This window comes from Limanda limanda, chromosome 5 (genome assembly GCF_963576545.1).
Source record: "Limanda limanda chromosome 5, fLimLim1.1, whole genome shotgun sequence".
In the NCBI taxonomy this organism is placed as follows: domain Eukaryota; kingdom Metazoa; phylum Chordata; class Actinopteri; order Pleuronectiformes; family Pleuronectidae; genus Limanda; species Limanda limanda.
This window is the reverse complement of record NC_083640.1, coordinates 24928046-25000134: the sequence shown is the minus strand read 5'-3', so window position 1 is coordinate 25000134 and position 72089 is coordinate 24928046. Positions and strand designations below refer to the sequence as shown.

Below are 72089 nucleotides of genomic sequence, written 5' to 3'. Positions count from 1 at the left end.
GCATTTCACCCCTTGGCCCTTCCCCTTCGTTTTCCTGTGTTCACGTAAATGCAAGGTTTTCCCAATACCTGTTGGGACTGAGGCGTAGGAACTGAGATTTTTGTGACCCTCACTTCAAACCTAGGGTTACTAACAATTAATCACCGGCAAACTGGGAGAGGGACCCACAAATGTAGCATTTTCTCCATTAATAAGGCAGAATATAATGTGTTAGTTTGATTTCATTTCAATGTATTATGGTAATTTCACAACAACCTTAAAACAAAAGGTCGCAACGTGCTAGCTTTAGCATGCTAGCGATCTTCTTTTTTTGTACGATAATCCCGTATTTTCATGTAATTTCATATCGCGATTTTGAAGCATCTCGGGGAAAGTCTCCATGTTTCTCGTGCAGGTTGTCAGAGGTTGTGGAGGGACGGACTCAAATGCTGCCGCTCCTGCATTTTCACTTGATTGAGCTTGGCTGCCGTGAGCTCAAAACTGTATCTCTTACTTGTGGCCCTTTCTGTTTTAAGAGCATATGCAAAATGAATGGTTTTCTTCTTTTGTTTTTCAAGAGTGGAGGCGGTGTTACTAACTCTCTCCTCCAAGACGGCCCTTTGTATCTGCTCCTGATGTAGGGTGTCTTCAAGCTGGGCCTGTTTCATCTTGCTCTCTGACTGTTGTGTCCTGAGCTCATCGACTATATATTGGAGCTTGATGGCTTGAGTCTTCAAGAGGACACCGTCTTTCTGTGCCAGGACTTCTTCATTGCGCCGAGAGTGAGCTCTGTCTCTCTGAACTATGAGGTCATATTTGGCCTCCATGGCCTCTAACTTACCCGTGATATACTTGTTCTCCATCCTGCGTGTTTCCTTGTCATACATCAGTGTCTCTGTGTCTGATGGGCCTCTCTTTAGCCTCTGTACTTTCTTATATGCTCGCAAGAACCGGGCTTTCTCCTTCTTCGCTTGCTCCTCCAGTTCAACTTGTAGCCTCTTGATCTCAGAAGCCAGCTGCTGGTTTTCATGGGTCAGATTGTCCAGTTTATCTGCATCCTTCCGCTGATGGTTTAGGGAATCATCAATTTGGGCCTTTTTTCTTCCACTGCTCGACCGTTGTGCTGTGAACTCATCGACCGAATGTCGGAGTTCCATAATGACGGCTTGATTCTTAACGATAATATCATCTTTCTGCGACACAGTTTCTTTGCATTTTGCTTCCATGGCCTCTAATTTACCCTTGATATCATTGCTCTGCTGGCTTAATGTTTCCTTGCCATACATCAGTGCCTCTATGGCCGCTGGGGCTTTCTTTAGCATCTCTAATTTCTTATTTACTCGCAAGAACCTGACTTTCTCCTTCTTCACTTGTTCCTCAAGTCTGCTGCAAGCTTCTATGTCTGCCTGGTGCTGCCGTACTGCATCCTCCAGTTCACCTTGTAGCCTCTTGTTCTCGGAGGCAACGTGTATATTCTCCATCTTCACATTGTCCAGTTCACCTTGTAGCCTCTTGTTCTCAGAGGCAATGTGGACATTTTTACTGGTCAGATTGTCCAGTTTAGCTCTGTATTCCTGCTGCTGGGACATGGCAGCCTCACGAGCAACGTAAATCTCAGTTTGAGCATCCTTCAGTTCACCTTGTAGCCTCTTGTTCTCAGAGACAACTTGTATGTTCTCCTTCTTCACACTGTCCAGTTTAGCTCTGTTGTCCTGGTGCTTGATGATGGCAGCTTCACGAGCAAGGCTTATATCATTTAGAGCCTCCTCAAGTTCACCTTGTACCCTCTTGCTCTTGGAAGCCAGGTGACGATTTTCCTCAGTCAGATCGTCCAGTTTACGTTGCTTGGAGATGTCGGCCACATGAGCACGCTGTCTCTCACGTACAGCATCGTCAAGTTCACTTCGTAGCTCATTGTTCACAGAGGCAACTTGTTGATTTTCACGAGTCAGAGAGTCTAGTTTATCTCTGTCCACCGACTGCTTGGATAAGGCGGCGTCACGAGCGAGCTGCTTCTCACTTCGAGCATCCTCCAGTTCAACTTGTAGCCTCTTGATCTCAGAATCCAGCTGCTGGTTTTCATGGGTCAGATTGTCCAGTTTATCTGCATCCTTCCGCTGCTGGTTTAGGGCATCTTCAATTTGGGCCTTTTTTCTTTTACTGCTCGACCGATGTGCTGTCAACTCATCGACCGAATGTCGGAGTTCCACAATGACGGCTTGATTCTTAAAGATAATATCATCTTTCTGTGACACGATTTCTTTACATTTGGCTTCCATGGCCTCTAATTTACCCGTGATGTCATTGTTCTGCAGGCTTAGTGTTTCCATGTCATACATCAGTGCCTCTATGGCCGCTGGGGCTTTCTTTAGCCTCTCCAATTTCTTATTCACTCGCAAGTACCTGGCTTTCTCCTTCTTCACTTGTTCCTCAAGTCTGCTGCAAGCTTCTCTATCTGTTTCCCCTGAGCTGCTATCAGCCCTTGCTGCCTTCATATGCTCGATTGTTGCTTGCTGCCCGGATGTTTGAGCTTGCCCTTGATTCAGAGAGAGAGTTTTTGTGAGAGCTTCTGTTTCTTTTTGCTCCTTCTCCAGGTCTTCTTCCATTGGAGCGCTTTCTCTTTTTACACTGTTCACGTTCACTTCAAGAGCAGTTCTGGCTCCTCCTTCTTTCAGGAGGTCTTTTTGGAGATCAATTTCACATGGCAGCTCTGATTCAATGAACTGTGAAACATAAAACTATTATTAGTTTGTTGTTCATTCATGTTCATTCTTGAAGAATATTTGTTAAATTAGCATATTTATCAAATCATTAACATGTGGATTTTACTTGTCTGCTTGTGTAGCTGAACAAACTCGACAAAATTACGGGTTGTTCTGGGTTTGTACCCTCATGGTTGAATGCACTTATTGTAAGACGCTTTGGATAAGAGCGTCAGCTAAAGGAAATGTAATGTTATGTAATATAAACATTCAAAAAAAGGGGGGGGGGGGGCTGTTATCTTCAGAGTGGCCAGCTGCTCTACACTGTCAAGAACTCTATATCTTTCAACTTTGCTAACTATCTATATGTCATTTTTGTTATAGTTATTAATGTAATTGTTAATCAGAGTTCCAAATTGGTAGTTACTACTTTCATGAGACTTCATTAATAAATTGGTTATCTTTTCCCTTCTTTTGTAGGGTGCTGCCCCGACGTAACTTTAATCAATTAAAGTTATTAATATGAATATTTTTTATATTAGTATTCAATATTTTGTCTGAGATTCAAATTTATAGAATGACGAAAGGCACACCATTTATGGTGTCACGTTTGATGTATCAATTACACAACACACCACAGAATGATTGTGGTGTTTGTATATTTTTGTATCTGAAGACACACACTTACCTCATCAAAGTCAATTTCCTCTTCAATTTCCTTGGTAATGTCCAGAAGAGAAAGGTCTGTCAAGTTCAGCGAAGCCTGAAACATAAAACAATTATTAGTTTGTTGTTCATTCTTGAAGAATTTTTGTAAAGTTGTATATTTATCAAATCATTAACATGTTTATTTTACTCTGCTTGTGTAGCTGAACAAACTTGACAAAATTACGGGTAAATGATACAGATGACACAGAATTATTGAATATGAATGAATAATACATTGAATGCAATGAGATGAGTTACACATCTAAGGAAAACTGAATGTTATTAACAAAAGATAATAATTTTCTCATTAATTACTTGTTTTATAAACTAATTCATAATTTATACATTTTCTGATTGTTGTCATTTCAATTCTAAAGTCTGCATCTGTGTTTTGTCAAAAAAAAAGTATTCTTGTGTACGAATTGTTTATATCTTTTTGTATCTGAAGACACACACTTACTCCGTCATAGTCAAGTTCATTCATAATCTCCTGAAGAGTAGAGTCTGACGAGCTCAGCGAAGACTGAAACGTAAAATAATTATAAGTTTGTTGTTCATTCATGTTCATTCTTGAACGATGTTTGTAAATTAGCATCTTTATCAGGCCATTAACAGGTTTATTTTACTCGTCTGCTTGTGTAGCTGAACAAACTCGGCAGATTTACAGGTAAATGATACAGACAACTCGGAATTAAGTTAATGACTGAAATTGAGTCAATAATACATTTAACTTACTTAAAAGAGCTACACATCTAAAGAATTGAATGCTACTAACAAGGATAATTATTTACTAATTAATTATTTGTTAAATAATTAAATAAATAATATTTGACATTTGACATTTTCTGATCTTTAAGGATCTGAAGACAAACTCTTACCGCGTCAAAGTCGATATCCTCTCTAACTGCGTTGGTAATGTACAGAAGAGAAAGGTCTGACAAGCTCAGCGAAGCCTGAAACATAAAATAATTAAATTAGTATATTTATCAAACCATTTACATGGTATTTTACTACTATTATTGAATTTGAGTAAATAATACATTGAATTTAAGGAGATCAGTTACACGTCTAAAGAAAACTGAATGTTATTAACAAAAGATAATAATTTACTAATTAATTATTTGTTAAATTAATTAATAAATAATTCACATTTACATTTTCTTCATTGTTGTGTACGAGTTGTTGTATCTTTTTGTATCTGAAGACACACACTTACCTCGTCGATGTCAGAGAGATAGTCAAATTCCTCAAAAGTTTCCTTTCTAATGTCTTCTTCAATCTCCTCAATATCCGTTTTATGCTCCTCTTTGATCTCCTCAAGTTCATCTTCAGTCTCCTCCTCAAATTCCTCTTCGATTTCCTCAAGGTCATCGTCAGTCTCCTCCTGAAGTTCCTCTCCGATCTCCTCCTCAAGTTCCTCATCAGTGTCCTTCTCAAGTTCATCATCAGTCTCCTCAAGTTCCTCTTCAGTCTCCTCCTCAAGTTCATCGCCAGTCTCCACAAGTTCCTCATCAAGCTCCTCCTCGAGTTCCTCTTCAGTCTTCTCCTCAGGTTCCTTTTCAACCTTCTCTCCAATCTCCTCCTCAGGTTTGTCTTTAATCTCCTTTTCAATTGAAAGCTCCGATTCACTGAACTGTGAAACATGAAATACTTATAAGTTTGTTGTTCATTCATGTTCATTCTTGAAGAGTTGTTGTAAATTAGTATATTTATCAAATCATTAACAGGTTTATTTTACTCTTCTGCTTGTGTAACTGTACAAACTAGACAAAATTACCAGTAAATAATAATGACAACATGAAATTAAGTTAATAATACATTGAATTTAATGAGATGAATTACTCGTCTAAAGAAAACTGAATGTTATTAACAAAAGATAATCATTTAACTGATTAATTATATGCTTTATAGATGTAATCGTAATTTATACAAAATATCTCATTGTTGTCATTTCAATTCTAAAGTCTGTAGGTGTGTCTTAGTTAAACGAAGTAATAATTCTTGTGTAGGAATTGTTTATATCTTTTAGGATCTGTAGACACACACCTCGTCAAAGTCCAGTTCCTTCTTAATGTACCGAAGAGTAGAGTTTGAGGAGCCCAGCGAAGCCTGGAACATAAAATCAATGAAGCATCGTGTTAGTTCATGCAGGACACCGAGTCATGTGCTCGTCTGTCATCACCTGTCAGCTACTAATAGGTTAATGGGTGCTCGTCTGTCACCCACCAATCACAGCACATTCTCTCACCTACACTGTCCCTTTAAATACAACCTCCTCCTCACTGATCCCTGCTCAGCTAAACTGCCACTTTCACACCCCAGCCTCCACCTTCTAGCACTGAGTCCAAACATTTGTGGTCAATGATAATTATCTTGAACACATGCATCTTGCCTGCTACGACCACCCGGGGATTCTGTACATGTTCCCTGTTTTATTTTAGCATGCTGCTTGGCTAATCCAGGGAACAGCCAAAGAACGGAGCCATCCAGGCTAAACGACTCTATTCCCATTTGTGCGATAAAAGGTTAAATCATGACAAAGGCTTCCTGACTGAATTATCAGTTTGTTGTTCATTCCTGTTCATTCTTAAACAATATTAGTAAATAAGCATATTTATCAAACCATTAACATTAACTTTACTTTACTCGTCTGCTTGTGTAGCTGAACAACCTGACGAAATTATGGTTAAATGACACAGACAAAACAGAGTTATTGAATTTGAGTTATTAATACATTGAATGCAATGAGATGAGTTACATGCCTAAAGAAAACTGAATGTAATTAACAAAAGATAATAATTTAATAATTAATTATTTGTTTTACAAATGAATTCATAATTTATACGTTTTCTGATTGTTGTCATTTCAATTCTAAATTCTGAAGGTGTGTCTTGTACGAGATGTTTATATCTTTTAGTATCTGAAGAAACACATTTACCTCTGCATAGTCCGAGTGATGGTCAGATTCCTGAAAAGGTCTCTTTTTAATTTCCTTCTTAGTGTCCTGAAGACTATAGCTTTGGAAATGATGCGTAGCCATCACTGCAGATTTGTTTGTGTCTTCTGATGCTTCGTCCTGTTTTAGTCTGGGCAAGACTTTGTTTTTATTCGCCAACTAGAGCATTTGATGAAGGTCATCGGATCTTCTTCTTTTTCCTGTTTGTTGGGTTCAATAGGGTTCAGGGGGTGGCTGGCACCAGGTCAAGGTGCTTTAAGCACCTACAGTGTGTTCTCATCCTTTGATGCTGTTGGCTCTTTGATGTCTATTACATAACAGAATATATAGTCATTTTATGAATGTGTTAGTGCCTGTGTATGTGTCAGTGTGTGTGTGACAGTGTGTTTGTGTGTGTCCGTGTGTGTATGACTTGTGAGCGGCTTGTTTAAAGATATTTCTGAACATCTGAGTCTTTTTTTGTACCCTGACATTTATCAACACTTGCCACACACCAGCTCCTGTGATGAGTCATGCAAACACGTTAACAATCATTGTTCAAACCCCACTTAACCCAATGTATAATTTAGCTGAGAAATTAACCCTTTTACAATATTTGTACATGACATCTTGGGTTTAGTTAATTTGTAACTCTCAACAGAGTTCCTTCCTCATCAAATATTTGGAAATGACACGTAAACCTGCAGGAATGATAACTGATCACTGCAAATTCTGCAAAAAAATGGTGTAGTACAGATTACAAAATGCTGCTTATTTTATTTTGACTGTTGCTGCAAAATGATTTTAAATATTTAGACCTGTGGGGACTCTGCATCAAGTTCTGCAGCTACACATGAACTGAATATTGAGGACACTTTAAAAGAACAAGTCTAAAGGGACCTCTTCGATTTGCTTTCTCATTGTGCAGCAGGAAGTGCATCAGTGCGTTCTGGTTGAAGTGTGAGTTATGAGAAGGTGAATGACTGAACGTGCTGGAACCATGAAGCTAAAGCTGGTTTGTTGCCAGCTTTCAAGTTCCTACCGGTTGCTTGGAAAAGTGAATGATCATGGAAAGGACACAATTGCAAAACAGCCCCTGAGTACCGGCCCAGCATGGAGGTGTTGGGACATGTTTTTTGTGTAAAAGGCAGGACTCTCTTTCAGGCCTGTATTCGAAGTCTTAACCTGAAAGCACATGTCCTTTGTCCTGGGAAAGCCACATGTGCTGCAGTGAACTCATCTCCCAGAGTGCAACGTGTTCTCTTTGTCCTGAGAAGGTCAAATAACTCAAACTCCCAGGAGGCAACATGTCCCCTTTGTTTCAGCATCTTCGCACATAGGTGCGAAGTTCTGCCAGGGTCAGCTGCCAATTGGTCAAATCTGGCCACATGACCTGGAGGCAACCGGGTCTATAAAAGATCAAGGCTCCCCCAGAGTCATCCTCTTTCTCCAATCCCTCCGAGGGCGGAGGGCTGCTCCTCTCTTTCCATCGAACCCCACTGAGGACAACAGGCAGCCAGCCGTCTCTCCTGCAACTCCGAGGAAGGGGGGTCCACTCTCTTCCACAACTCTTCCAAGGGGGAAGCTGCCAGCCTTTCCTCCTGCATCGGCGAGTGGAGAAACCTGATTTCTCCAGCTCAAATCTTCTCTTTCCAACAACTGGAGGTCAAAGGTCGAGCTTCCAGCTCATCTTCTCGAGAAAACCTCCACGCATCCCAAGCTTCTTCTAAACTCCTTGCAGCGACTCGGTGTCCTGCAGGTAAGAACTAAAGATTCAATAAGCAACTGAACTGCACAGCTCAACAGAACCGCGAAAGCAGTGACCATACGAGCCAGAAGACTTCATACAGCCAGCAGGACAAACTGCTAACCGAACTGCACAGCAACTTTCTTCCTTTCTGAGGACGGGTAACATCTGGGCTTAATAATTTTACTAGGCTAAGCAAGACTGTTTATTTGATTCTGTGTGGTGTTTCAAGTTTGATATATGTGGTGATATTGTGTTACAAGTTAAATCAAGGGCTCTACAAAGACCCTGCCATTTTTCTGATTAGCATTTTCACAGACCCCGCATATCTCTTCACCTACTTAGCTACGTCCCCCGACCAGAAGGGGGGGGGGGGCTTGCTAGCTTAGAGATCTTAAAAGATCACAGGAAGGTGTGACTCTCTTTGTTAGCCACCAGAGAGACCCTCACACACACACACACACACCCACACACACATCTTTATTAGTTAGTATTTTGTTTAGTAATTGTTTTTTTTACTTATTATGTTTATAATAAATGTTTTCTTTTAACCTTGTCCTGTCATTAATGTTGCATAAGTGAAGTTTGCCAACCGTTACACTGTCAAGAACTCTATAAACCTTAACTGTTCATTATGTAATCTTTAATAGTAAATATTAAGATTTCTAATTGAACTAGATCTAAATGAGACTGATCTTAATCAATAAATTGGCTATCTTTTCCCTTCTATGAAGGGTGGTGCCACGCGAGAACTTAGTCAAACTAAAGTTATGATTTAATATTAATATTTTAAATATTAACATTTATTTTTATATTTTTGATAACCAAATTTATTGAACGCCTTAAGGCACACCAGCTTATGGTATCATTCCTAACCATTATTGCACAACAGAGGCTTTGAAGTAACGGCCTGCAGGATGTGAATCATGTTTCAAACTGCGCCCTCTGAATTAACGGAAACAAAGTAAAATTGTTATTAAACGATGTCAAACGCCATTGTCCTTATAAATAACTCATTATTGATTTTAAAGGTGGTGTCCCTCCCTTCAGGCCAGATGAACAGGTACCGAGATGCAAGCTGCACCTTTTGCACCTGGATCACTTGTTCTCTGCTGCTCCCATGTGGCTTTACTCTAGTGCTGCCTAATGTTTAATTCAAGATTACTGTATTTTCAGCAGGTCCAATAAAAGAGAGATTTCCTACTGACGATTTGAAATAAATCTCAGGTCATTTTTATGTTTAGAATTTCCACTTTGTGATGTTTGCTTGATTTAAAAAATGTAAATAGAGCAATTTTATTGGAGGAGAATTGCTTATATTGCTAAACCCAATGACCTTAGCAACCCAGCATTTGTTATGCTGAATGAACTGTATACATTTTTTTCCAGTCACTCAAAGCGCTTTACAGTACAAATCAGACACAATTCCATGCACTGCTAGGTACGCAGAGCTGTTTTATCCATCACACCAGCAATCAGGGGAAATTAGGGGTTCAGCACCTTGCCCAAGGACACTTTGGAATGGTTGGTGTGCAACCCGCTCTACCCCCTGAGCCACAGTTAGAAAGGAAACAGAGGGAGAGAGAGAGAGAGAGAGAAAGTCTTCCTTTGGAGGAAGACTTTGTCCTCAGCTTTCACGTCAGTAAACCAACTTGAAATGAAGGAATGTTGAGATGCAGGCAGAGAGAGGCGAGAGTGATACTAAAGTGTGTGTGTGTGTGTGTGTGTGTGTATCTCTCAGCAGTTCAGCTCTGTGGCATCGAGCTGATCATTTGCTCCATCCGTGCATGGGATTAGGATGACGCTGTGTCATGCGCGTAGAAATTGTACAGTTTGCCTGAACACACAGTGGAGAGCATTCCTCACACATGGCAACACCGGCTAAAAATAGCTCAGGGGCGACTCATTCACACATTATAGGATATTTCGCTGGGATCCCTGGACTCTCTGCTCCAGATTTGATGTGTCCTCTCCCCCCAACCGGTTACCTGACACATCTACATGCATCAACAACCCTCCTCTCATCAACACCTCTGTCTTCTTTGACCTGTTTCCTTTCCTGCTCTGCTTTGTCTAGGTCTTGCAAACCAGTGACTGGTGAATTTTTATTGGACAGGCTAGGGCAGGAAACCAGGCAGGAGGGAAAACCCTTTCACCAGCACAGAGACTCCAAGTCTCTCCTCTTCCTTGTGCTTATACTCGCTCTACACAGACACTGGAGTATTTACATATTCACTCCTTCTCACTGCATCTCAGAAAGGTTTTCACAAATATAAGCATGAGCCTTTTTATTGTATCTGGCTCTCACACGTGATGTTCTGATGATTATTTCTCTTCTTGTGTGTTTCGAAGAGACTGGAGACGATGAAACATAAAACCCAAAGACTTGATAAAGTCTGATCAGAAGTCAAATTGAGGTGATTGAATGAATTTAACACAAATTTAACCAAGGTTCTCAAAATGCCAAATAATCAAAATCAATAAAGGCTGCTTGACCAAACTATCTCTGCAAATTCAAACACCTGATGCATTTGTCTAACGAGAAACTGCACCGAAACGATACTGACGTGGCTCTTAACATAAAACAAGTCATACAAAATGTAAAGGGCCCACAACCCTGAAAGGATAAGCAGGATGGATGCCTGGATGGATGGATGGACAAGAGACATGTTCTTTAACGTCTCAGGCAGGAAACATGATAACTTATCTACAAAGAAAACCTCCTTTCAGGTTTTCCTAGTTTATTCAGGAGTCCGGGACGGTAATTTGCCAACTCAGTCGGAGGGAACCAATGAGCAGGCACGACCGGAACGCTCAGGTGGAGGACAATCAGCTGTTATTGAGAAGACAGGCGGGACAAACAAAGAAATGCAGAGGAGGAAATAGAAACAAGCAAGAACTCAGCCCCCACCTGACATTAAACAGTTCCTAATAAGGAGGCTCTAGAGATCACAGATGCATCCTGGGTTAGGTTGACTAAACCTTTGATGCACAACCTGTGATGTGAACGATCACAACAGATAAGCGTCCGGTTTGGGTCACACGAGATGGAGAGAAGAGTTGGCTGTGTTTTTAAATTACTGTGCAATGACACGACATCTGTTCAGTTTGAACCAGAAACGTTTCCTCCAGGTCGGTGAACTCCTGAACCCTGTGCTGCGACTCACTGTACACAAGAAAACACGAGAAAAAGCGGGTTTTTCCCACGTCCGCCAGTTCCCTAAATCGGCCATATTTAGGCAACTGATTCTACGAGCGTGCGGAATTTGGGACAACTCCATTTACTCAATTTTACTCGGAGTTTGACTGACGATCTAAAGGAGGATGTAAATCAGGCTTATGCAGCAGTTTGGTCAATTATATTCCACACTCAGTCAAGGCTTAAATTTCTTCTAATGTAATTACATCTTTTTTGTGTGTTTATATCGAAAACAGAATATAGAATTGGCAGAATCTGTATTTACCCCTAAATTGTTGGATTTTGCGGCTGCAGCTCTACAGGCCTTCTCATTCATTCCCTACACAACCCAGAAGTCATGAGGGAGGAAGTTCTCCCTGTATTAGAGATGAATTGTGGATGTGTGTGTTTGTGTTTGTGTGTGTGTGCGTGGCTATAGGGGGGCAGGTGTTTTCAGCGCCTCACCACCTCATAGAGATCCAAACCTCGGCCTCCACTGGCTCTGGCCCTCTCTAAATGATGGATGGGCAGCTTAGCCGGGCTCATGTCTCTGCAGCGAGCCATCAGGACACAAGGGCCATGAGAAGTAATCCCGTCTTCCACTGGCACCCGGCTCAGTGTGGTATTACGTGCCCTTGAGCTGTCCTCTCACACACACGCACACACACCCTGCATCATTTACCACTCACACACTCGCACATCACTCACAGGGGAGGTCACAGGGGCCACGTGTGACACAGAGCAGGGGGCGGGGCTTGTGTGCATGTGAATGAAATGTGAGCAAAATGCGCTTGAGGGTAATGAGCGGCGCTTGTTGGCTTGAGGATAAACAGAGATTGCGACAGCAGTGGGTTTAGCATCGCTCCCAGGGAAGCGTGGATCACAGATAGAGCTGCTGACGACACTGTGGTGAAACAGGTAACAAGAAAACATGCAACACTTTCATTCACGTCCACAGAACGATTCCGGTGGTGTCAGGATTACGTGGGAGAGGATGTTGCATCAGTGAATAAAGATTGCTTCATGCGTTAATCCTGCTTGTGGTTACTGACAGATCCTGATGTTTGGAAACAGTAGCCTACGGTTTGCTGCTGTTTCTGTTTAACTCTATATTTCAAAACAGTGCATGATGTCATCACATCAGTCGGTTTGCACGTTGAGGCAAGCTCAGCATTTCTCTGGACCACGACCTCAGGTTTTCGTTTTTCTCAGTTGTGCTGCATAAGCATCACGTTAACTGACGTATTTACTGTCATGACGTGAAAAGTGAGGCCACACCTGTCATGATCACCCCCTGGTGGCTGGCTGCAGAACCTCCACGTGGGAGGGTCCGACATCGATCAATTAATCAATCAAATTTTATTTGTATAGCCCATATTCACAAATCACAATTTGTCTCATAGGGCTTTAACATGGTGTGACATCCTCTGTCCTTAACCCTCAGCAAGAGTAAGGAAAAACTACTAAAAACCCTTTTAGGTAAAAATACATAGAAACCTCAGTGAGCCACATGAGGGATCCCTCTCCCAGGACGGACAGAAGTGCAATAGATGTCAAGTGTAGGAAAACATCACCAAGATAAAGGTTTTAGCAGAAATGATGAGGGTAAACATTTTGAAGGATAACTTCAATACTATATATCAAGCAGTCCTGCTGCAATCATAGACATGTTTGTCCAAGTGTTCATGTTTCTGATCGGGAACTCCATCGCCTCACACCCCGATCAATCAAGCTTCAAATAATGTCAAAAAACTTGACATGGACTCGTGTCCCTGATATTTTTGTCCGATGGAAGGAAGAGGAGATGCGTCGTCCATTTTTATTTACATCCTAACGAACGAGTTTGTTTCTCCAAACTCGTCATGCATGAGTGTGAAGCTGCAACAGCAGGTTGTGTTCCCCATTGCACACAGATTCAGTTTGAATAGATTTCCAATGCAAACGTGTTTATAAAAGCTTTACACTATTGTATCGAACACTAAATATCGATATTGGACGATTCTGCAGATTGTTCTTTACGTCCTTTGCAGACGCTTCAGTGCACAAGGACAGAACGAGTTCACACAGGAAAATCTAAAATGTTTATACCTGAATGAAATGCCCCAACTCGAGGAGGTATAAGGAAGGGGGGGCATTTGTCTGTCCCACTGTCTTTAGTGATGTGTCTGGGGTCAGTTACATTCACTATGGGGGGTTTTCCTCCGTGTGTGACAGCAGACGAGACGCCACCCCGGACATTTGTCCCTCGACCTTCATCTGATTAAGCTTTGACAGACTGCAAACAGCTGGGGAACTTTCAGTACCTCTAAAATAAGACCCGCCCCCCCGTCAGGCCCTTCATATATTGCCCCGCTGACCTGCACCACGTGACCTGAGCGCTGCAGGGTATTTTTAGGGTCTGGGCAAACCTCGAAGGATACACCATTTTTAATTCTAACACTTTCTGCAAGCAGGACTTCTGGTGTTCGTATGCTTGGTTTCTATTTTGTTGATGTTCTGATGAGTGCTTTTCAGTTTTACACTCATTTATTCTCTGCTTTGAATTTCAGAATTAGAGTAAAACTGTTACTTTTACTTCACTTTACGTATTTAACAGCTCACTAGTTTAGTTTAAGATGCAATAGTAAATAGAAAACCTGTGGATTTTGGACTTGTCTCAAAAAACAGGCAACATGAAGAGGTCACCTTGATTTTTTTTTTTCATTTTTTAGGCAAAATGATTCACCAATGGATTCTGAAAATAATCAGCAGGTTGATGAATACATGAATAATGAGCAGACCCTTAAAATCCTTATGAAACCTGCGACCTCCAGCTGGACGGAGTATAAAAGACACCACACTTCTCCTGAGCAAAAAACGTTTTTTTTTATTTCTCGTTGAAAGGAACTTGGTAGAATATTACAGCAGAACACACATGACTGAAACAGCTGCCATTTCACGTAACACAGTACAGGAAGAAGGATGTAGTTCAATCTCATGTGTAATATTATATATAGTATATTTATATCAATAGAAAAGAAAGAAAAAAAAAACTATTGCTCCCAGATATTGAGTATTTTTTTTGTCATATGGCATGTCTCTGCTGTGTTGAAATGGGTAAAGTAAAATTCAACGAGAGGTTTACACACCGAAGGAAGCGGGACGATGAAGGTGACGTTCCCCAAAGCACGGGAAGTCGGTGGCTTATTTTTTTTTATTATTACGCTGAGAAGTTAACTTTAAACCTTTTTTTTTCTCTGTTGCAATATAGAAATAAAACTTGAAACCGCTCTCAGAACAAAAAATCAGGATAAATACCATCATACAGCAATCAGAGTATGCAAAAGAAAAGAACACAAGGCAGCTCCGCGCAAGAGCAGGCATGCAAAAATTATCATATTTTTAAAAGGAGCACTAAAGACAAAAAGTTGATGACTGTGGGTGTTTATTTTTGCGCCGTATGGCAACTGATGGAAAGCCAGTTTATGACAAACATGGTAAAAACGTGTGGACTGAAACGAGGGGACAACTCGATGCTCTGTAAAGTGAACTGGAGTGCTGAGTGTTTGCTGACAAACTACTTCAATGAAGTCGTTTTCTAGAAATTGCTATAACATACTTTGTTATCAATTTGATGTACTCTTTTTTTTGTTTTTGTTATTTCCTCTAAGGAATAAAAGAAAAGGTTAGGAAAAAAGCAGGTATGAAATATCACCCTGGACAGTTGCATCCAAGTTTAGTGTTTTAAATAAGCCACTTTAGGCAGCGTTATCTTATAAATGTCTCATGTTCCTAAGACATATTTCAATATATCTCTTTTGAAAAATAAGTCTATCTATACTTGATCTTTTTAGTAAGTAAATCTCTTCCAGTATATATTTTTCTATAAGTACAGCACCCCACTGTGGGTTGTGTATTTTCCAAAAGCACCAAATTTTTCTTACAATCGGACTGAATGTTACTTCAGTCATTAATGGTCTGAGTTCAGGATTTAAAGGATCCAAATAGCGCATCCTAAATATGTCAACGAGGTCAGTGTGCCTCGGGACTGTAGCTCAAGCTTTAACTCGGAAAACCGTGGCCAGTGCTAAGAGGCCTGAGCTCGCCGCGTCTCCGTCGACCAAAGGGTCACGGGGGTCAAACGAGGCCCTGCATCATCTGAAACAGCATCAGTTGCCACAGATCTGCACCCAGGACCTCGAGAAAATGCTGATACACCCCCCCCCGCCCCAAAAAGACGGACGGGCTTTGCCACGTGTGAGCAGGCCTCTCCACACTTCAGCTGTCGGAGCAGGAGGTCAGCACCTGAGGGAGGGAGCGAGGGAAGAAGGAAGGGACATCATTTGGACTTATCTGGAGTGTCCAGGGAATCCAAACGAGTCGTGTGCTTGTAGCAGGTCACCCCGTGGGACCTCTCGGGGACTAGAGGTCGTCCTGTGGTGCCAGGGATTGCCCCCCCCCCCCTCATACAGCTGAAGACCGTGGCTCTGAGTGTTGTGGGTCTGTCTGGACGACCGTATGTTACAGGTCACTTCAGACAAATGAACACACACAGCCATGGTGGGTGATGCAGGCGTCTCACTCCCACTCTGCACCTGCTGGTCGGAGTGGGACGCACTTCCTCCTCATCACGGGTCAGCGCCAGGTGAGCTCTTGCCATTGGGTATCAACCAGGAAGTGAGGCTGCGTGGTCGTTGTCAAACTTAATTTGCTGGGCTACACGTGTGAGGTTTTCTAATGGACAATCTATATATATAGATATATATTCATATATAATATTCTTTATCAATGGGGTGGGGTCTCATACAGGAGCTGACTACTGTCTGCACTCATTTAGCTATAACATCCACCTACACTTTAGGACATGAATCTCTTATATAGACAGTAATTTCTCAGTCAAATATACTTTTTATGTTACTCCGTTGTTTTTTTTTCGTCATGCACAGAATAGTCGTTCATCTCTCTCTCTTGTTTATCTCCAGACTTTGCATCACGTTTTCAGCTTCATCACAAGTGGCCTCCTCCGCTCCATCAGTCGTCGTCCACGTCGTCGCCCTCCGACTCCTCTCCGGTCCTCCTCTCGTACATCTTCTCCCGGTGCCTCTCCTGGATCTCCTTCATCTCCTCGGCGTAGCGGCTGAACGCTCCCCCGAACTTGCCCCACGCCTTGAAGGGGATCGTGATAGAGTTTCTGTAACTGGGCTTCACCTCGCTCACCCGCAGGAACACTCCGTACTTGTTGGAGCCCACATCGAAGAAGAACCGCTTGGAGTCCACCATGATGGAGGTGCCCTCCGGGAGCACGCTGAAGCCCCCGGGCCCTGCTCCGCCGGCCAGCTCCTCCTCGTCACCGCCGTAGTCGTCGATCAACTTGGCCAAAGCGTCGCGGAACTCGATCAAGCCCTGGGCCGGGAGGGCGATGGTCTGCCCGGTCTGCAGCCCGGACCCGGGGAGGCCACCGGCTCCCACGCCGAACCCGGGCCCTCGGTTGACGGTCTGCCGGATCCGGAGGAAGCGGCCCCGCTGGTTCTCCTTGAGGTCGAGGTAGTATTTACGGTTCTCCCGCACCAGGAACTCGCTCTTCAGGGCCCGCCGAGGCCCGGTGTCCTCCCCGCCGGAGGACTGCGCGATCTGCTCCGGGCTGCTGGGCCCCAGCTGGGCGTAGTGCTCGATGAAGTCCCCCAGGTAGTCGCGGAACTCCGCCGCCACGGACATGGAGAGGGTCAGGCGGCTTTTCGAGCCCCCGGCGCCGACCTCCGCGATCTTGATGAACCGGCCTTTGGCGTTCTGCTTCACATCGAGGTAGAACCGCTTGTTCTGGATGTCCAGCCGCTTGGAGGCCAGCTCCTGGGTCTCCGCGTCCCGCTGGTAGTGCTGGAACCCGCCGCCTCCTCCACTACCTCCACCTCCTCCTCCACTACCACCTCCTCCACTGCCTCCACCTCCTCCACTGCCTCCTCCGCCTCCTCCGCCGCCGCGCTCGCTGCCACTGTCCCCATCCGCCATCTTCGCCACCAGCAGCCCGTTCTCTACCTTCTCTGACCCCCACTTCCGCCTTCAGGAAACCGGACGCAGATCCGCGAGCTCTCATTGGCCCCTCCTGCTGCCAATCACACCAACAACCGTAATCCCCAGGTTTCCATTCGCCGGTTCACCTGTCAGTCAAAAACAACGTCCCCGCCCCCTTGACAGCACATACACACTCCTCTCTCCTCCGCGGGAGTTTAATACACTCAGCTGGACTCGATTGACTGACTTTCACTGAGATTCCACACGTCCTCCCTCTGTCGGTGAGGACGTGTTGAATCTAACCTTAACCCAAGTGTCGAACAACTGATATTTAAGAGTAAATCCAACCCGCTGCCTGTGTGTTGTGTGTGTTTTCAGGGGCGGAAGGACACGCTCGTAGTCCCGCCTACTTGTTGGTGCCGTGCGCAAAGGCGGAAGGTGTGGGGGATGGGTGACCGCCCTGCAAGCCCGCTTCCGATTGGTCGACGCCGGGATTCGAAGCAGCAACGCCCGCTCCCATTGGCCCGCAGGACTCCCACGAGGGCTCGCATGCCAAAGCTTTGCGAGAGGCTTTATTGTTTCTTCGCTTTCGGAGATTTCGCGTTTTCCGTCCGCTCGCTTCTTCAATCAAACCCGGGAAAATGGTAGGTGCTCCCCGGCTGCTGGAGGAGGGGGGGCGGTGGGTCCGTGGGGCTACCGGGAGAACGAGCCGGCTACCGGGGTGAACCGGGGGCGGTGTGCTTAACAAGAAATACAAAATAAAAAAGAGCTCGCTAAGGAGCTAAGTGTCAGCTAGCTTAGCATTAGCATTAGCATAAGAAGTGCGGTGTTTGTAGTGTGGTTTTTCCCGGTAAATCCCTGGATGATGTTTGTTCATGTGTGTTTTCCTTCGGATGGAAGCCTGAGTGAAGCGGGAACTTTGTGGGTAGAACGCGTTCTGCGGGTCGGTGTAGCCTCTGGGGCTAGCAACCGTTAGCATGCTAAGTTTAGCCACTCAACGGTCGGAGTGTTGATCGCACGTCTTCGGTAATATGTGGGTAAACTTTGTGTGTGTGTGTGTGGGGGGGGTGTTTTAAGGGGAATCGACCGAGTGGCTTTTTTTTTTTATTTACGTGCACGAATCAGTGAGTTGAACTTTTTTTCCCCCTCCGGTTAAAATCCACGAATGTAAAAACTTGACCGGGTGTCCCGCTGTTATCCCGCGGGGTCACCAGCTGTCAGCTCCCGGTGTGTCACCGTGAGAATCCCCCGCTGGAGGCTGTCACCTTCACCGGGCTTTTACCCCCCGTGTGGGGGGGTTCATGTCCCGCCACCACCGCCCATCTGTCGTTTGTTGTGTTTTATTTCGCCTTGGCGGGAAAAGCGGTGACAGTTGAACCGGGAATCCGCACCGTTGATCCTCCGGCGGGTTTTTGTTCGAATCCCACCGTCTCATTAGTCGAGTTTCTGATTTGAAACCGAACCACACCTCAGAGGTGATGATGCTTCCGCGATCAGTGGAAATCTGAGATGCAGCAGCAGTGTTTACTTTCTGTTCCCGCGGCTGCTTGAAAAGTTTTAAATTAAAACGGTCTAAAAACATGTGATTGAAAACGAGTCGAATGTTCAAGTCAATGGAACTTTATCTGCAAACCAACTTATAACAATAATACAATAGTGTGTGATGGAAGTTATTTATTCTCATTTCAGTGTAACCTTCTCACTGTTATTCTGATATCTTCTTACGCCTTACGCGTATTAATGAAATCTTTATGGAATTCAAGCCTCGTCAATTGGAAAGCTTATTGTTTTTGTTATTTCCTTCCTACAACAGGCTGGTGGTAAAGCAGGAAAAGACAGCGGCAAAGCCAAGGCGAAAGCAGTGTCCCGCTCCCAAAGGGCTGGACTGCAGGTGAGTCCCTTCACTCATATTGCTTTATGTCGTGCTATTTGATTTGACTCGTAACCGCTGTCTCGTGTCTTGTCTCCTGCCAGTTCCCAGTGGGTCGTATCCACAGGCACTTGAAAACTCGCACCACCAGCCACGGTCGTGTAGGAGCCACCGCAGCTGTGTACAGCGCTGCTATCCTCGAGTACCTCACCGCTGAAGTAAGCCTTCGCCGCACCGTGCACATTCCTGGTTAACGGTAGAGGATGTGACATCATCTGCGAGGTGTTTCCACCGATTTGCTCACGTCTTGTTTTGTTCCCAGGTACTAGAGTTGGCGGGCAACGCCTCCAAAGACTTGAAGGTGAAGCGTATCACTCCCCGTCACTTGCAGCTCGCCATCCGTGGAGACGAGGAGTTGGACTCCCTCATCAAGGCAACTATTGCTGGAGGAGGTAAGCGGAGGAATACTGTTGGTTTATTACTTGTGTATTTGCTTCTTCTTCATCAGTCTTTGTTTAAGACGTCTCATCTCACCGACTCTTGTTTGTTTTCAGGTGTCATTCCCCACATCCACAAATCCCTCATCGGGAAGAAGGGCCAGCAGAAGACTGCATAGACGCCATGTTGACCAGAAGTTTTTGGGCTTGGATCGGACCAGGAGTTCACATTTGTTCTTTTTTATTAATATTATAGCAAACGAAGAGTGATTGTTAGGCTTTGTGTTGTTATATTTTCCCATAACTAGAAAAAGTACAGTAAACCCCTTAACGACAAAAAAAAACCCCTTTGTATGTTATTGTAGAACGTTTGACTGGGGGAGTTCGTGATTATTTTCAGTGGTGACAGTGAATTTGTTTGATTGGCCTGGGACTCTGTAATGTTTTATACTGAAAAAGAAATTGTTAAAGCATTTTTTATATAAAAAAAAAAAACTTGCTTTGTGGTTATTTTCTTGAAGTTACGATATTTACTATAATACAAGTTTTTAAGGAGCAGAGATTTTTGAACAGCAAATTAGTGAACAGCTAACTGAGATGGTGCTTATTTTCCTTTTGACTCACTGTAATCTTTTGAACTGCACAACCATAGTGTTGTATTAAAATAATTTTTTACATTAAAATGGAAAAACCGTCATTGCGATCATCTGCTGCATTTTTTTGTGCTGATGTTTCTGAAGGTGTTCGACTTTCTTATTACACTTTGAGTTTCAGCCGCTGTGCACGTTTGCATTACTGCTAGTAAAGCATTGTCATTTGTCAACTATCAACTAAGAAAGTTAGCGCCCAGATATTTAAAACATTCCTGTGCTTCGTTCATGCTCCCACATGAAGTCCATGATATTTTAGTTAAGTAAGTAAAGAGCTTAGAGTCTTTTAAAAGCTTCATGTTCAAGGAAATTACTTTGCGTATTTTATCTTTGATTAAATAACATTTGCATGTTGTCCTTGGCTTGAAGACCCTACTTGAAATTATTTTTGCTGTTCTGAATTTTGTAAGTTTTATACGTGAGGTGCTATGACTGTCCAACAATACACAAACAAAACTACAACATGGTTTTCAGTTAGTTTTTTCAGTGCACGTGTTTTAGATTTTTTTTTTCTCAAGAGAAAAAACAGATGTGGATGCTTTGATGACTCATAACGAGAGTTCCGCAAATTTACCCATGAAACTGAATGCACTCTGAGATTAGAACACATCTCATTTCTCAGACCAATTTTTTAATTTGTGTGGAGTTTATGACTAAATAAATATTGACTTATTGCAACGTGACTTTTCCAACAGCAGCCATTGAACCTGTCATGCAAATTTATAATTTAACAGGAGGGGGAGCCACTGTCCTCCCAATAACACCTTTCTGGAAAAGACATAAGAATGAAATAAGAATGTGATGATATAACATTTATATACAAAAACCTTCCTTCAATCAAACTGATCTGCGATATGAAAATAACTCAGATAGCAAAGTGGACTTTGGCAAAACTAGAGGGAACAAGGTTTGAAGAAAAACTTCATAAGCAAAACTTCTAACTTATTTATTAATAAACATATGTAGCAGCAGCCACTTTATAAACACCAGAGTGTGTTCTGTGTTGGAAATTCCTGTGTTGAGTCTTTTTTTCTCTTTAGCTGCCGAAGACATTGGATTACATGAATAAGATGGATGCAAATTATAATTTTACACTGAGTTCAAAAGTTCAAAGATAACAGAACAGAGTTCTTTTTAAAATGTTACCTCCAAACATCCTCGTTGAAATGTGATGAACAGAAACATGCTGGAGTCAGTTCATCTGCGATCGAGAGGAAATGATTTTGATGCAGAGTTGTGGAGAAAATGAATAAATATGTAATACTTAAACAGTCAAAATAATATGAAAACTCCCGGAACAACAGAGATTGGACAAGTCTCTGAATGATCTTCTACCTGAGAAGACACATTTAAATCTATATATAACATTTAAGTGTATTTAAATAAACCGAGTGTTGAGCAGGATCTGTCAGACATCGACTATGATATTCATAATCATCTGAAACTAAGAAGAGCATCTGTGGTTCGATTCCCGGCTCCTACTCTCTTTGTGCCGAAGTGTCCTTGTTCAAGACACTGAACCCTCAAACCTGTTTAAAATGTATATAAAAAGTGCAGTGGATAACGCTGCATGAGTGTGTGTGTGTCAGTGGGTCAATAAAGTGTAAAATAGGTCCACACACACACACACACACACACACACACACACACACACACACACACACACACACACACACACACATTGGCATAATGCATTCCCTAAAGCACTTTAGCAATCAACTAAATGCCTCACTAACCTAAGACTTCAAAGTGACAGAGGCTGCAGACTCTTGGAGGCAGCTGTTGATTCCTTAGTGTACAAAGCATCATCATCATCACAGCTCCACCACGAAACCGCACAGAACATGTCTCACACCATATTTGCTGCAGTTTTCTGAGAAACCTGCACACTCACATGATGCCCTGCAGCTGTTTTACTGCACTAGCAAGGACATGTCAGCTGCTGGTGGTGAGAATCATGTGATCAACTTTATTTATCCCCAGCGTCTGCGATCTCAAGGCTGAAACATGTCAGTCGTGCCCTGTCTGCTATTTATTGCTCCTTGTGCTACATACGTGTCACTGGAGGGAAGCTAGTTCCAGCTAAATACAATTACTTAAAATAATAACGTATTATATTTTATTAAAGTTTGTAGATTGTAATGAATCTGCACTAAATTGAACACTCTTCTAAATATCAGTCCACTAAATATCTGATTGTTTTCTTCAAGATCATTTAATTGAACGTCGGATGTCACATTTATAAAGAAAGACAAATTAAGTTGATTCTGGACCCAAACATTAAGGAATATGTAATTTAATGACAGAAATAGGTGACAGGTTGTGAAATACACGTTTATTTTCATGATTGGAGTTATTTAAGATTAAATCCCTCTCATGTCTGAGTCTTGCTCCAACTGAAGGTTAAAGAACCATTATCACTTATGAGGAGTCTCATTAACTTCTCAACTTTAAAGACTTTAAGTTTACTTTGATTTTCTCTGCCTCATCTCGTTATGTCCTTTCCTGTCTCTGCTGAGCGCGGCGTCAGAACATCTCTTTATTAAATCATCTATAAACAAAGTGCGAGAAATGTTCACAGCCGTTTATTCACAGCTCGGTTTGCTCTGGTCTGACTCAGAGGTGTAATGACTCTGAGATGATAGAAACAGCAGCGGCTCGTGGCAAGAGGATCTTATTACCACACCAACAGAACTGACCTTTAGCAAAAATCTCATCAACGCCTCTGCACCCACAGCAGAACAACAATAAAATCAGATCTGAGTCGCACCTTTTCGTTATGTACATTTTGTCCAATAACCTGAAGGAACAGAACATTCAGAAACCCATGCTAGTGGCTCTGTGTTTGTATATTACATCATAGACTGTATAGATGTTCTCAGACATGGCCTGTGGAGGATGTCTCCAAGGTTCAGACTTTCAGAAGGAGGATCTTTTCTTCTCACATTGACATGAAGGTTATCATGATCTGGGGGAACAGAGTCGAACATCCAGGACAATTACTTGATTCACATGAAATGCATGAACAAAAACAACATTCGATCCCTTTTACCAGCTAACGACATCTTCTGAAATCACTCTCGGGTCAAGACAAAGTTGGTGAAGGAAACTGCTGCAAACTCAGGAGCCCCTGACCCAGGAGAGAGATGTTTCCCTGATCAAACGGGACATCACATGCATTGTCCACATGAGTGCGAGCCTCTGCAGGAGCACATGAAAGCTGCAGCAGCCTCACATCTTCAAAGAGCAGCAATCATTTGTTTATTCTTACATCTCTGTCTTTAGACGTTCCTCCGGAGGCCGGTGGGAGGGTGACAGCCGGGAGTCGCCCGTCAGCTCCAGTTTTCTGCTGCAGCCGAGAGGAGACGCCTGAAATGCAGCTTTGAAAAAAACAAACTGGGGGCAGCGTTTGAGTTATGATCCAGAAACATGTGTTTTACTGGTTTTATGACACATCATGTTTGCTGCAGTGGATTTTCTGGAGGAAAGAGAAGCATCACAGCAACAGTGATGGTTTTTTAAATGTATTGATGCAGCTCTGATCACTGTTGTACACTTTAGATTGCAGGAGGTAAAGTGTAAAAACACCAGACACAGACTGTTTATAAAGATGAAGAACAAACTCTCCAATCTCTCTTTAACTTTGGCTTTAATTAGTAATTTGATGCGATAAGAATGAGGCGAGACATCGTGATTGACAGAATGACTCGTGAATGGTCGAGTATCTGTGAGAGCTCGACACCTCCAAAATGCATCAATCGGCACAAGATGGCAGCGTTTGTCCTCAGGATGCTTTTGGTTTGGGATATTTTTCATTTTCAAAATCAGAAAGAAAGAAAGAAAGTTCTCTGCAGAACAGTGGAATGTTGCTGGAGTCTTTTTAAACACATTGAAGACCAAAATCTCGGCTTTTTATTACAAGATTATATTTTCATCTGTGTTTGTTAATTGTTTGTTTTTCTCTCAGTTAGTTAGGAGACTGATATTTATGAGTGTGTGTGAATTAAATAGATAGATAGATAGATAGATAGATAGATAGATAGATAGATAGATAGATAGATAGATAGATAGATAGATAGATAGATAGATAGATAGATAGATAGATAGATAGATAGATAGATAGATAGATAGATAGATAGATAGATAGATAGATAGATAGATAGATAGATAGATAGATAGATAGATAGATAGATAGATAGATAGATAGATAGATAGATAGATAGATAGATAGATAGATAGATAGAAATAACTGTTTAAATCAGAACATGCACGGCCAAATAATCCATAATGTAAATGTTTATTAGTTGGAGCCACATGTTCAACTGTGTTTCACCCGACACATTTTATATTGTGACTGAGTGAGGCTGAAACAATGTCAGAGTTAAAAAACCAACCCACTTACCCCCTAATCCTCTGGTTTCATCTTTTAACGCTGATGTCACGACCTGTCACTAATCTAGTCTTTCCAGATGAAGTGAATTAAAGTAGGAAATCCTGTAAATGAAAGTGGGGATTCAAACACACACCCTCCAGGTGACCCGCAGGTTTGATTTGTTGCCGCGTGTGAGACAGGTGGTAATTCCTTGACAAGAGCAGCTCCGTGATGAAAGGAGAACGTGGGCTCACTTTGATGCTAAGCAACATGTTGGATATAACCTGACAGAGAACATCTTCATACACCTTGAGAGGGAGAGAGAGGAGCTTCCACTGAGGCTCTACCCCCGAGTTCCTGCGTTTGATGTTTTCAAACCCTTTTACACCTCATCACCGGGTTCAGACAGGAGACGGTTGGAATGAACACATTTATTAGAAGAACATACTCAAAAGAAACACAAGCTAGTCAACGTACTACATGTGTCTACTTGTTAACAGACTTTAGAAATTCTCACCAAATATCTGAAACTCAACCCAGTAAAATGACAGAAGAATGAAGTAAATTGAACTCAAACATTATTCCTAACACAAACAGCTGTTGAGAAAAATGAAAGTTCCGGTTTGATATTGTCGACATTGATTATTTTAAGCATGTAGAGTTCTTAGTGCAACAAATCATTTTATCTTTCCCCCACTTGTCTATTTCTATTTCTATCACTTGTCGATTCTGCACATGCTCTTGTAACAACCCACAGAAAAAGCACAAGCAGGTTTCTCTCAGTCTCAGACTTGTTGTTTGGCACGGCTGTCAGAGTTTTGTCCAGGGAGGCACCTGCATGGTCAAGGTCACAGTCTTGTTGGCGTCATGTTCACCAACAGCAGTTTGGATTCTCCAAATATCTTCACACACATTTGTGCCACAATTGCTGGCCTCATTAGAACCTGAGCAGGTACGAACAACAAGGGACTTCATCAGAACTCAAATCTCTCCACTCATCTACCGACAAAAAACACACAAACAACAGTTCTCTCTCTCCCTCTCAGTCCCTGAATGTGTTGGTGTCTCCACAGCGTCTCTACACCAGCGATCAGCACCAGGAAAACGACCGGCCCACCATTTCAAAGAACAACTTGTTGGGCTTCCTGAAGTATCGGCAGAGCTTCTTGAAGGCCTGGGTGCTCAGGGGCGCGTGCAGCCGGCCTTTCGACTCGTCCAGGCACTTGTCATGTCCTGCAGACAGGAGGCAGTAGAAGCCCTTGGTGGTGTTGTAGTAGAAGTTGTTGGGGCTGATCCTTGGCGGCAGGTCCAGAAACCTCTCGGCCTTTCTAAGCTCGGGAAACGGATCTCGAATGAGCGCGTCACCATCCACCACGTGGATCTGCTCCCTGGGGAAGACCTCCAGCCAGCGAGCCAAATGCAGGTGGTACAAGCTCCTCTGCAGCGCCTTGTAGCCGGTGTCGATGTGGCCCTTGTGCAGCAGGAGCTCCTCTAGAGGCAGGTAGGGCTTGTGGCGGGTCAGGCGGTTGTGAAGGACCTGGGTGTAGTCAGAAACCAGTCGTTCGGCCGGGTCCCGCACGATGAGGATCAGGCGAACGGCGGGATTCATGTCCCAGACACGTGCAGGGGCCTGAGGAGCTGCAAAGTAGCCGGGGGTCTTCTCCACTGTTAGCTGACCAGGGAGGGTGAGGGGCATCTGGGCTCGGTACCAGGCCAGGCCTCGGCGGAAGTGCTCCTCTATGTTGAAGTAGTGCACCTGACAGAAGGACAGAAGGTTGATTGGTTTGAATGAAGATACAGAACGAGTGGGAAACTTCCTGTCAGTTCCTGATGCAGTGGTTTTGAAATGTTGTTTTTATTGGTACTGAAAGGATTTGTAGGTTTTTCACGGGCTGTATAAATATTCAAGAAATTCCTTTCTGCAGAACTCTTCATCTTATTGGCTTCACACATTCGCCATGAGCTCTTTCCGGTGGCTAAATTACTGCAGGTTGCTTCTACAAGAGAGAAGGTTGCAACCAGCATCAACACAAACAAAACAGCCATCTCCCAACAGGCAGGTATAGAACAGACGCCAGCATAAAAGAAATTCTGCCTTTTTCATTTGACCCCATCTTGTCCAATCCAACTTTGAAATCCTCCCCTGGAGCTTCCCTGATTAGAATGTCTCTTCTTTCTACCTGTCATCATTCAAAACCATGAACCTCTACACACACACAGCCCATGCGTCGTCTCTACGCCTTTCTGCACTGATGAAGATGTAAGGTTCCTGCTCTGCTGGGGCGGCTGTCACTTGTAACTGGAATGACTGGTTTAATTGGGGAAATGGGAGGGAAACGACAGCACATCAGCGCTCCCATTAACTGCAGCGGTGAAACCGATTCATCATGGGGACGCACTCTTGCATCAGCTGTTCAGCTTCAGGATCAGGGTCAGTGCTACATCAGCTGATTGCCTCCTGGCTGACGTGTAACATCAGTTATCTACAGATGAAAAAGTGTGGCCTTCATAACTTCACTGTTCTCGTTACCGTGTGGCTGTTAAACAAATTTTACTCTGGATGGTTCTATAGAAATGCTTCCTGTAGAAGCTGTATACAGTTCTCTAATGGAGTTGGAGAAGTACAGTGATTGGCTGAGTCTGTGGTGACGGTGTTTTACCTCGGCCTTTGCCACCTCCACGCTCGGGTGCAGGTTGAGCATCTCCAGCAGGGCCCTGGTGCCGCCTTTCCGAACGCCGATGATAATGGCTCCGGGCAGCCGCTGCCGGGTGGCATTGTGAGAGGAGGAGGAAGAGGAGGATGAAGAGGAGTAGGCAGAGGAGTTGGAACCCCCGGAGCGTAATTCCCTTAAGCACACAGACAGCTGAGTCTGCAGCAACAGAAGCACCAGCAGCGCTAGTAGCACCGTCCACAGCATGGTGCCGCACACACACACTCAGAGGTGGAGTGCTGGTTATGTGCACACACTCATGAAGCTCCCAGACTTGTACGGATTTGTGCTCGTTATTAGTCAGCGGGGGGGCCTTAGGAGGGAGCTCTTCAATTTCACAACCTATGAGCCAAGAGACGAAAGGAAAAGGTTATTGGTTTGCTTTTGCTGTTTCCAGCACTTTCTTCTTTCACACAACACAAGCAGATCAACAACAACAATAACAATACATCTGGGAAGAATGCTGCAGATTAGAAACAAGTAATTTTTATGTCAATAGAATGAACTTCTTAAGATTCAGCAAAACCAACGGCTGAAGAAAGACAAGTGATCTTTTTTTATCAAAGTTATTCTAACATGACACATTTGAGAGACACCACAGCTGATGAGCCAGACACCAAAGTGTTGAATCATATAAATCCACAACAAACAAACCAAATACAGAGTTATACGTGTTGTGAGCTTCTGCCACAGCAGCCGCAGACTCTTCCTGAGACCGGTGAAACATAACGAAAGCAAAATCCCAAACAAACAATTGAATAATAGACTAAACAGAGCAGCCGCTGTTGGTAAAATGCAACAAAATCTGTAGAAATGCAAAAACTAAGAATAATATCAACAAATGGTCCTTATTGTCACAGACAATATGAAAAGATAAGCAGAAACAAGTCGTGGCTATTACAAAAACAGATACATGAATGGTGTTTGAGATTTGAATGATTGGTTTCACCTCTATTATTCATGAGCTTATTTATGTCTAGTGAATAGTTTTTTTATTGATTATTTCCAGTGATTTTCCAGACCTCATGTCTGAAAACAACTTAATGACAACATCAACTAGAAAAACATTCACTGTCAGACATTAACTTGCATTAAGATACAGGTTCTTGATTTTTAATAGATAGTAAGTAGATGGTAAATTATGTTTTAATTATATCTGAGGGTTGCTGAGTGCAGATTTTTGAGCTAAAGCAGGAACTTGAGCCGGTTGAATTTAAATCTGTAACACAACAGAGCAAAAACTGAAGATACCTCACTTTCCAGAAGCCTCTGTACGTGCAACTATTTGTGGATATTTGACCAGAATCAGTTTCAGCAGAGCTGCAGGTGCACTGACATGTTTCCTGTTTGATATTCTGCAGCAGAGCGTAACTTTTCATCTCACAGAGCTGCAGCAGTGGCTCCATTCATTCACGCCTGCTCGATGATTTCATGATCCCATACGTCTGAGATGCTCTTCACTCTAATATGCCATTTTATAAAAAGTCTCTGTCCGAGCACTTGCGGTTTCAGCTGAGACTGCAGGGCTGTGATGTGATTATGGCCTGAAGATTTTGAAATATTAATCTACATCTGAAGCAGCAGAGAGCAGCTGCATAGAAAATGAATGCCTCCATCAGGTTTGTGGTGTTTCCCCCCGGAGGAGCAGCAACACCCTTCTGAGTTCGGCCGAACCATTTTTAAAGTGGAGGAGTCGAGGTGTAGTGAATCCTGAACGCTGCAGTGTGTCTCCTGCTGCTGGCTTCAATCTGTATTCAGTGATGTTCCAGTCGGGATGTTTTTAGTGTGAGACAAACACATTTGCACAGATGCATTAAAGCAGTGAACTGATCTTATCATCTAAGACGGTTTTGCTTCAACTCAGCATCGGATTTCATCTCATCTGCTGCAGGAAAGAAGTGGAAACAGCTTCAGAGGGAAGATTCACACCCTGCACATGCACTGTATATTTATATATATATTTCTTACACTGCAATAATGGCACTTCAGGATGACGCATAATGACATAATGATGACGAGGGATCGATTAATCTAATGTGAGATGAAGGTCATGGCTCTAATCCTGAAACTGTAAAGGTGACCTGCAGTGATTGGACCAGAGCAAGAGAATCAGTCGTGAAGAGATCACATCAAATTTAACTCAACACTTCCTTGGGTAAGTTTGAAACTGCAAAGATGACAAGTTCTCGAGATATGTGTTCCTCATACAGACAGACAGATGGATATATCTATTAGATACTGATTCTGTATGTTGGTAAATATGCTGATTTGCTTCCTTGCCGAGAGTTAGATAGGAGGATTGTTACGACTCTCGTGTACACGTATGTTAAATATGAATCTGAGGCCAGAGTTCAGCTCAGTGCAAAGACTTGAAACAGGATGAAACTGTTGGATTAACTAAAGATGATGGATCCTTCATTGCTGTGGAATGGAAGGATTGGTCGGCAAGGAGGCTTTTTAAGGGGAAACCCTGCTGGGAATACTGGTCTAACGTGGGCTGCGGAGCTGGTGAAGACAATCGTCCACTATCAGAAGCACGGTGGTTCGATTGCCCAAACCCCAAATTGCCCTGATAGCTGTGCGCTGTATGAATGGTGCTGTACTGTATATGAATGTTTGTGTGAATGTGTGAGTGTGATTTGTCCTCTAAAGCTCTTTTAGACTAGAAGATGACTTTATAAAACAGTCCATTTACGTATAAAGCTTCTTTGGACGGGAGCGCCCAGTGTTTTCAGATGTTTGATTTCCAGTTTCACTCCCCCAACGCGAACGTGTCCTGTAAACCGCTCGCAGCTGTAATTCTACTTAATTAACACAACACACAGTTGTTAGTGGAACACTAAACTCTTCCTCTTGTTTTTCCGTTGGTCCCAGTGCTTTTCCTGTTGTTGTAGTTGTAAGTGTTGTTATTGTGCTGAAGCCGCCCCTGATGCGACTTATTAATTATTGTAACCATGTTCTGCTTTGGAGGAGGAACCCTGTCTAGCTTTGTTCCTGAAGCCGAGCGCTAATTGTACCTTCAGGGAGCGTCGCTGCACCCCCGACCTTCTGTGCTATCCCCCGGCTTGGAGACATTGTCGTCATCGATGTTGCAACCTTCTCCACCTCTGTCATCCTGTGGATGTGGTTCTTGTTTGTTGATGTAAAATAAATGTCTTTTCAGAGGCGTATATGAATAAATATTCATACAAATGTATTCATACTGAGAGTGTGTAACTAATGTTACAAATGTATACACATAAAATCACCTATATTACAGTAGAAATCCATAAACACTTTATAACGCTATATTTAAGATAAACTATGATAAGATAGGATAAGACAAAATAAGATAAGATAAGATAAGATAAATTAAGATAATCCTTTATTAGTCCCACAACGGGGACATTTGCAATATAAATATATTCCAATAACATAAACACCTGATTATATATCATCAAAGTCTAGAGGAGCCTCCAGTGTTGTTGCTTTATTTCTGAATAGTAGGAGGATTTTAAAACACGTCCCATGTGCAGGAGATATCTCCTTGATACATATTTGTATTGAAATATATTTCACTTTGCTCTGCGTCATTGTTTCCTGGCTACAGGCTCATAATATTATTTTGATAACGATGAGGCATGAGTAGGACGAGGTCTGTAACAACAGTGTTTTAAATGCTACTGGTGAAATATCTGCTGTCGTATGAACACAGAGAGTTTACCTGTGCAGTTAGTTAGAGTCTAAATGTGTGTGTGTGGGCAACTGAGACAAAGAGACTTTTGGGAGGTTTGTGCGTGTGTGTGTATGTGTGTGTGTGTGTGTGTGTGTGTGTGTGTGTGTGTGTGTGTGTGTGTGTGTCTGTGTGCTGCCCAGCGAGACACATGCCCTGTGTTAAGTGGTTGAGTGAGTCCCCTGGTGACTCCTCTGTAAGCAGGAATATTTCCCCGCTGTCGAGTTCGCTTCACTTCCACCTCGTGACCCTCCTCACCTCCTCCATCTCCTCCACCTCCTCCACCTCCTCCATCACCTCCTCCATCTCCTCCACCTCTTCCTTCCCTCCCGCTCACCTCTCACCTTTGTTCTCCGTCAGTTCTGTAACCCAGTTCGAATCCGTCCCTGTTAATGGGACAGCCAACAAACCCCAGCACTGTGTTAATGGGGATGCCCTGCAGCGGCCTCTTAGCTGCTCATAAATAAAACACAAACACACCTCTCTGTGCTGAAATGTCTTTTGAGTCAATAAACTTTTGATCTTTGTGAATTGAAAATGAGATTTAGGAATGAGAAGTGGCTCCGTGCATGTGTAATGTAACTTAAACCTCCACTTCCTTAATTTTTTCTGAAAAATATTTCGAAAAACATAATTTATTGACTTGATATAGGCTCATCTCAGTAAAATTCGTAGATAAAAATGTGGAATTTAATACTGTTTGTTGAAAATTGCCTGAAATGCAACAAAAATCCTTGAAATATACATAAATAAAGTCATTTCTAATGGAAAAAGACAATTGAATGAATTTCTTTTCTTCCAAAGAACATATTTTAGACTTTCATGCTTATATGTGTGTCTGTGTTTATTACTATTTCTATTTTATATTTATTTCCCTCGGTCTTAGCTCTGTGTGTACAGCTCTGAATTTATTTTTGAAGAGATGTTGCTCTAAAAACAACTTTTTTCTCCCTGCAGATGAAAACTGGCCATATTTAAGGATTCTAACTGAATTTAAGATACTTCATTGTGTGTCTTGTTGCTGTAAATGACACAAAATCAAAACAAACTGGCCGAATTCATTTGCGCCACTTGACGGCTGAGCTCTAAGTTAGCCTCTTAGCTTCTGCTTAATGAGGCTCACATGAGTCATTGCTAGTCCTCGTCTTTCCCACTCATTTGCTTCACGTGATTCGCATTAGCCCGGCATGGACGGGCAGAGCAAACAACAACAATCACAACAATGCCAGGACTGTCAATGATGCGTGAATTCTCCATATTGACGAACACGAGTTTCTCGCCAGGCCGCGGAAGATAGAGATGGCGAGAAAAGAGAGAACGAGAAAAAGAGGGGGGGGGAGGGTGGAGTGTAATTATCTGTGAAAGGCAGATGCTTTCATCTGCATTTTGGAGTCCCCATGCCTTATAAGTTTGTGTGTGTGTGAGTGTGTGTGTGTGTGTGTGTGTGTGTGTATCTTTTCTCATCTGCATGTGTGCAGCGCCTTTGCCTTTTGTGTGAGAGCACAGCGTGCGACTGCCTGTGATCCAGGCCCTTGGAAATATCTTCTTTTACCCAGCGATGGTATTTGGGTTGAGGGTGGGGGGGGTTGAGGATTATCCTGTACGGAGAAGCACAGGGTGGCAGGATGGGGGTGAGGTGCATTTGGTGTATGCGTGTGTCTGTGTGTGTGTGTGTGTCTGTGTGTGTGTGTGAGTGTGTGCTCTGCGGGAGGGTGTGTGTGTGAGGAAGCAGGGAACATTGTCCCTGTTGGGGGGGGCATGGTGGAACGCTCCAGATTGCCAAGGCTGTCACATCACCGAGGCTGTGAGAGACAGATAAAAACTTTCCGTGTCCTTCCCTCCTGTCTTTCGTCTTCCTCTCGTCCCCCCCCCCACCTCTCATTAATCTCTATCCTTCCTTTTTCTTTATTTGCCATATCCAACCTTCATGTCTTCAGCCATCTGTCTTTCTTTCCCTCCAAACTTCCACTCTCTCTCTCTTCCCTGTTGGTCTCCTGTACCTTCTTGAACCCGGCTCCCGCTCAACCAATCCCGCGCTCTGATCACAGCCACGGAGATGATTGCCTCGCAGAATAACAAAGGGAATGTAACGAGGCTGCTCCTATTTCCCATCTCGTTCCCATTACCCACGAGGAGAGGATGTGGCCAACACTCCGAGGGGGGTGTGTAATCAAAATAGATGAAGCCATCTGAGAGAGACGGGAATCAGTTATGCATCCAAATCGAGCCGACCATAGGCATTCGCTCCTGAGTTGTGGCACAGAAAAGACGGCAGAGAATGAAGAGCGGGAGTTTGGATAACTGGTTTGTGATGTTTGACGATGTATGGATAAAATAAAAAGAGAATCTTCCTCCTTCACCTGATCTCAGAATGATACAGAACTCTTTTTCAAGTCCAACAAAGTGCCCGATCTCCTGCCAGGTCCTTCAGAGTTCACAGATATACATGAAAGAAAGATGAGATGTGAATGAGAGAGTCAAAAAGAACTCGCCCGTCTCTCCATTGAAGTCGAGGAGCTTCACCTCCATCTGTGTGAGGAGGTGGAGGCGCCCGGCACCAGGTACTGAGCCCGAGGACAGATCTGCGTACACCGCCTGCACGGGTCGAGGGTTTGATCTTTTCCTGAGAGGTTCAAAGTAAAGACGAAGGCAGAACTGTCGAAGTGGGTCTTGACAAGAGCCGCTTCCTCTCTCTTTATCTCTCTCTCTCTCTCTCCCAGAAGTTTGTCTGCGCTGCCAAAGCTCATAAGAGCATTGTTAACATTATCATCTGCATTAGTAAAACACTCGCTGTGATTATGGCTCAGATCGGTTTATGCACAAAAACGACTCGGTCAGGGATAAGGAAACTTTATCGACGTGGTTATATGACAATCTGATGAGGCACTTTGTGCAGTATTATCTGTCTTTTATGTGTTATTGAATTTCAATTTCACATATAGGGAGGCTGTGTACTGCTGCAATGCCTGCGTATCTATCTTTCTCTCAAATGCCCAAGATAAAGTTCTCATAAGGAAGACGATAAAGGTGAATATCATATCCTGTCCTGTCCTAACCTATACAAACCTATCCTAACCTATCCTATCCTAACCTATACTAACCTAGCGTGTCCTGTCCTGTCTTGTCCTAACCTAACCTAACATTTCCCATCCTATTCTATACTAACCCATACTAATCTACTGTGTCCTATTCTGTACTATCCTGTCCTGTCCTAACCTAACCTAACCTAACCTAACCTAACCTAACCTATCCTACCCTAACCTATCCTACCCTGTCCTAATTTCCATTGATTGCTTGACATGCTTTTAAAAGTAATCATTATTGTACAGAAAACTGAATTGTGCATCAACCTGAACTCTACTGGCTGTGAAACTAGCATAGTTCAGCCTTAGCAGTTTAATCTGTTTATACAGAATGAAGCTCCACATCGCTGGCATGTTGTGAGTGAGCCTCCAGCTAGAAGCAGCAAATTAACTGTGTCCTTTCAGTGTGTTTACAGACGCAGCAGTGACAGACAGAAAGAGGAGGTCTCACTCCTCTTGAAATCCTCCCCTCACCTCCTGTAGGTTTATCCTTACTTGCAGGTTTTTATCTGTTTCTCTCTCTCTCTGTTTGACCTTCTCCGAGATCCGTCCGTCTTTTACCCATCACCCCCCCGCTGGTTTTCGATTAGACTCAGAAGAAAGAAACAAAACACACACACACACTCCGAGCCACCCAGAGGCCCACACCCTCCACAATCTCCCCCCCCCCCCAAATCATCTTACTCACTCACACATGCATAATACACAGATAGCGCCCTTCTCCTTCTGAACCCCCCCCCCTCGTTCTCCTTCCTGCATCGTCAGCCGAGCATGTTCCAAGATCTGGGTCAACCGCATTAAACACCAAAAACGTGCACACTCCCTCTCCGCCTCCTCCTCCGTGGTGTGTGTGTTACTACGTGAGTGTGAGGATGTGTGTGCAGAGTAAGTGGGGGTTGTAGTGTTGTTGTTTGTTAGAAAGTGACCCGGGGGGGTAGGGAGGGTCTCATTAGGAAATGCAGTTTTATTAAAGGAATCTTTGTGATGTGTTTGCATAGAAAAGCAAATTGTTTCTGTAATAGTGTGTTTGTGTTTATTTTGCTTTCTAATCAAAAGGGCTTTTGCATGAATGTATGATTGTCTCCACTGGCATGCACAACACACTTATGTCTGCCTGTCTGGGACGTGTGTGTGTGTGTGTGTATGTGTATGTATGTGTGTGGTTGTGTGTGTGTGTGTTTGCATGGCACAGTGCCCACCACCACCACATAATGGCCTTTACATTTAGAAAGGTGAGGGAGTTTGGCATCTCCTGAGTCACGATGAGACACATTTTCTGTGTCTTGATCTCGAACTGATCCTCCTCCTCCTCTTTCACACACTAAACAAACCATACACGTTCACTTTATGGGTTTAACCCTCCTGCAAAAATAGATCACAGTTTGAATCCAGGAGAACATGAGGATATGCAGTTACGGTTATTTCTGGTTTCAGAAAACCAAGATGGCGCAGGACGAAATGCTCAAGACGAGGTTTCAAAATATCAGAATCACAAACCAGTGAGTGATGTGAAGTGTGATGATATGTGTTACAGTTCTGCACTGAAACAGACACAATGATCTATATTTATAGACTTAAAGGGTTTATTGGGTTAAATCCGTGACCACTGCGCTGTGTCTTCATATGAATCAGTGTGACGCAGCCGATGGCTCTGGATCAGGAGGAAAGACCCCGACTGGGCCCCAAGATGTCAGGGACAAACACCCAGGTCTGACCAGCCTGTGGTGGACCCGCCTTAGAAGAGAGCGTCTTGTGATAAGAGGACGAAACGCCCGATGACACTAAGGTACACAGCTGATGATGCGTCATTCTGTACTTCCGACTGTAAACATCTATCCTTCATATTGCACAATCCTTTTTAGTGTTAGTAATTTTTTACCTATTTATATATATACTTGCACAAACACACCACAGCAAATTCCTTGTGTGTGTAAAACCTACTTGGAGATACACATCAAGTTAGTGTGGAAGACTTTCAAACATATAAAGGTATATTCTCCATTTTCTCTTGTAATATTAACATTGATGTGAGACGTGTATTTCGAAGAGATTATTCTTTCGCAGTATATATTCACGAGCCTTTGTTCATGTAATGAGCCACTGAACCATCACACGTATCATCATTAGAGGCTGAGCACTTCTAACGGCCTGATGCTGGAATCGCACCTGTCCTCAACTCCTCGGAGGCATAACACGTTATTTTATCTCCACAGCTTCACGGACCTCACACATGCTGCTTAATTCACACTCGCCTCCCACTGCTCCCTGGTTTACACACAGACACACACACACCCACCCACACACACACACCCACACACACACACACACACACACACACACACACACACACACACACACACACACACACACACACACACACACACACACACACACACACACACACGCGCACACACGCTTTCAGACACAACATATGTGGTCTCTCTCACAGTGACAGTGGCCCGACAGCTTGGCCTGACAGTGAGAGGAGCCTGACCCGTCAGAGTGGATTTAACCTGACTGTCGCTGAAGCAAAGCGGGACAGTTGAGGGGAACAGAGCAGTTCTGTGTGTGTGACTGTGAGTGTGTGTGTGTCTGTGTGTGTGCGTGTGTCTGTGTGTGTGTGTGTGTGTGTGTGTGTGTGTGTGTGTAAACCAGGGGGCTGAGAAGGATTTGGTTGCGTCCTTCTTAGCGCACGGGCAAGGTCAGCATCTTTCGGGGCAACAGACAACATAAGCCTGTTTTTTGGGATGAACTCAGTGTTATTCTGTTGACCATGTGTGTGTCACGCCTGTGCACATATGGGTGTCTGGATCGAGGGCAAGCTGACAGATGGGGGCAGGGAAGTTGTGTCTGGTCAATGTCATCACGGGCCAGTGAACCCAGATATTATCCGGGTCCTGAACTGTGGTTTTTCTGGGTTACACTGTGCAGGCAGAAGGGAAACAAAGAGCAAGTCGGGGAGTGGCAAGGGGAACACAAAGCCGATTGTGCTGATGGAGGAAGAGGAGGATTTGCAGGGTGGAGAAAGATGGGTAGAAAGCAGATGGAAGAGAAGGTGACGGACAGAGAGGGAAAGTAATGATATACCTGCATCATCAGGTGTGTTTGGGCTCCTGCTGGCAGCTTACCATGGCAACGAGTGTTTAGATCCCTCTCACCTGGGCAGAGGACCCCAGGGACGGGGGATTATTAAAGGGAGGAGGGTGGGAAGGATGGAAAAAGAGAGAAGGTGAGAAGCTGTGGAGAGACAATCAGGGGATGGAGGGAGGGAGGTGATGGCTACAGACGATGCCACAGTTGGTGTGGCGCTGGAGCCAAATGGTGCCCTAGAGCGACTGGGATAAGCCAAACTGGCTGCTGGTGGCTTCGCCGTCCAAAATGGATGATTCGTCTGAGTTGTATCTCAACTGTTCAGCATTAAATTCAACACAGACACACACAGACACACACAGACACACACAGACACACAGACACACACAGACACACACACAGAGACAGAGAGCTGGGTTAGCAGCTTTTTTAAAACTGCATCAGTCAGACACTGCTCCATCTGAGCGACCACTTTTCTATCACACAATAATGTTCGATTGTTGGCAATCCTCCAACAGCCGTAAATAACAAGAGGGATTTCAGGTGATGTATAAAGAGCCATAAAGTCTGCGTCAGGAAACATAACTAATGCTGCTCTGCATCTACTGGATTGGTAGTTAAACTTAGGGGATGTTAACGATATTGGAAATTGTCTGTGAAATTATGTTTTTTTCTCACCTTCAGTCACCAAAAGTGAATTAAAACAACTTTGAATATTTGATCGTCTCCCTGTGTGCATGTGTGTGTGCGTATGTGTGTGTGTGTGTGTGTGTGTGTGTGTGTGTGTGTGTGTGTGTGTGTGTGTGTGTGTGTGTGTGTGTGTGTGTGTGTGTATGTGTGTATACCAAACAACACATGGATGTATTGTGGATGTATACCGAACAAAGGGTATCACCAGATGGGGGGTGGGGTTCGGGTTGGTGTTAAAATGAGCTTTGCTACTGAGACCTGTTTGTACTTTATAAACTAAGTTTCCGCTAAATCCTGCCTGCCTACCCGGGACAGTAAAAACCCAAGGGATGTTTTAATTGACCCCCAATGCAAGTAGGATTTCTCTCAGTGCGGCCGATGTTCAGTCGAACTTGTTGTCCTTCTTTCTCCTCAATGAACTTGTTCTTTCTGCATCTTCACACTGGCTTAAAGTTGTGTATTTACGAATCACACTGGGTTAAGACATTTGAGCTTTCAGACACATTGTAACTGTGTGATAATGTGATTATTTATGTTCTTTAATTTACCAGTTGAAACAAGAAGAACAGGACGAGAACAAAAAACAATGTTCTGCAGTGGCTACAAATTAGACTCTGACTCAGACGCACAAACACATTGTGATGTAGTCGCACAACTTACGTTCTAATCGCTGCATCTGCTACGTGCTGCTATTTTCACAGAGCTCCACTGGTGGTGGATCCTTTCTGTCCCTTTCTTTCTCACATCCAAGTGTCCCATGGACTTTCCAGACGGACTCACTCATCCCTTCAACACACACACACAAACACACACACACATACACACACACTCACACACACAGACACACAAACACACACACGACATGGATGCACAACTTCAAACCCAGAAATAGTGGAAACGTTAACCCATCCCTCCACAGATACAGAAATCCATACACTATATCCATACACTTTCTCTTCAGATGCACACTGCACCTTCTCATTTGCACACATGTGTACACACACCATCACATTAACACACACATGCACACACACATGCACACATGCACACACACAGAGCGGACATGCGGTGCAGAGCAGGGGGCGGTTTTGATTAACAAAGCACTTTATGACTCCTAAATGGCCAAATTGTCTTGCTGCTTAACCCTCACACACGACCACCTTCCTCTGTCACACAACTGCACACACACACACACACACACACACACACACACACACACACACACACACACACACACACACACACACACACACACACACACACACACACACACACACACACACACACACACACACACACACAAACAAACCCAGCTTGTGATTCCAGCTTACTCCTACTGTCGGGAATCCATCAAGGTCACAACCGAACCCCAAAGATCTGCTCCTCCCTCTGGACTCTTTCTGTTTGTCCTCCGCGACCTCGCTTTGATATGTTTTTTTCGTACATTTTTTGGAGGCGGGCCAGTATTGGAGCTGAATGATTTTGTTACTGTGCAGCGCAGGACGATGTCTGAGAGATTGGGTTCATTGATTTCATTTGGCAGGACATCAGGAGGCGGGGGGGCGGAGGAGGTGCAGTCTATCAGTGTGGGACGGGACACGGGTTCAACAGATGTGAGTGTGAGGACGGCCACTGACCACTGTTTACACTTGAGTGGCGAGATATTTTGTGGGGCCTCTGTTGTAATTACGTTTTTTTTTGCATCTGAAAAGATGAGCGATGCTGATGGAGACAACAGTGGAAGATTGTTCAATGTTTTATTAATAACTTTGATAAAGATAAACCTTTTTTCTTGACCTTCGTTCTCCGAGTTATTACACATACTTCAACTTTCTGAGAATTCCTATGAGTTTGAATCTGTTGATATTTGAAGAAATGCAAAGTTTTTATTCAAGACCACACCCACACATCAATTCAATAGTCTTCTGACTCCTTAGTGTCTCTTAGACAGGTTGTGTTTGAAGTGTAGAACATTAATTGTAGTCATTTGTTGTTAATCATTGAAAAGAGCAGAATCCATGATTTCAACTTTCAAACCAAAACTGGAGCTTTAAAGTTGTGTTTCAGAAAGTTTAGTGTTTTGATCCCTGCATCTTCCAGATCAACTTGAATCATCTTAAAAGTCTCAAGAATAAACTCGTGTTGATGATGATAAACAGAAACTCACCTTGGAACAAAGTGAACAAACAGATGAGGCTGGAAAACAGGACAAGTTTCGGTTGATTTAAGGCATTAGAGTGTGACTGTGACTAGGTGAATTTGTATGTGTGTGTGTGTGTGTGTGTGTGTGTGTATGTGTGTGTGTGTGTGTGTGTGTGTGTGTGTGTGTGTGTGCAGCCTTGGGTGACCAACACCTCCAGACTTTCCACATTACGAAAAAACTTTGTTCCTCAAGTCCTGACAGAGAAGATACTGAGCCCATTAACAAAGGTAACACACTCTTTTACACACACAAACACACACTCTTTTACACACACAAACACACACACACACACACACACACACACACACACACACACACACACACACACACACACACACACACACACACACACACACACATATAGACAACTGCACAGAGAAATGCTGCTGTATGGACACATGCACATACCCAGGTTGCCAAATTGTGGGATTTTTTGAGTATATCACAGAGTGGAGGATTGCATGTGTGTGTGTGTCTGTGTGCGGGTGCATACATACACACCCTGGTTCACTGCGCTTCAGAGGAGGTACGTATGCACTCTGCTCATAAATAAAGACCATGCATTATTCATGGTTGCTCCTCCAGCTAATGCCCCTTAATGTGCCCAAACAGCCATAATGTACTCTGCTATCAAGGTGGCAGAGACCCCATCTCACACAGACACACACACACAGACACACACACACAGACACACACACACACACACACACACACACACACACACACACACACACACACACACACACACACACACACACACACAAACACACACACACACACACACACACACAGACACACACTCACACGTCAAACCGCTGCCCTGAGATTTGACACAACGTCTTTGTCGATGTCGCTCTCAGGCTCTAATCGTGCTCTCAAATTGTTCCATGTTCCTAATTTTCTTTTTTCAAAAAACCCCCATTTCATTTTTCACCCAAATTACCGGCGCTGTCTCGACATATTTCCGTCGAACTCTCCTCGATTTTGTCCCTAATTCTCTGCTGTCGCTGCTTCCATCTGTACCACTCCTCCCCCATAATGCTCCGTACTGTCTCTTTTTCTTTGTTTTGAAATGGGAAATATGCATCTGAGAACAGCTTGTGAAGATTCCTACTGTTCTTCCCCTCCTCATGGCCGGGGGGGCGGAGGAGGAGGAGGCGGGTGATAGCTCTCTGCACAATTAGGATTTTGTCTAAAAAAGAATTTGTAGCTGTGAAGCTCCAGCAGCGGAATATGAGAACGTAGCCTCCATCAGTTCGGTGGAAGCACAGAAAACAGTTTAGAGAACAGAAGACTGTGAAAAAGCATAAAATCAGTTGAAGGTGTGAAGCTTTATTGCGGCTGCTCTGCTTGTCTGCGTTTTATCGACAGTGCTTTATGCTCTAATCACTTTGTAATCGGTTTGCCTCGTTTACTGTCTGTGCTTTTAATTGCTGCGGCTGATTGTGATCCTACTTTGTTTTGGTCTGAGTGAAACACTCTAACTCTTCCGAAGTGTAAAATAACTCAAGTTTACACGTTTTTCTTTGCTGTGATAAACTATGAAAGCACGGGGCCTATTATTTTTACTATTATTCGCTCAGAAGACGCTCAGTCTGCTTTCTTCACTTCATTTTGATACTAATTAATTGATTAAAACATTCAGGGATAAAAACACAGCCCTGTAGCTTTATTTATTATTCATTTATGTATTGCACTTGTGTAGCCACACCCAACAGCAACGCAATATTCTACTACTCTTCCACTGATACATCGATTTTTTAGGAATATGAAACATTTCTGCAGGAAGCAAGGGAAAGGATTTTCAGACTTTTCTATTTTATTGATCTAAGCATGAGGTGAAAGTGCATTTAGAGCAATCACACTTTTACTAGTTTAACTGCTTGAAACGGGTTTACTGTGTCAGACCCATGGCTCAGTACAGTTGTACTTGGTTAATTAATCAATCATGGATGGGTTGTGGGTGTGACGATCAATGAACAGTGACATCTTCCCCTTTAAAGCCACATATGCAGAGCATGAAATTGGTCTGTACAGGTGTCGTCCTTTTTCGTATCGGTACGACTCTGTGGACACACCACACCATGTTGAAAAAATACAAGTGGAAGATGTTACGGAAAATGATAAACATAGGCGAACTTGTTTTTTTCCTTGGATGTAAGATAGGGCCCAAAAAGTCCAAACGTCCATAGTGTTCATTTTTGTGAAATTCGACTACAAACATTTCAAGGTCTGCAGTTTCTCGTTATCACGTAAGAAGCTGCTCTAAACAGTCATGCTCACTCTCCAACTCTCTTCAGAAAATCACGTAAAACACATTTTTCTTTGTCTTCCTTTCTCAGCATTTACTCGCATGACTGCTTCCTGTCTGATCTCTGTCAGTGAGTCATTTTACGTTATCGCTTCATTACCAGACGCGACACATCGACCTCTCACATGACCAGGATCGCTCACAGTTTGTGTTGAGACACACCGAACCCGCCCCCCTTATTCACACACACACACACACACACACACACACACACACACACACACACACACACACACACACACACACACACACACACACACACACAGACCAGACAATCACTCCATTCAGTCCTTCTCTCTCTCTGTCTGCTATGCTCAGATCTTTGTAAACACACTGAAGGTCAAAAACACAACATACACACACACACACACACACACACACACACACACACACACACACACACACACGCATACTGGTTTCCATGGTCTGCGGGCCTCGAACTTGTTGTCATCATCTGTGGGGACCACCCTTTCTAGAGGTATTTGAGGTATGAAAAAAATCAGGGGCACTAAAAAAAATTCTGTTAGTACATACACAACTTAAAATATCTAAATTTATGAAGTAGTATTTTGACTGTGCAAAATGGGGACCGAAGAAAAAACGGGTAGGTATGGCTGATGGGGACCTTATTTACATATCATTTGCATGACTCACACAACTTGTCATAAGACTGATGGGGACCTTGCTTCAATAACGCATTATTACATATATATATATATTACTACTGATACTGTAAGTCCTTCCATTATTACATTTGTTAGAGCAGTTTGTTTAGTCTAAACCAAAGAAGAAAAATCAATCTTGGCTCAGTTGTTGATAGATAATGTAGCGATATAACATGAGGCCTTTAAATGGTGATAGGGATGCAAAGCATCACTTTGCACAGAACATCTTGCTGTTAATGAACTCTGCCTTACAATGAAGCAGAATTTGATAGGACTATTAGTGTTATGCGGTTGAAGTGAATATTAACATATCAAACAGTGACATCTATCTACATCCGTACAAAGAATAAATCTTATTCAGTCAAATTTGTAAGATATTTTTAATTACAGCCAACTGCAGAGCAACAGCTTACTGCTATTCAATCACTTTCAAAATATTTGGTCGAATGAAAGACAAAATTCAAGTTATCTGAGTTTTAGGGAAAGACAGGATTTTTTGTAAACAAATAAAATCTCAAGTTTTACTGATCCTTCCTTTTAACATAACTCTTTTAGTAAAAAAATATATATATATATATATATTTTAGAATTTAAAATAACAAAAATGTTGGCTATTATTGGCACTTCAGAACAGAACAATGAAATACATTTTTTTTAAATGCCTTAGTCATAGTAAATATACATTTTCAGTAGACCAAGTTAGTATCTGCCATACCAGATAGGTGGTAATCTTCCTATTATTTACTAAATTTCCTCTTGTTGGCTGTAATGCGGTTATATATGTAGAATTTCACATTCTGCCAGCTCCGGTCATTAAGAGCTTCTGGTTCAGCTCTTATACACTTCTCACAGTCAAACTTTGCTGGAACAATACAAGATGTGATGAATCGATTCATGTGGCTTTCCACTGCCTCCACCTCTGTCTGCTTCCAGGGTGTTTTCTTCTTTTGGGCAGTTGTACCTTTAAGTGGTCAGAAAAACAAATTTGTAATGACAAAGTGTGTAAGAGTTATAATCCAAAGTTACAAGTTCTGTACAGTATAAACTAGCTTCTACAGTATAAGAAAACTAATTTATACAATTACATTGCCAAGAAAACACTGATTTGTGCATTCTGCCTGAAATGGTCAGTGGGAAAGAGGATTTTGATTCCATTTTCTTATAAGCTGTACATGCTGTGTTATATTAAAAAATAAACTGTTAATTCTGGTCACTGACATGGACTCACATTTACTGACATCAATTTCTCAAAATTGTCATGAAGACAATAATGTATTTATAAAATGTTGGATCTGTTGGATAAATAAACACAATGTACCCATTCACTCATTAATCTAACTAAATATGGATTTGTGAGTACCCAGGACAGGTGGTTGGTATAGGGGCTAGTTGTTGTTTGTATGTTTATACTATTAAAACTGTTACTGTTATGAGTCCTACTTTAAGCACCTAATAGACTATAGAATCAGCCTAAAAACCCTTTATCAGACTATTGCAGGCCTGAATATACAGATAAAACTAAATTAAATGGGTGCAGCAACAGTTATGCGGCAAAGTATTGGTGGCAACATCTTAAATGGGCAACACCGAAAACAGACTCTGATCTGGTCTTTTTTTTATGACTGCTATCTAACAAATTTGGCAATTTCTATATATTTCTAATATCCATGAAAGAAGCAAACATAATAAATACTGACATTAAAAAGACAAGAGGTACTACATGTCAAACGTTTACCTTTTGAGGAAGGCCTCATCGTACTGACTGGTTTTGGTTTATTGGGTGGTTGTGGCTGCATTTCATTCCTCTCAGTGGGAGGAAGTGACTCCTCTGCTGGTGGTGCTATAAAAGAAAAAAAAAAGAAGTAAAACTTTAACAACATTTTCCAGGGACAATTTTTAAATGACAAAAATATTAATTAACAGCTTTAACATGGTCGGGGATTTGAAGGTGTGCTGTTTCTTTTTCTGTTCCCATATGGCTGCTATGACACATTTTAAAACATTTGGACATTTCTATAATTAAAACACTAACAATTCATATAAAGAAAGAAGCATACATAATCAATACTGACATACAAAAGATAAAAGAGAAGTGTCATGAGTTCACCTATTGAGGAAGGCCTCATTCTGCAGGATTCTGAAGGTACCTCATCACTTGATGAGTGTGGATTTTGTCTCTTGGGTGGTTGTGGCAGCATTTCATCCCTTTCGGTATGAGGAAATGTCTCCTCTGTATGTGGTTCTATGAAAAAACAAAAAAAGAATTTCACTTTAAAGACATATATGTACTACAGAATAATGATAATACAAAATTGAAAATTCAGTTTAATTAATAAAAGTGTATTCAACCATTCAAGTGTTGAATACACTTGTATTTAAACTACATATTATTAAAAAGATGTATAAATAATGTTTGTTAATTTTTATTTTCGATTGATTTCGAGATAAATGTGCGTGTCAATGGGTGAATGACAAAGCTGTACTGTAAAGCACTTAGTGGTCTTCAATTATATCACACAAACATCAGTGTAACCATGCGAAATGAATAAATGATAAACAAAAACAAACAAAAAAGTGAAATAAAATAACATACCATTTGGATCTATTCCAATTTCATCCAACCCTTTAGGCGGTCGTGGCACGAGTTTTCCCTTTCCGTACTCCATAACTGCTGCATTGTGAGCAAAGTTTCCTCTGTTGCCAATATAATCCAGGTGTCTTTTTTTCTCTTTGGAACCTTTTGGAAAGCTTAGAGCTTTAGCCACATCTGATTTATCTTCATGTGCACGCTCTAGATGCCTTGCAATTTTTGAAATAGGCTTACTGCAATACAAGCAATAATGTTTTTTGTCATACACACCCTTCCCACCTTTTTTTTTAAATGAACTGACAACGACGCTGTCGTTTATGGTCTGACTTGAACAGGGTTCTTCTACTGCTCTGGGGGCTTCAGGTGTAATGTTGTGACTGTCCAAAATCATGTTGTCTGGTGTTGTAGAATCGCAGACAGGGGGGCCTATTGAGCTATCCGGATCACTGTCACTTTTGGTACCTGGTACGTAGTCATCTGCACTATCTGATGACGAATCAAATAGCTCAGAATCTTCCAGATCTGTGTCTTTCATCTAAAAAAATTAATGAAAACATTATAAATATGTAGAGCTGTAATGGTTAGATTAGAAATTAGTCAGTAACCTAACAGAACCAAATTAAAATCAGTGTTGATGTATCAATTAAACCATCATCTCATTTGGCTGTTTTGCAAGTTTTGTTTCATAATTTGTTTATTTTAGCAGTTTATATTAATAATAAACAGGGTATTTTGACTGTTCTGAAAAAAATAAGATTATATCAACTTGCATCAACTTGAAAAAATTGATGTTCAACTTAAAGTGATTATTTTTTACAGACTACATTATATATATTGTTAAATTATAATCCACTGAATTATTGGAAGTTATTTGTGAATGATGTCAACTCACAGTAAGTACTTACCAGAATACTTTTAGTCCGTCTTAGTTTTGGTACAAAAGTCTCAGTTTCATTTTCGAACTCTGTAATCTGTAAATAAAGGCACATGCACAATAAATAATATAGTAAAGTACATATAAGAATATTTGAGACCAAAGTTGTGTCTGCTCTGCTAAACTAAGTCTGAATTCACAATCTACAAAAAATACATTTCATACATTTTACACACAACATTATAGTTCATTGTGGGGACCAGTTTTATCTAACTTTTCAAAAGTTACAACTTGCACACTGTCAGAAGGTGTTTTGTGGGGACCTCGTGACTCCAAACTGTAGAGTGATAATTTATCAAGAAAGAAACAACTGTGAAGTTTGAAATCTACCATGAATATACCTCTAACACTAACCTTCAAGATGTATGACTTGAAATGTGATTGTATACCAATTTACATTACTTCTGACCAGTGAAGCTCTTTCTCGTTCACACAACTTAACACAGGCTTTGTGGGGACATTTTACACACAACATTATAGTTCATTGTGGGGACCAGTTTTATCTAACTTTTCAACAGTTACAACTTGCACACTGTCAGAAGGTGTCTTGTGGGGACCTCGTGACTCCAAAATGTAGAGTGATAATTTATCAAGAAAGAAAATACTGTGAGGTTTGAAATCTAGCATGAATATAGCTCTAACACTAACCTTCAAGATGTATGACTTGAAATGTCATTGTATACCAATTTACATTACTTCTGACCAGTGAAGCTCTTTCTCGTTCACACAACTTAACACAGGCTTTGTGGGGACATTTTACACACAACATTATAGTTCATTGTGGGGACCAGTTTAATCTTACTTTTCAAAAACAGTTTGTACTTGCACACTGTCAGAAGGTGTTTTGTGGGGACCTCGTGACTCCAAAATGTAGAGTGATAATTTATCAAGAAAGAAAATACTGTGAGGTTTGAAATCTAGCATGAATATAGCTCTAACACTAACCTTCAAGATGTATGACTTGAAATGTCATTGTATACCAATTTACAATACTTCTGACCAGTGAAGCTCTTTCTCGTTCACACAACTTAACACAGGCTTTGTGGGGACATTTTACACACAACACTAAAGTTCCTTGTGGGGACCAGTTTTATCTTACTTTTCAAAAACAGTTTGTACTTGCACACTCTCAGAAGGTGTTTTGTGGTTGCACACTGTCAGAAGGTGTCTTGTGGGGACCTCGTGACTCCAAAATGTAGAGTGATAATTTAACAAGAAAGAAAATACTTTGAGGTTTGAAATCTAGCATGAATATAGCTCTAACACTAACCTCCAATATGTATGACTTGAAATGTCATTGTATACCAATTTACAATACTTCTGACCAGTGAAGCTCTTTCTCGTTCACACAACTTAACACAGGCTTTGTGGGGACATTTTACACACAACATTATAGTTCATTGTGGGGACCAGTTTTACCTAATTGTTCACACACAGTTTCTACACGAACTCTGAACATAGAGTGACAAAATAATGAAAAAATAGTGATGGACATGAACTTACCTCTTCAGGTGTGGTCTTTGGCGCAAAGGCACCATCTATCAGACTCTCTGAGTGGACAGGATCAGAGTCATCCTCCTCCATGGTGTCAACAGTGATGCTGGTCGTCTGTAACAACAAATTGTATGACTATTTCAAGAAATTTAAACATAAGAGACTAATGGTTCATTCAATGTATATAATACATTGACATTCAAAAAGACTGACCATTGAGATTTTACCTCTAAAATGAGAAACACCCTGTTATTAACATAAAACAAACTCCAGAGAAAAGAAGCTTGAATTAATTTTCAACTATTTCTTCCTGCCCAGCCAAGCTCTATCTCGTTCACACAATTTAAATAAAACAGGCTTTGTGGGGACATTTTACACACAACATTATAGTTCATTGTGGGGACCAGTTTTATCTAACTTTTGAAAAACAGTTTTTACTTGCACACTCTCAGAAAGTGTTTTGTGGTTGCACACTGTCAGAAGGTGTGTTGTGGGGACCTCGTGACTCCAAAATGTAGAGTGATAATTTAACAAGAAAGAAAATACTGTGAGGTTTGAAATCTAGCATGAATATAGCTCTAACACGAACCTTCAAGATGTATGACTTGAAATGTCATTGTATACCAATTTACATTACTTCTGACCAGTGAAGCTCTTTCTCGTTCACACAACTTAACACAGGCTTTGTGGGGACATTTTACACACAACATTAAAGTTCATTGTGGGGACCAGTTTTGTCTAACTTTTCAAAAACAGTTTTTACTTGCACACTCTCAGAAGGTGTTTTGTGGTTACACACTGTCAGAAGGTGTCTTGTGGGGACCTCGTGACTCCAAAATGTAGAGTGATAATTTATCAAGAAAGAAAATACTGTGAGGTTTGAAATCTAGCATGAATATAGCTCTAACACTAACCTTCAAGATGTATGACTTGAAATGTCATTGTATACCAAATTACATTACTTCTGAGCAGTGAAGCTCTTTCTCGTTCACACAACTTAACACAGGCTTTGTGGGGACATTTTACACACAACATTATAGTTCATTGTGGGGACCAGTTTTATCTAACTTTTCAAAAACAGTATGTACTTGCACACTGTCAGAAGGTGTTTTGTGGGGACCTCGTGACTCCAAAATGTAGAGTGATAATTTAACAAGAAAGAAAATACTGTGAGGTTTGAAATCTAGCATGAATATAGCTCTAACACCAACCTTCAAGATGTATGACTTGAAATGTCATTGTATACCAATTTACATTACTTCTGACCAGTGAAGCTCTTTCTCATTCACACAACTTAACACAGGCTTTGTGGGGACATTTTACACACAACATTAAAGTTCATTGTGGGGTCCAGTTTTATCTAACTTTTCAAAAACAGTTTTTACTTGCACACTCTCAGAAGGTGTTTTGTGGTTACACACTGTCAGAAGGTGTCTTGTGGGGACCTCGTGACTCCAAAATGTAGAGTGATAATTTAACAAGAAAGAAAATACTGTGAGGTTTGAAATCTAGCATGAATATAGCTCTAACACTAACCTTCAAGATGTATGACTTGAAATGTCATTGTATACCAAATTACATTACTTCTGAGCAGTGAAGCTCTTTCTCGTTCACACAACTTAACACAGGCTTTGTGGGGACATTTTACACACAACATTATAGTTCATTGTGGGGACCAGTTTTATCTAACTTTTCAAAAACAGTATGTACTTGCACACTGTCAGAAGGTGTTTTGTGGGGACCTCGTGACTCCAAAATGTAGAGTGATAATTTAACAAGAAAGAAAATACTGTGAGGTTTGAAATCTAGCATGAATATAGCTCTAACACCAACCTTCAAGATGTATGACTTGAAATGTCATTGTATACCAATTTACATTACTTCTGACCAGTGAAGCTCTTTCTCGTTCACACAACTTAACACAGGCTTTGTGGGGACATTTTACACACAACATTAAAGTTCATTGTGGGGTCCAGTTTTATCTAACTTTTCAAAAACAGTTTTTACTTGCACACTCTCAGAAGGTGTTTTGTGGTTACACACTGTCAGAAGGTGTCTTGTGGGGACCTCGTGACTCCAAAATGTAGAGTGATAATTTAACAAGAAAGAAAATACTGTGAGGTTTGAAATCTAGCATGAATATAGCTCTAACACCAACCTTCAAGATGTATGACTTGAAATGTCATTGTATACCAATTTACATTACTTCTGACCAGTGAAGCTCTTTCTTGTTCACACAACTTAACACAGGCTTTGTGGGGACATTTTACACACAACATTAAAGTTCATTGTGGGGACCAGTTTTGTCTAACTTTTCAAAAACAGTTTTTACTTGCACTCTCTCAGAAGGTGTTTTGTGGTTACACACTGTCAGAAGGTGTCTTGTGGGGACCTCGTGACTCCAAAATGTAGAGTGATAATTTAACAAGAAAGAAAATACTGTGAGGTTTGAAATCTAGCATGAATATAGCTCTAACACTAACCTTCAAGATGTATGACTTGAAATGTCATTGTATACCAATTTACAATACTTCTGACCAGTGAAGCTCTTTCTCGTTCACACAACTTAACACAGGCTTTGTGGGGACATTTTACACACAACATTATAGTTCATTGTGGGGACCAGTTTTACCTAATTGTTCACACACAGTTTGTACTTGCACACTGTCAGAAGGTGTCTTGTGGGGACCTCGTGACTCCAAAATCTAGAGTGATAATTTAACAAGCAAGAAAATACTGTGAGGTTTGAAATCTAGCATGAATATAGCTCCAACACCAACCTTCAAGATGTATGACTTGAAATGTCATTGTATACCAATTTACAATACTTCTGACCAGTGAAGCTCTTTCTCGTTCACACAACTTAACACAGGCTTTGTGGGGACATTTTACACACAACATTATAGTTCATTGTGGGGACCAGTTTTACCTAATTTTTCACACACAGTTTGTACTTGCACACTGTCAGAAGGTGTCTTGTGGGGACCTCGTGACTCCAAAATGTAGAGTGATAATTTAACAAGAAAGAAAATACTTTGAGGTTTGAAATCTAGCATGAATATAGCTCTAACACCAACCTTCAAGATGTATGACTTGAAATGTCATTGTATACCAATTTACAATACTTCTGACCAGTGAAGCTCTTTCTCGTTCACACAACTTAACACAGGCTTTGTGGGGACATTTTACACACAACATTAAAGTTCATTGTGGGGACCAGTTTTGTCTAACTTTTCAAAAACAGTTTTTACTTGCACACTCTCAGAAGGTGTTTTGTGGTTACACACTGTCAGAAGGTGTCTTGTGGGGACCTCGTGACTCCAAAATGTAGAGTGATTATTTATCAAGAAAGAAAATACTGTGAGGTTTGAAATCTAGCATGAATATAGCTCTAACACTAACCTTCAAGATGTATGACTTGAAATGTCATTGTATACCAAATTACATTACTTCTGAGCAGTGAAGCTCTTTCTCGTTCACACAACTTAACACAGGCTTTGTGGGGACATTTTACACACAACATTATAGTTCATTGTGGGGACCAGTTTTACCTAATTGTTCACACACAGTTTCTACACGAACTCTGAACATAGAGTGACAAAATAATGAAAAAATAGTGATGGACGTGAACTTACCTCTTCAGGTGTGGTCTTTGGCGCAAAGGCACCATCTATCAGACTCTCTGAGTGGACAGGATCAGAGTCATCCTCCTCCATGGTGTCAACAGTGATGCTGGTCGTCTGTAACAACAAATTGTATGACTATTTCAAGAAATTTAAACATAAGAGACTAATGGTTCATTCAATGTATATAATACATTGACATTCAAAAAGACTGACCATTGAGATTTTACCTCTAAAATGAGAAACACCCTGTTATTAACATAAAACAAACTCCAGAGAAGAGAAGCTTGAATTAATTTTCAACTATTTCTTCCTGTCCAGCCAAGCTCTATCTCGTTCACACAATTTAAATAAAACAGGCTTTGTGGGGACATTTTACACACAACATTATAGTTCATTGTGGGGACCAGTTTTATCTAACTTTTCAAAAACAGTATGTACTTGCACACTGTCAGAAGGTGTTTTGTGGGGACCTCGTGACTCCAAAATGTAGAGTGATAATTTATCAAGAAAGAAAATACTGTGAGGTTTGAAATCTAGCATGAATATAGCTCTAACACTAACCTTCAAGATGTATGACTTGAAATGTCATTGTATACCAATTTACATTACTTCTGACCAGTGAAGCTCTTTCTCGTTCACACAACTTAACACAGGCTTTGTGGGGACATTTTACACACAACATTAAAGTTCATTGTGGGGACCAGTTTTATCTAACTTTTCAAAAACAGTTTTTACTTGCACACTCTCAGAAGGTGTTTTGTGGTTACACACTGTCAGAAGGTGTCTTGTGGGGACCTTGTGACTCCAAAATGTAGAGTGATAATTTAACAAGAAAGAAAATACTGTGAGGTTTGAAATCTAGCATGAATATAGCTCTAACACTAACCTTCAAGATGTATGACTTGAAATGTCATTGTATACCAATTTACAATACTTCTGACCTGTGAAGCTCTTTCTTGTTCACACAACTTAACACATGCTTTGTGGGGACATTTTACACATAACATTATACTTCATTGTGGGGACCAGTTTTATCTAACTTTTCAAAAACAGTATGTACTTGCACACTGTCAGAAGGTGTTTTGTGGGGACCTCGTGACTCCAAAATGTAGAGTGATAATTTATCAAGAAAGAAAATACTGTGAGGTTTGAAATCTAGCATGAATATAGCTCTAACACTAACCTTCAAGATGTATGACTTGAAATGTCATTGTATACCAATTTACATTACTTCTGACCAGTGAAGCTCTTTCTCGTTCACACAACTTAACACAGGCTTTGTGGGGACATTTTACACACAACATTATAGTTCATTGTGGGGACCAGTTTTATCTTACTTTTCAAAAACAGTTTGTACTTGCACACTGTCAGAAGGTGTTTTGTGGGGACCTCGTGACTCCAAAATGTAGAGTGATAATTTATCAAGAAAGAAAATACTGTGAGGTTTGAAATCTAGCATGAATATAGCTCTAACACTAACCTTCAAGATGTATGACTTGAAATGTCATTGTATACCAATTTACAATACTTCTGACCAGTGAAGCTCTTTCTCGTTTACACAACTTAACACAGGCTTTGTGGGGACATTTTACACACTACATTAAAGTTCATTGTGGGGACCAGTTTCATCTAACTTTTCAAAAACAGTTTTTACTTGCACACTCTCAGAAGGTGTTTTGTGGTTACACACTGTCAGAAGGTGTCTTGTGGGGACCTCGTGACTCCAAAATGTAGAGTGATAATTTATCAAGAAAGAAAACACTGTGAGGTTTGAAATCTAGCATGAATATAGCTCTAACACTAACCTTCAAGATGTATGACTTGAAATGTCATTGTATACCAATTTACAATACTTCTGACCAGTGAAGCTCTTTCTCGTTCACACAACTTAACACAGGCTTTGTGGGGACATTTTACACACAACACTAAAGTTCCTTGTGGGGACCAGTTTTATCTTACTTTTCAAAAACAGTTTGTACTTGCACACTCTCAGAAGGTGTTTTGTGGTTGCACACTGTCAGAAGGTGTCTTGTGGGGACCTCGTGACTCCAAAATGTAGAGTGATAATTTAACAAGAAAGAAAATACTTTGAGGTTTGAAATCTAGCATGAATATAGCTCTAACACTAACCTCCAATATGTATGACTTGAAATGTCATTGTATACCAATTTACAATACTTCTGACCAGTGAAGCTCTTTCTCGTTCACACAACTTAACACAGGCTTTGTGGGGACATTTTACACACAACATTATAGTTCATTGTGGGGACCAGTTTTACCTAATTGTTCACACACAGTTTCTACACGAACTCTGAACATAGAGTGACAAAATAATGAAAAAATAGTGATGGACATGAACTTACCTCTTCAGGTGTGGTCTTTGGCGCAAAGGCACCATCTATCAGACTCTCTGAGTGGACAGGATCAGAGTCATCCTCCTCCATGGTGTCAACAGTGATGCTGGTCGTCTGTAACAACAAATTGTATGACTATTTCAAGAAATTTAAACATAAGAGACTAATGGTTCATTCAATGTATATAATACATTGACATTCAAAAAGACTGACCATTGAGATTTTACCTCTAAAATGAGAAACACCCTGTTATTAACATAAAACAAACTCCAGAGAAAAGAAGCTTGAATTAATTTTCAACTATTTCTTCCTGCCCAGCCAAGCTCTATCTCGTTCACACAATTTAAATAAAACAGGCTTTGTGGGGACATTTTACACACAACATTATAGTTCATTGTGGGGACCAGTTTTATCTAACTTTTGAAAAACAGTTTTTACTTGCACACTCTCAGAAAGTGTTTTGTGGTTGCACACTGTCAGAAGGTGTGTTGTGGGGACCTCGTGACTCCAAAATGTAGAGTGATAATTTAACAAGAAAGAAAATACTGTGAGGTTTGAAATCTAGCATGAATATAGCTCTAACACGAACCTTCAAGATGTATGACTTGAAATGTCATTGTATACCAATTTACATTACTTCTGACCAGTGAAGCTCTTTCTCGTTCACACAACTTAACACAGGCTTTGTGGGGACATTTTACACACAACATTAAAGTTCATTGTGGGGACCAGTTTTGTCTAACTTTTCAAAAACAGTTTTTACTTGCACACTCTCAGAAGGTGTTTTGTGGTTACACACTGTCAGAAGGTGTCTTGTGGGGACCTCGTGACTCCAAAATGTAGAGTGATAATTTATCAAGAAAGAAAATACTGTGAGGTTTGAAATCTAGCATGAATATAGCTCTAACACTAACCTTCAAGATGTATGACTTGAAATGTCATTGTATACCAAATTACATTACTTCTGAGCAGTGAAGCTCTTTCTCGTTCACACAACTTAACACAGGCTTTGTGGGGACATTTTACACACAACATTATAGTTCATTGTGGGGACCAGTTTTATCTAACTTTTCAAAAACAGTATGTACTTGCACACTGTCAGAAGGTGTTTTGTGGGGACCTCGTGACTCCAAAATGTAGAGTGATAATTTAACAAGAAAGAAAATACTGTGAGGTTTGAAATCTAGCATGAATATAGCTCTAACACCAACCTTCAAGATGTATGACTTGAAATGTCATTGTATACCAATTTACATTACTTCTGACCAGTGAAGCTCTTTCTCATTCACACAACTTAACACAGGCTTTGTGGGGACATTTTACACACAACATTAAAGTTCATTGTGGGGTCCAGTTTTATCTAACTTTTCAAAAACAGTTTTTACTTGCACACTCTCAGAAGGTGTTTTGTGGTTACACACTGTCAGAAGGTGTCTTGTGGGGACCTCGTGACTCCAAAATGTAGAGTGATAATTTAACAAGAAAGAAAATACTGTGAGGTTTGAAATCTAGCATGAATATAGCTCTAACACTAACCTTCAAGATGTATGACTTGAAATGTCATTGTATACCAAATTACATTACTTCTGAGCAGTGAAGCTCTTTCTCGTTCACACAACTTAACACAGGCTTTGTGGGGACATTTTACACACAACATTATAGTTCATTGTGGGGACCAGTTTTATCTAACTTTTCAAAAACAGTATGTACTTGCACACTGTCAGAAGGTGTTTTGTGGGGACCTCGTGACTCCAAAATGTAGAGTGATAATTTAACAAGAAAGAAAATACTGTGAGGTTTGAAATCTAGCATGAATATAGCTCTAACACCAACCTTCAAGATGTATGACTTGAAATGTCATTGTATACCAATTTACATTACTTCTGACCAGTGAAGCTCTTTCTCGTTCACACAACTTAACACAGGCTTTGTGGGGACATTTTACACACAACATTAAAGTTCATTGTGGGGTCCAGTTTTATCTAACTTTTCAAAAACAGTTTTTACTTGCACACTCTCAGAAGGTGTTTTGTGGTTACACACTGTCAGAAGGTGTCTTGTGGGGACCTCGTGACTCCAAAATGTAGAGTGATAATTTAACAAGAAAGAAAATACTGTGAGGTTTGAAATCTAGCATGAATATAGCTCTAACACCAACCTTCAAGATGTATGACTTGAAATGTCATTGTATACCAATTTACATTACTTCTGACCAGTGAAGCTCTTTCTTGTTCACACAACTTAACACAGGCTTTGTGGGGACATTTTACACACAACATTAAAGTTCATTGTGGGGACCAGTTTTGTCTAACTTTTCAAAAACAGTTTTTACTTGCACTCTCTCAGAAGGTGTTTTGTGGTTACACACTGTCAGAAGGTGTCTTGTGGGGACCTCGTGACTCCAAAATGTAGAGTGATAATTTAACAAGAAAGAAAATACTGTGAGGTTTGAAATCTAGCATGAATATAGCTCTAACACTAACCTTCAAGATGTATGACTTGAAATGTCATTGTATACCAATTTACAATACTTCTGACCAGTGAAGCTCTTTCTCGTTCACACAACTTAACACAGGCTTTGTGGGGACATTTTACACACAACATTATAGTTCATTGTGGGGACCAGTTTTACCTAATTGTTCACACACAGTTTGTACTTGCACACTGTCAGAAGGTGTCTTGTGGGGACCTCGTGACTCCAAAATCTAGAGTGATAATTTAACAAGCAAGAAAATACTGTGAGGTTTGAAATCTAGCATGAATATAGCTCCAACACCAACCTTCAAGATGTATGACTTGAAATGTCATTGTATACCAATTTACAATACTTCTGACCAGTGAAGCTCTTTCTCGTTCACACAACTTAACACAGGCTTTGTGGGGACATTTTACACACAACATTATAGTTCATTGTGGGGACCAGTTTTACCTAATTTTTCACACACAGTTTGTACTTGCACACTGTCAGAAGGTGTCTTGTGGGGACCTCGTGACTCCAAAATGTAGAGTGATAATTTAACAAGAAAGAAAATACTTTGAGGTTTGAAATCTAGCATGAATATAGCTCTAACACCAACCTTCAAGATGTATGACTTGAAATGTCATTGTATACCAATTTACAATACTTCTGACCAGTGAAGCTCTTTCTCGTTCACACAACTTAACACAGGCTTTGTGGGGACATTTTACACACAACATTAAAGTTCATTGTGGGGACCAGTTTTGTCTAACTTTTCAAAAACAGTTTTTACTTGCACACTCTCAGAAGGTGTTTTGTGGTTACACACTGTCAGAAGGTGTCTTGTGGGGACCTCGTGACTCCAAAATGTAGAGTGATTATTTATCAAGAAAGAAAATACTGTGAGGTTTGAAATCTAGCATGAATATAGCTCTAACACTAACCTTCAAGATGTATGACTTGAAATGTCATTGTATACCAAATTACATTACTTCTGAGCAGTGAAGCTCTTTCTCGTTCACACAACTTAACACAGGCTTTGTGGGGACATTTTACACACAACATTATAGTTCATTGTGGGGACCAGTTTTACCTAATTGTTCACACACAGTTTCTACACGAACTCTGAACATAGAGTGACAAAATAATGAAAAAATAGTGATGGACGTGAACTTACCTCTTCAGGTGTGGTCTTTGGCGCAAAGGCACCATCTATCAGACTCTCTGAGTGGACAGGATCAGAGTCATCCTCCTCCATGGTGTCAACAGTGATGCTGGTCGTCTGTAACAACAAATTGTATGACTATTTCAAGAAATTTAAACATAAGAGACTAATGGTTCATTCAATGTATATAATACATTGACATTCAAAAAGACTGACCATTGAGATTTTACCTCTAAAATGAGAAACACCCTGTTATTAACATAAAACAAACTCCAGAGAAGAGAAGCTTGAATTAATTTTCAACTATTTCTTCCTGTCCAGCCAAGCTCTATCTCGTTCACACAATTTAAATAAAACAGGCTTTGTGGGGACATTTTACACACAACATTATAGTTCATTGTGGGGACCAGTTTTATCTAACTTTTCAAAAACAGTATGTACTTGCACACTGTCAGAAGGTGTTTTGTGGGGACCTCGTGACTCCAAAATGTAGAGTGATAATTTATCAAGAAAGAAAATACTGTGAGGTTTGAAATCTAGCATGAATATAGCTCTAACACTAACCTTCAAGATGTATGACTTGAAATGTCATTGTATACCAATTTACATTACTTCTGACCAGTGAAGCTCTTTCTCGTTCACACAACTTAACACAGGCTTTGTGGGGACATTTTACACACAACATTAAAGTTCATTGTGGGGACCAGTTTTATCTAACTTTTCAAAAACAGTTTTTACTTGCACACTCTCAGAAGGTGTTTTGTGGTTACACACTGTCAGAAGGTGTCTTGTGGGGACCTTGTGACTCCAAAATGTAGAGTGATAATTTAACAAGAAAGAAAATACTGTGAGGTTTGAAATCTAGCATGAATATAGCTCTAACACTAACCTTCAAGATGTATGACTTGAAATGTCATTGTATACCAATTTACAATACTTCTGACCTGTGAAGCTCTTTCTTGTTCACACAACTTAACACATGCTTTGTGGGGACATTTTACACATAACATTATACTTCATTGTGGGGACCAGTTTTATCTAACTTTTCAAAAACAGTATGTACTTGCACACTGTCAGAAGGTGTTTTGTGGGGACCTCGTGACTCCAAAATGTAGAGTGATAATTTATCAAGAAAGAAAATACTGTGAGGTTTGAAATCTAGCATGAATATAGCTCTAACACTAACCTTCAAGATGTATGACTTGAAATGTCATTGTATACCAATTTACATTACTTCTGACCAGTGAAGCTCTTTCTCGTTCACACAACTTAACACAGGCTTTGTGGGGACATTTTACACACAACATTATAGTTCATTGTGGGGACCAGTTTTATCTTACTTTTCAAAAACAGTTTGTACTTGCACACTGTCAGAAGGTGTTTTGTGGGGACCTCGTGACTCCAAAATGTAGAGTGATAATTTATCAAGAAAGAAAATACTGTGAGGTTTGAAATCTAGCATGAATATAGCTCTAACACTAACCTTCAAGATGTATGACTTGAAATGTCATTGTATACCAATTTACAATACTTCTGACCAGTGAAGCTCTTTCTCGTTTACACAACTTAACACAGGCTTTGTGGGGACATTTTACACACTACATTAAAGTTCATTGTGGGGACCAGTTTCATCTAACTTTTCAAAAACAGTTTTTACTTGCACACTCTCAGAAGGTGTTTTGTGGTTACACACTGTCAGAAGGTGTCTTGTGGGGACCTCGTGACTCCAAAATGTAGAGTGATAATTTATCAAGAAAGAAAACACTGTGAGGTTTGAAATCTAGCATGAATATAGCTCTAACACTAACCTTCAAGATGTATGACTTGAAATGTCATTGTATACCAATTTACATTACTTCTGACCATTGAAGCTCTTTCTCATTCACATAACTTAACACAGGCTTTGTGGGGACATTTTACACCCAACATTATAGTTCATTGTGGGGACCAGTTTAACCTAATTGTTCACACACAGTTTCTACACGAACTCTGAACATAGAGTAACAAAATAATGAAAAAATAGTGATGGACATGAACTTACCTCTTCAGGTGTGGTCTTTGGCGCAAAGGCACCATCTATCAGACTCTCTGAGTGGACAGGATCAGAGTCATCCTCCTCCATGGTGTCAACAGTGATGCTGGTCGTCTGTAAACAAAAGTAAAACGTTCCAAACATTAACTTCTATTATATTGTAATATTTCTATTCAGACAAAGTTTTCAGATTACATCCATGTCATAAGCGAGACTGAATACATTTAGAATATGACCCTGATTCTTTACCATATAAAGTAATAGCATTTCAATGCTTTGTACTTATGCCCGAACCCATTTCGCCCCTTCTCCCTAACCCTATCCCTTGTTTTACAGGGTTATCTTGCCCCTTGAAACAGTTATAAGGGGTAGTGGTTGAAATCTTCCCCATCAAATTGGGACAGCCCTTCAAGAGCCATTACATAATCAGTGGTCATCGCAAAAACCCGCCACGTCATCAGTAGTATTCGATTTAAACAGAAGCGACAAAAGGTTTTCCTGGAGATGTCATTGTAAAAACATTGTTGAGATCCTAAATTAACCAAAGCTATTGCTTGCAGTCACTAAAGTGACAAACCTATAATATCATAATCTCATCTATGCTAATGCAGGTGAATCAATGACATTTCCATTCATCCAATGGAAATTGAAAAGCTTGGACACGCTGCACTATTTCACATATAAATCAAAAGCACAGCTTCAGGCTGCTAGCAGAGGTCTGTAGACAACCCTGCTAGGATGAAGTGTTAAAAGAGGATCATTCAGTGCAGTAACATAATATCTATAATAATCTAAACTGACCTTCAATAGCTCCTTAAAACTTTTGTAAATCAGATTCCTGTTTGTAATTACATGTTCCTGTTATTTTCACTATAATTAGTGGTCACTCATGCATTGCAGCTTAAAATCCAAACAAGTTGTGTCAATCCTGGTATTTTTTGTATATGTATAGTGTACATGGTTATTGCAAATATGAATACAGCCAAATTAGTTCCACATATTTCTCATTCTACTAAAATGTTGTCATACTTGACTCATTGTATTTACTGTGTTTGCAACATACTTGTGTTCGCCATGGGCAGTCTTCACCTCCATAATCATAGGTGATTTCTTCTCCTTCTTTGATGTCATCCAGGGCAAATACACAAAGGTGGGGTACTCCATTAACATACATTTTTTTCATTTTCGAGTTAGGACGTCTGTGTTCATCATTAACTAGTCGCCCAATTGAGCCATCTTCTCTGGAGGCATCAACACTTGAGAAATTGGAAAAATTGGAAAAGGAAAAATACAAATGTCACAATATATCACGATAAAATCAGAGACCCACGTAGTAGAGCTTAGTATAGTATATGGAGTCTAGTTTAGGTATTCTTAAGTCTTACCACCATGTTTTCCCTCTCCACTTGAAGGCAAACATGAATGCAGCACATGAGGGGTGGTAAAGTTTTCTCCTTCTCTGTGATTCTGCATCACTTATCATATCCCCCCTATATTGTACAACAAAGTCTCCTTTACAAATTGTACCCTTTGCAAATACGCCACGTCCTGTAAACAATAAAAACATTTTCAATAAAGATCCATTAATTATATTTGTTAACAATGAGTTTATGCTGATATATAAAACAAAACAAACCAAAACTGACCAGCATTCTAGTCCATATTACATGTATTCTGGAGCTTTTCTTTAGATTTTAAATGATAATTATTTATTGATAATTTACAGCAGATACCACCTCACCTTTTACTGCATTAATATACTGGACCTCTAATTTGCAGATTTTGTCAGTCTGTGAAATAACATGTTGAATTGCATCCTGAAAGGGGCTGATGCATGGTGCCATTTCTGCAGGAAAAGATTAAAAAAAAATTGTTTACTTGCTTAGTAAGACTGGTGGTATTAAAAATTGCTGTTGTTGCCTCAATCCTCATGAGGGTTGTTTTTCTTGCAAAATTCAACTACAGAAACCTTCTCCTTTACTCTTTGTCATGAGTATAGTTTCTGCCTACAGGGTGATGCATACTCTTGTGCGTTGTTGCATAAACTTTACACACATACAAACATATGTACTGTATATCTGTCTTGTGCATGTGTGAAAGGTAAACTGGGTCAATACTGTAGCCAATTATTTGGATTTTACCTGCAGGTCATGCCTGAAAACAGCTTAAATGAGAAATGATAATGTCTGAATAATTGTGAAGGAGTATGGCTTTCACATATAAAGAAAACAGCAGGAGAATTCAGACAGGAGGACGTGCCTGGGTAGAGCAAGCCAGAGGCATGACATGATGTACACATTCAGTAGCAGAGAGCATAGTATTTTTGTTTACAGCACATCGAAGATGATGGCAAAATAATAGTCATTGTATTTTGTTTTGCATGTACACCAATGTTACAAGCATTTGGACATGTCCACATTATCCTGAATCCTCCTTCTATCATTTAATTCCAGATGTATGCCTCTGACCATGATGCTTTAATAACCTGCTCTGCCTCTTCCACATGAACGTGCCCATTGTTAAATAAGAAAAGTTTAAAGGGCCTGTTCATAACCAGCTTCCAAATAGAGGTTATCCAGAGCAGCCAGGTTACATTTCCTCTGCACATAAACTCCTTCACATATGCATCATGCTTGCAAGTAGTTAGAGAAACGCAGTAAAACATTTGAGGTCATACACTTAGCCTTTGTAGCTAATCAGAGCTATTAATCATGCTAGCTAGGTAATGGTAATTAATGTAATTTGAGGGTTCAACACTGCTTATACTTATTTAAGATACAACTGTGCTTACCTTATGTCTTACTTTTGCTCCTCTGCACAAGTTCTTATCTTCTTAGCTAGTTTCTCCAGCAAAAAGTCTTCTTTTACTGTTGATTGCTGAAAATGTCATCGCTGCTTTAATCATTACTAATGGGGACCAGGAAGTGGGTGGCACCCAACCATATTTGGAAGATGTGTGTGTGTGAAGCAGTGGGTGCAGTACTAGCTAGAAAAAGTAGGGACACTACTGAGCAATGCTCACACACTAACATTTACCAAAAAACATGTAATATGGGCCAATGCTTCAAACTTCACAGGCACCTTCAGAGTAGCTATAGTATTCATTTAAAAGGGTAATCCTCATGGGGACCGGCATTTTGGTCCCCACACCGCAACCGGTCCCCATGACGTGACTGTGTAAACAGTCACCGGTCCCCGCGGTGTGATGATTACCAGAACACGCACACACACACACACACACACACACACACACACACTGTCTATGCCTCCGCAGCCCCTCTGACCTGGATCTGCTCCGGTTGTTTCGTCTGTTTGAATTATCCCCCCCGCTCCACAGGAGGTCAGGGTTATTGGTGTTAGACATTGGGTTATTGTTATTAATTGTACAGTCCGATTTGTCGTGTGGGAGCGCGATGAGAAGTGGAGCTGCCTCAGTTTGGCCGTCGTGTGTTCACAGGTTGGATAAATCTCACTCTTTAGGAGCTTCAGTTTAGTAATGTTAAGATAATTAGAAGAGAACTAGAAGATGACGATTTTTGCACATTGACAATGACTCGAATAGACGGCACAAAAGACAAAAAACATTCACAAGGTCTGACTGCTCATATTTCGATGGGGCTTGTTTTAGAAAAGATATGATAAGGGAACAAACTGAACCCTGAACAAAAGTATTAAAGAATAGAGAACATGATGAGTTTCACTGTGTGGCTCAGGGGCTTAAACTTTGTGGCAGCTGCTTCAGGGCAGATTTCAGGACGGAGAAAGAAGAACTTCTACAACATCATTGTTCTATTCTCATACAGATGTATTTATCATATTATTTAATTTGACTAAGGTCCCATTTGTTTGTATACAGTCCGAGCTGTGCACAGTTTCTTCAGCAGGACTTGTTTCTCCTGCTTCTAGCTTCAAGTGGCTACATCCCATCGTTTTAAAGTCAAAAATAACTGAGCGATGGCTAACGAAGAATCCATCAATCCGTTATCTCTCCTTATCCTGTGAGGGTTGCTGGGCGAGAGACAGAGTAAACACTGGAACGGCCGCCAGCGTGTCACAGGGACAACACACAAAGACAACCAGTCATCGAATCAACTTAACCCCAATGAGCAGGAAGCCAGAGTATCTCTGCAAAAACAGGGAGAACTTCCCAACAGCCCTGTTCCACCTAAAGAGATTTATATTAATATTAAATAAATCAACAAATAATCGTCAGACTGGAAAGAGGAGAACGTTTTTCATCTACTGCTTCAATATGGGAGGTTTTCAACAACACGTTAGAAGGTTGAAAGTAAACCTTTGGAAAAAACCTTGGTCCGAAAAAATTAATAAAAGCTTGAAAGTGTGAAAGTTTATTTTGATTGGAACCAGGTGTAAAGAAAATTAATGTGCAAATGAATTCCATGAAAAATGAACGCGTCTAGTTTCCAAAGGCCGTTCGAATAAAGATTTTCAAACACATCGTTAAAAACTGTTGTGTTCTACGATGTGGGAAAAGTTTGGTTAGACTTAAAAGTTTGGTTAGCATGAACACAACGTTGAGGTTACCTCTTAGTTAGGAGAGTTTCGGTTGTCATGGTTACGATAGTTAGCGCTCAGTTAGGGTCAGAGAACGATGGTCAAACGAAACTGGAAACAAACACTGGTCTCCTGCATGTGCTAAAGTCCATGATTCAGACGACCCAGTCAAGTGACCCTCTGTGGACTCTGTTGGCTTCATGATAACCTCGCCTGATTTGTTTATCTTTCCTCTTGACAAACAACAGTCACCGTGACAACAGCTGCTCAACATAAACACATGTTTGGGTCGTTACGCTGCTTTTTCTTGACAAGACAAAATCAATCATCAACACTGGCTGCAGTTCGATGAGCTTGAATCTCCCCAAAACCTATGAAAGTTGTCTTTTGAGATTCTCAGGAAACCTTCAAACACTTTGCCTCACTCTCTGATGTGGTGTACAACACACACACACACACACACACACACAAAAATGCACACTCACACAAAAATACCTTCTGATCTTCATTTAAACAGATGAACGAGTGTTAAGTTCCCAAGCAAAAAACTACTCAACTACAACAACTAAAGTTTCCCCTCTGTATCTGTATTGACTCAAGTCTTCAAACAGGAGTGAGAGAGTAGATCAGCTGAACTCTGCTCACTCACACTGTGCAGGTACAGTCACCGTGCACCAGACTTTACTCTTCCTCACACAGGATGTACATGTTGCACTGTGTAAACATTAACTGTGTTTAGTTTCCTGCTGTAGAGTTTTCTCCCCGTCATTGTGATGTGGAGTCGAAGAAGATGAGCAGAGAAAGGATGAAGAGGCACTCACCTGATTGATGTTCTCCACAGAAACGTGTGTTTACTTCCTCTTCTTCCTTCTTTACTACTTCTCCTTCTATTGTCTTCTTCCTCTCGTCAGCTTGGCTTCAGCTTCCCAGGCGTCCTGAGGAGGTGTGTGCTCTGAGAGAGTGTGTGTCACGGTGTCTGTGAGTGAGTGTGTGTGGGGAGGTACAGTATGTGTGAGTGTGTGTGTGTGTGTGTGTGTGAGTGAGTGTGTGTGTGCAAGCTGGTAAGAGAGAGGCTCTGCTTTGTGCTGCCGACCTCGGTGAGAGTGTTGTTGGAACTGACTGAGTGACTGGGAGAGAGGGAGTCTGTGTGTGTGTGTGTGTGTGTGTGTGTGTGTGTGAACTAATCTCTCTCTCACTGTGTCACACACTCACACACACAAACACATCTCTGCCTCAGGGAAACACCCCTCTCCCTCACGCCCTCCTTTTTTTTCTCCGCTTCTTGTCTTTTTTATTTCTCCCCCATCAGATCTTTTTCTTTCCTTTCATCTGATCACCTCTAAGGAGTAAAACCGTTTCCACTCCTCCTCCCTCTCCTGCTCCATTCCTCCTGTTTTTAACCTCCTCTTTTGTCGTCTTTCCTCTCATATTCCCTCCTTCACTTGGCTGTTGTGAGTCCGTTGAATCATAAATAAGTTACAGAGCGCCGACACACAACCGCACAAAGGCAACGACACAAACCCCAACACATCGCTGTCGTTGCTTTTTGTTTCACTTCACATCAGTTAAAGATTATTTAATCATTTTTACATTATTTTAAACTAAAAGGTCTGATCTTGCTCTTTTCTTATGTCAAGTAAAAAATAAAATAAAAAATAAAATAAATCCTAGAATAAAGTGCTTGATTTTAGAAGAAAGAAAGTTTCCCTTTTTCTTCTATTCGTTAATTCTTTGTCGGTTAAGATTCAACCAATTTCCCTATTTTCGAGAACAACTTCACAACTTTACTTTTCTTGCTCTTCTTGGCTGTCACTTGCTCTGAATGCTCATTAGGAATAACAGTTTTGATTGGCTGGTTGGCATCAGCTCATGCAGTTGATCTGTTTCTTGCTAAACCTGTTCCGTAAAGGCTGGAAAAGCCGCACAGGTTAAAACAGAAACGCTCTATATAATGATTTATGGGTTAAAGTTCCAGGTTTGGCTCCAGATCTGTTTGTCACCCTGCTGCGTATCTTAAAAAAAAACAGTTAAGTAAAATACACTTGAATTAGTCCCAATAAATCAACTTGCTTGAATAAAATAATGCAACATAGTTTTTATAAGACTCTGCTGAAGTTGAAACATGACAAAATACTGTAACTTTCCCTCGTTGCTTTAAGGAATAATCAATAAAAAAAGCAGATTGTTTTTATTCATGCACTTTGCCAAAGCTGCCGTCCAAATCAATACTGAAGCATATTGGAACGAAATGAGAGGGAACAGAAAAAGAGACGAGCGTCGACGACTGATTGAACAGCGGGAGCTAATTGAAAGAGACAGCGATCACTTTAACCTTGAGCTGACCCCCCCGACTCAGTTTTTGTTTAAGCTCATCGCAGCGATTACAGAATTTAACTTTGGCTAATCTGCTCCAGATCCACATTATACTGCTCCTCTGAGTGGAGGGGCTGCTTGGGGGTGGGGGTGAGGGGGGGGGGGGTATTATACATTAGAACAAATGACAGAAGTATTCAGATGCTTTTGTTTGTATTAGCTCATCATACAATGACGATTTCTGCCTTTATTTTATGATGTTTACATCCACAAGCAAGTGGGGATTGTAACTTCATTTTGTACAAATAAATAAATCTGACTGAAAGTTAAGAAATGGCGACGAGTTCAGCTCACTAAATAAAAGTGTAAACAATCTCAAACCCCCTTTAGGCTGAGTATTAATACTTAAATACTTTAATAAGTGATATTCAACTGGACAGTATTCCTTTTTTTTTTTTTTTTTTCAAATGTGTTTATTGGATTTTCTTTCCTTTTCTTTTTCTTTCAAGGAAGAACAAGTTACAAATACGGTTAACATGAGAAACAAGCAACCAGACAAAAAAAATACAAATAAAAAACAATAAATAAAAAAAATAAAAAAATAAATTATATAAAATGACACTCAGAACTAGATGGCACGCTCATTGGTACATTGGCAAGGGGTATTTAGACAGTGGGTTGCCCAGTGGTTGTACAGGGGTAATGACTATATGGTCACTTTGGTATTTCTGTGAATAAACCCGTCGTGCCTGTTCTCAGGTTGGACTGATGTGGTTTCATGTACATGTCACTTTCCTGCTACCCACAGCCTGTGTGTGTATGTGTGTAAGTGAACGTGTGGGGGTGGGAGATGAGTGACTGGATTAGAAGGAGCCCCCCCACCTCTCGGAAACAAAGCTCCTCCACCAGCAGAAATATGCAGCGTATGAGCCTCTGTTATCTCCGTCTTACTGTCGGGGGGGAGGCGAGCGAGAGGAGCTTCTCTTTATTTCTCTCTCCAAAACAAAAAGCTGGCCCCCTGTCGAGTGTCTCGGCGGGGGGTGCACTCGCCGAGCCATCTTCCTCTCCCTCCGAGACCCCTGGGAAACGCTCAACTAGCGCTCCCCCCCTCCCCTCCTCCTCTGTTGCTGGTTGCCACCCCCCCCCCCCCGCCCTGTCTCCTTCCCTCCGAGGCTCCAGTTAAATTCAGTCTGATCTGAGACTCTGATCGCTCTTCGTTTTTTCTCGTCTTCCTTTTTGTGTTCCTCTGCTTCCTGTCTCTCCGGCACTTCTCCTCTCTTGACCCTGATCTCTTATCGGTCACTTCAACCCACTTTTTTTTTACACTCCTCTTTTCTTTCTGTGTGTTCCCTCGTCTTTTCTCTTCTCCCCTTTTTCAGTCTGTGTCACATTTCCTCTGCTCTCAGGCAGCAGAGTGAGTTGGCGCTCGCTCGCTTGGGCCTGTGAGAAAACCCAGGGGCTCGGTCGCTCTATGAGGCGACATCTCTGAATAAATAAGCATGGGTAATTTCTCCTGAACCTGCAGCCCCTTGTTTTTTTGAAACGTCTTTTCATCCTCCCAGTTTAGAAAGCGCAGATAAAGACACAATGCGATGGTGGGAGTCCCTCACAGAGCCTCATTATATGGTTGTCAGTGAAGTTTTCTCACAGGGCTTTTTGACAGATCGCTCAGCCCCACTTTGCTCTGTTTGTTCCTTTTCAGAGCAAATTATCTCTATTACATTCCTTTCTCTCCAGAAGCTGCGGATTTGGATGAAACCCGTCTCACTTAAGGATGTAATGAACCCCCCCGATTCTGGTTTGAACTGAGGCAGATAACCGAGAACAAATTGCAAAGTTCATCGTAGAGAACTAACAGTGGCTCACACAGCAGCCGGCCTGTCGGCCTGATGAAGACGAAGCCACTTAAGAGCTGATTTCAAAAGGAGACTTTTAATGCAGCGAGGTGGATGTTGTGTTTCCATCCTGGAGGCTGTAGCTGTGGTTTGATGCGTTTCCTGTCTGCTACACACAAACACACACACTCGTCCAGCCATGAATGGACGAGGGAAGTGTGTAAGCGCCAGGTCAACTGTGAACATCAGGTATTAATAATGCAGGACAAGAAGCAGAAGAGCTGTGCATCCCCCCCACCACCGCTGTGAGCAGCCCGTCACTCCACAGAGGAGGAAAAGCTGCCAAAATGCCAGCCAAAAAACTAAGAATATAAATTAGACTAGAGTTCTGCAAGGTGATGTCAAAGGAATCTAATTTTTCTTCTCAATCATTTTGTTTAATTATCCGATGCAGGAGATGAGATGCAGCTTGTCAAAGAAACTGTTGCCACCTTATTTTTTGTTCTGTTGTGAAAATATAATGACGACTTAAATAGTTTTTTTAAACAGAGATATCGAGCACAGATATTTATTCCACTGTTCCACCCTGCGACACAAAACATTATTCCACATTGGTTTTGCCATGTTTACATTCGTGTGAAGCTCTGTCTCTGCCTGGAGAAAACGTTGTGGAAGGTTAAAGAGAATCAAACGTACGCAGCATTGGTTGTCGGTTGTCGTCTGTTTCTGACACAGTACACAAGATATAACAACCCCTACGTCTTCCAGGTTCTATCTTATTGTCGGACCCTGGCGTTGAAATAATCCACTCCTTGAAAGTCATTAAACTAGATAGAAAATCTATTTCTAGAAACATTCCTCAAGTGTAAAAAAAACACGAGTGCTTTTAACGTGAGACTGGAGAGTGAAGTTCTGGTTGGAAATAGCTGAGGTTTAGAACAGCGGGGACCACATGCTGAGCTGGAGAGCTAAGAACAGCCAGAACTTGGCTCTGAGTGTTTGTACAGTCGGTGATTTGAATTTAAATAAATATTTTAGAGCAAGCAACATTATCTGAAGCAGTTGAGCGCATCATTTGTGGGAGTAAAAACTGAAGATTTACCAGACTTCATGAATAATGAGGGGAAATCTTACCAGTGTTATTAAAGATGCGTGACCAGATTTCCCACTGAAGAGGATTCTTTATTTCTTCTTCTTATGTCTTTGAAAACAGATGACGCAGACACAGGATAGTCGGGGGCAATCGCAAAAAGTCATTCACACGTATAAGAAGAAAAGATCAAGAGACAACATCACAAAAAGTCTGTCAAAATCAGAAACTTCAAGAAACTCAAGTCCAAGTTTTTAACACTTGGATATCTGAAAAAAATACTTTTATGATGTTATTTAACAGAAGTTTTATGCCTGAACGGGGCTTTGAGAAACATCTGTGGCCTGAGATGTCAGAAAATGACTTGAAAATCCAACTTCTTACATTGTACTCAGTGGAAAAGAAGGAAAAATGTGCCAGTGCCTCTATGACTGTTGTGACTTTATATTTGTGGAGACATCTCAGCTCAGTCAGGACCGGTTCATGTAATTGGTTCCTTTACTAAAAATATGTGTGAAAAACAGCAAAAGAAGTTTACATACAAGTCAACATGTCTTCTTGCACGCACGCAGCGTCTTGACATCTCCGACAGGGTCGGTGGGGGGGCGAAGTGCCACATCCTGGAATAGATAAGAACTGTCATCGAGCAAGATCTACATGCAGCGATTGAGAACTGAGCGTGAAAGGGCTGCAGAGCTGTCTCACAGATACACACATGTACAGAAACACACTCAGGTGTCGGTGGCTCGTCAAACAGCAGAACTGAGGAGAGGAAGGAGAGGAGAGGAGAGAGGAGAGAGGAGAGAGGAGAGAGGAGAGAGGAGAGAGGAGAGAGGAGAGAGGAGAGAGGAGAGAGGGGAGAGGGGAGAGGAGAGAGGAGAGAGGAAAGTGAGGAAAGCGAGGAAGGAGAGGAGAGAGGAGAGAGGAAAGTGAGGAAAGCGAGAGGAGAGAGTAGAGGGGAGAGAGGAGAGAGGAGAAGGAGAGGGAGGAAGGAGAGGGAGGGAGGAGAGAGGAGAGAGGAGAGGATGGAGAGGAAGGAGAGGAAGGTGAGGAATGAAAGTAAGGAAGGAGAGAAAGGAGAGGAAGGTGAGGAATGAGAGGAAGGAAGGAGAGGAAGGAGAGGAGAGAGAAGAGAGGAGAGAGGAGGGAGGAGAGAGGAGAGAGGAGAGAGGAGAGAGGAGAGGAAGGAGAGAGAGGAGAGGAAGGAGAGAGATACCACATCTTAGTGAATAAAAGCTCACAGCAGAGATGAGGTTTCTCTTCTGTGAAACCTCTACACCTGCCTGTGATGAACTTTTGTTGGTTCAAATGCTGGTTGCAGTTTTCCTTGTGAAACTGTGAAAGTCACCTGCAGTCATTTGACCTGCACAAAGAGCTTCAAGTAGTTTAACTACTTTACTTGACTTTTGTTTCCACTGGGATACTTGGAAAATGAAGGCGCTCCTGTTATTGTTCTCGATGCTGCTCATTGTTAAATCTCTGACTGAAGCGCTCCCTCCGCTCCACTGCTGCGTATTGGGAGTGTTGTGTCTGGAGCCCTGAGCTTGGAGATGCTCCACGATGACGCTCCTCCGAGCCCCAAGGAGCAAAGGTGAGGGAACGAGAAGATGAGGGGGCAAGGAGGAGTAAGAAAAGGAGAAGGAATAAGGAGAGCAGAGGGAAAAGGGAGATGTGAGGTAGAATCAGCAAGGGAGAAAAACAAGGTAAAGAGAAAAGGAAGAAACGGAGCATATGGGGGAAGAGTCATTAGGAGAGGAAGCAAGGGAGCAAAACAGAGGAGAGAAAGGCAAGAAGGGAGGAGAGGAGAGCAGAAAGGAAAGGAAACAAGGGGAAAGGACAAGGGATGAAATAAGCAAGTGCATGAAAGGAAAGCAGAGGAGCGGAGGTGAGGTCATGAAACAAAGTGTTGAGGAGAGAGGAAACAAGGAGAGGATGAAGGAAATGAGGAGACGAGGACATCAGTGCAGTTTAAATCTCCACACATTTGTTTTCTAGACTCAGATATTTGATCATTGAAATCTAGTCAGTTAATGTTTGAGTCCAAGTGACAACTGGTGAACTTTTTTTCCTGCCTCTGGTGTATCGGGCGTTGGAGAATCATAAAGGAAGAGGCTGGAGGATGAAGGCCGGAGAGGAGACAAGGTCTTTAAATTGACTTCACGTCATATATGAATTTTACATGAGGTCTATAATAGCTCGGACACATCTGTAGTGACCCGTGGCCTTGACCTGTTGACCCTCAGATCAACGTGTGGCTGCACCAGTGAACCATCACAGTTATTTATTGAGCTGCTTCCAGGTGAAGGCTTCATGTCGCCAGCATGACGGCTCCATGCTCAGCCCCTGCTGTCGGGGGGGTTTGACCTGCAGGCTGCAGCCAGCGACACTCATGACCGGCTCATATGAAATATCAATTATTTAAAATCCTTGAGAGGTGACATATAGAGGGATAAATTGATCTCATTTGTGGAGCAAGAGTTGAGGTGTAACTCTTTCTGTTTAAGAACCTTCTGCAGACTCATCTCTCCCCAGAGCTCCTCTTCTCCTGACACCTCCACCTCCCTCACATGCCTGAAGAGCACATCACCTGATCTCCTGCACTGGGTCCTTCAGCACTGACTCCTTACTTTGAGGTCTCCCACTGCACTGAAC

The 72089-nt window shown here is 41.6% G+C and overlaps 4 protein-coding genes and 1 long non-coding RNA gene across 5 annotated transcripts; 1 reads left to right on the top strand and 4 right to left on the bottom strand.

The window, feature by feature from the left end:
* Window positions 1-14095: 14095 nt before the first annotated feature.
* LOC133001320 (transcriptional activator protein Pur-beta-like) lies at window positions 14096-17237 on the bottom strand. The gene has a single exon (XM_061070867.1). The coding sequence runs from the start codon at window positions 17232-17234 to the stop codon at window positions 16260-16262; it is 975 nt and encodes a 324-aa protein (XP_060926850.1). The 5' UTR covers window positions 17235-17237; the 3' UTR covers window positions 14096-16259.
* A 549-nt stretch (window positions 17238-17786) lies between these two features.
* On the top strand, window positions 17787-20241 carry LOC133001693 (histone H2A.V). Its single transcript, XM_061071337.1, has 5 exons — window positions 17787-17881; window positions 19051-19128; window positions 19212-19325; window positions 19430-19559; window positions 19662-20241. Exons 1-5 carry the CDS (start codon window positions 17879-17881, stop codon window positions 19721-19723), a joined length of 387 nt encoding a protein of 128 aa, XP_060927320.1. The 5' UTR covers window positions 17787-17878; the 3' UTR covers window positions 19724-20241.
* A 4741-nt stretch (window positions 20242-24982) lies between these two features.
* Window positions 24983-65357, bottom strand: hs3st1l2 (heparan sulfate (glucosamine) 3-O-sulfotransferase 1-like 2). Its single transcript, XM_061070998.1, has 3 exons — window positions 65021-65357; window positions 27227-27619; window positions 24983-26322 (listed from the first exon to the last, which is right to left on the bottom strand). The coding sequence occupies exons 2-3, from the start codon at window positions 27482-27484 to the stop codon at window positions 25657-25659; spliced, it is 924 nt and encodes a 307-aa protein (XP_060926981.1). The 5' UTR covers window positions 27485-27619; window positions 65021-65357; the 3' UTR covers window positions 24983-25656.
* On the bottom strand, window positions 43647-46588 carry LOC133002297 (uncharacterized). The gene is made up of 6 exons (XM_061072075.1): window positions 46527-46588; window positions 45901-46156; window positions 45625-45768; window positions 45139-45273; window positions 44767-44871; window positions 43647-43992 (listed from the first exon to the last, which is right to left on the bottom strand). The coding sequence occupies exons 2-6, from the start codon at window positions 46154-46156 to the stop codon at window positions 43769-43771; spliced, it is 864 nt and encodes a 287-aa protein (XP_060928058.1). The 5' UTR covers window positions 46527-46588; the 3' UTR covers window positions 43647-43768.
* On the bottom strand, window positions 59700-62838 carry LOC133002291 (uncharacterized). The gene is made up of 4 exons (XR_009678244.1): window positions 61426-62838; window positions 61070-61232; window positions 60748-60940; window positions 59700-59798 (listed from the first exon to the last, which is right to left on the bottom strand). It is a non-coding gene; the product is annotated as an uncharacterized LOC133002291 (long non-coding RNA).
* Window positions 65358-72089: the final 6732 nt, after the last annotated feature.

Bases quoted from the DNA above. Each gene is read 5' to 3' on its own strand.
- LOC133001320 (XM_061070867.1), bottom strand. From the start codon at position 17,234: ATGGCGGATGGGGACAGTGGCAGCGAGCGCGGCGGCGGAGGAGGCGGA.
- LOC133001693 (XM_061071337.1), top strand. The intron at 19,326-19,429 runs GTAAGCCTTCGC...TTTTGTTCCCAG, and splicing joins TCGAGTACCTCACCGCTGAA to GTACTAGAGTTGGCGGGCAA. The intron at 19,560-19,661 runs GTAAGCGGAGGA...GTTTGTTTTCAG, and splicing joins GGCAACTATTGCTGGAGGAG to GTGTCATTCCCCACATCCAC.
- hs3st1l2 (XM_061070998.1), bottom strand. From the start codon at position 27,484: ATGCTGTGGACGGTGCTACTAGCGCTGCTGGTGCTTCTGTTGCTGCAG. The intron at 26,323-27,226 runs GTAAAACACCGT...TCCTTCTGTCAG, and splicing joins TGGAGGTGGCAAAGGCCGAG to GTGCACTACTTCAACATAGA.
- LOC133002297 (XM_061072075.1), bottom strand. From the start codon at position 46,156: ATGAAAGACACAGATCTGGAAGATTCTGAGCTATTTGATTCGTCATCA. The intron at 45,769-45,900 runs GTGGGAAGGGTG...GCTTTCCAAAAG, and splicing joins CAGTTCATTTAAAAAAAAAG to GTTCCAAAGAGAAAAAAAGA. The intron at 45,274-45,624 runs GTATGTTATTTT...GTTTTTTCATAG, and splicing joins AATTGGAATAGATCCAAATG to AACCACATACAGAGGAGACA.